Source organism: Pararge aegeria (assembly GCF_905163445.1).
Source record: "Pararge aegeria chromosome W unlocalized genomic scaffold, ilParAegt1.1 SUPER_W_unloc_4, whole genome shotgun sequence".
Taxonomy (NCBI): Eukaryota; Metazoa; Arthropoda; class Insecta; order Lepidoptera; family Nymphalidae; genus Pararge; species Pararge aegeria.
Genome location: NW_024396990.1, coordinates 59 through 72,147, shown reverse-complemented (window position 1 = coordinate 72,147; position 72,089 = coordinate 59). Strand labels below are relative to the sequence as shown.

At 35.6% G+C, this 72,089-nt stretch overlaps 2 protein-coding genes across 3 annotated transcripts; one reads left to right on the top strand and one right to left on the bottom strand.

Annotated features, from left to right (window-relative positions):
- Positions 1-39,541: 39,541 nt before the first annotated feature.
- LOC120636849 lies at positions 39,542-41,346 on the top strand. 2 transcript variants are annotated; one of them, XM_039908411.1, is made up of 5 exons: positions 39,542-40,089; positions 40,171-40,316; positions 40,478-40,689; positions 40,820-40,887; positions 41,251-41,346. In XM_039908411.1, exons 1-4 carry the CDS (start codon positions 40,025-40,027, stop codon positions 40,862-40,864), a joined length of 468 nt encoding a protein of 155 aa, XP_039764345.1. In that variant the 5' UTR covers positions 39,542-40,024; the 3' UTR covers positions 40,865-40,887; positions 41,251-41,346. The 2 variants fall into 2 exon arrangements, 1 of the variants encoding a protein (XP_039764345.1); XR_005659402.1 differs by having other exon boundaries at positions 40,478-40,887.
- Positions 41,081-43,011, bottom strand: LOC120636834 (putative nuclease HARBI1). The gene is made up of 7 exons (XM_039908396.1): positions 42,787-43,011; positions 42,492-42,682; positions 42,289-42,421; positions 42,071-42,212; positions 41,844-41,991; positions 41,563-41,710; positions 41,081-41,373 (listed from the first exon to the last, which is right to left on the bottom strand). Exons 1-7 carry the CDS (start codon positions 43,009-43,011, stop codon positions 41,233-41,235), a joined length of 1,128 nt encoding a protein of 375 aa, XP_039764330.1. The 3' UTR covers positions 41,081-41,232.
- Positions 43,012-72,089: the final 29,078 nt, after the last annotated feature.

Below are 72,089 nucleotides of genomic sequence, written 5' to 3'. Positions count from 1 at the left end.
TTAGAATTAAAAACATTATTCACAAATGTAAATACCTTTTAGTGTCTTTTAAGAAAATTAAGGATCTAATATTATCGAATTAGTCTTTCGTTTTGAAAATAATCTATGAAACCAAACGCTGTCTCAATTTTGAAAAATGAATAATTTAGGTTTTCCAGGAATCATTGGAGAGTGAGAGAGTTAACAATAAATATGGTTTCTATTTATTGTTTACATATCAAAATAAAATAGCGTTCGTACCCATACTTACAAAAAATTAAAGACATATTTTGACTAATTTCGATTGCAATATTATCATTAGCATATTCGATCGCCATTATTGTTTACCTTCGAACAATGCTGTATGGCGTTGGTGATAAATAAACGGTTCAAGTGCATAAATTCAGTAACTTATAAAAGTTTGAGCAGTGATAGTTTAATGTGTTAAGGTTAATTTATAGTTTATTCATTCATTTTATAATGAAAGCATATTCGTGCGGTCTTTGTTTGGGTTCAGTGTGCCTGGAAAAAGTACTTAGAGAAAACTTTAATTTAACTATCCCTACTTATATCGTAAAATTAGAAATCATTCGCAAAGGAAGGAGTGTACCAATGTTACAAATATCCCAAAAAAAGGTGATAAAGTAACGCGTATATTTAATAATAAATATTACGAAAACTATTCTTGGCTAAGCGGCTTTGTACACACCAATCGATTAATTTGCTTTCCTTTTGTTTTATTGTCCAATATACGTAAAGTGTGGAATGATAAAGGATATTGTGATCTTAATAATTTTCATAAAAACGCTAAAAACATGATATGTTGGAAAAATATTATCATCATCAGTGTGCTTAGAAAATGCTGCCGAATGGTGTGTCATAATTTTGTGACGTAAATCAGGGTATGTACTTTTATTCAATTAGCAGTAGATAGACGATAGTATTAAATCAATCAAAAATATAACTTTCGTAAAGTAATTTGATTATAAACCGACATACCTATCTAAAATCTCAATTTTAATTTTACTTTATGTTTGTGTTGAACACCTTGTGCATACCCTGGGTCCAAGGGCTATGCACGCCACTGAGTATATACCTTCAAAGAAGATAGCGGGCGTGTAGTTGTCCTGCGTAGTAGTCATACATAGCGCATGCCACGGATCGACCGAACCGTGCACGTACGCGACCCGACCGGCGGGTATGTTTAAACCACCGAACTCTTCATTAGTCCACTCAGCACACGCGTTCACAAACACAGAGTCAAATCTGTAACGAAGAGAAAATAATATTAAAAATTGTTCAATGTACATACTTGTTTCAGTGTTTATTTTATAACTTAAGCTTATTTAAGCGATTATTTATGAACTATTTATGAAATTTATAGCTAATAAATCTAATAGGTTGGGGAAAAAGTCTTTTCGCATTATAGTATGTATGAACATGTAATAAAATCTCTTTGGCTATACTATTTGTATCTGGCTGGTTTTGGTATCAAATTAGGAAAATGTGTGAAGATGAGTGAATCTAATGAAGAAATTCCTTTTTACCTTTTAAAATTTTACTACAAAAAAGGTAAAAATGCAACGCAAGCCGCGAAAAAAATTTGGGTTTAGCGTTTTCAATCCGGAAATTTTGATGTCAAAGATGCACCTCGCTCTGGTTAGGAGGAGCCCTATGACGGATATAATGGATGCCATTTTTGAAAAAGTGGACCAAGATGGGCAAATCAGTAGGTACAATGTAGCTGAAGAACTGGGAATTGACCACAAAACCATTTTTGACGGAGCTGATAAGAAGTGGATCATGACCGAACCATTTTTGAACTGGTGATGAGAAGTGGATTATGTACGACAAGAAAGTGCGAAAAAGGTCACGGTCAAAGGCCGATCAGGCTTCACAGACTGTGGCGAAACCCGGGTTAACTCGCAACAAGGTGACGCTGTGTGTGTAGTAGTAGGATTGGAAGGGCATTATTCATTATAAGCTGTTACCACCAGGCAGGATCATCAATTCTGAATTCTACTGCGAACAACTGATGAGATTAAAGCAAGAAGTTTAGAGAAAGCGGCCGGAATTAATCAACAGAAGAGGTGTGGTTTTTCATCATGATAACGCTAGACCTAACACATCTTTAGCCACTCAGCTAAAATTAAGATAGTTTGGCTGGGAGGTGGTAATGCATCCGCTGTATAGTCCTGACCTTACACCTTCAGATTTCCACCTGTTTCGGTCTCTTCAGAATTCTTTAGGCAGTGTCAGGTTAACATCACGAGAGGACTGCCAAAACTACTTGTCGCGGTTTTTTGATTTCAGAAACCCCAAAATTTCTATAGCAATGGGATTATGTCCCTACCTACCTATGCCTAATTTATGCAAAGGAAGAAAATAAATTCCAAAAACTTTTTAATGATGATAGTACTTCTAGAAAAAGAGGTAGTATTTAGATTTTATTACAACGTTCTACATAGATACTAGTTTGCGAAAAGACTATTATTCCCGCAACCCACTTTTCCGCAAATTTCTCCCTATATCACATTTCAATTTGTATGTCCACTTAAACTAACTTTATAACATTACTATCAGCAGGTGGATCAACTGAATTCCAAACTTTTTTCTCCAAAAGTGACAGATACTCTACATTCATAGCTTTTTGCCACCAGAGGAGTTTGATAACTTTATTGCCTACACATATGTTTGTGGCTTCTCAAAAATTCTGGTCTACATACCTATTTTATAATCGCCATATTTCGTCGGCGGTGTACCACGTGTACTGCGCATGGATCGGCAGCTGACAGACTCCTCTGTACTAGTCGCCACTTCCCCTCCAACTATAGCGCCGCCGACGTCTCGCGTCGTTTTTTCTCTCTTCCGCCTTTCCTCAGCAGAAGACTCGGCATCAGTAGAGGCCTGCTCTACCTCACTGTTGTTGCAGCAGTCATCGCCAGACTCACCATCTGTTAATTCATATAAAAATCATGTGATTTATTTATATTATATAAGACGAGAATTACGATATTCATCAATGTCAGCACATTTATTTTCAATAAAAAGTACATTAGGAATGTGCTTTTTACTATACAGAATAACCTTCCTTGGATTTATTTAATGGTTCTATAAATCGGTAACGCTGAATAACCGACAAAAATGCACAACTTTCTCTTAGCGTTCAATTTATTATGTAGACTAGACTGCGGGATTAATGAATAGGCAATGCATCCAAAAACAAAGGTTTCCTTTACAAATAGTGTGTCGGGACCACACTTCCTCAGTGTTGCTTCTGGTATTCAAATACATCTGCTGAGTACAATGCGGTAAGGTAAGCTGGTGAGCTGTTCCCTTCTTCTCTAGGAAACACTTAACACTGCCCCTATGGTAATTCAAAATCAAAACCAATGTTATCAAAACGCAGGCATTTTATATGTTACGCACTTACGTAATAATTATTTGATAAAGCAATCTTACACTTCACACATTTTCTTGAATAAATATCTAAAGTTTTGAAGAGAAAAATTATTAGTAGTAAGGGCGAGTAAGTACCTTGCATTTCCACAGCTGGAGTCTCTCATAGGGCTCCACACGTCACTATGGATGAGTTCCAAGGGTCGGCCAACACGTTTCGTAGATCTTTTCGGAGCCCGGGCCACAGGCTTTCCTTCCAGGCAGGCGCAAACTTGTTGAAATCTTCTTTGTCATCCTGAAATGAACATACCTTTAAGACAATGATACCCTAACCGTCTATGCCATAAATCAGTATTCATGTTAAGTATTATTAGACTTAACTAACTTTGCAATATTGACTTCCTGCGCTTGATGTAGGACAGTCATCGATTGCTCTTTTGCAAAACAAAACATTCATTCTATCAGTGACGTGCATAGAGGGTATGTAAAGTATATGCAAATGTTTATTTAATTTTAATTTTCATTAATTCTTCATTTTATATCATCTGCATACCCTGTACATAGCCTCAATGCACGCTACTGCATTCTATATACACCCACATAGATTAGCAGATATAACAGGCTGGTGTTGTATACTACAACTGTCATGGACAAAACACCCATCTACATTCATGATCACAACCATGCCTCTTTCACATAATTTAATAACAGAAAACAAATTTTGCAGACAACTTCGGAACGTAAAAAACATTGTTTAAGGTTTTATCAAAGTTATTTATGCTGTTTACATGAATATCTGTAGAGCTCTCCAGTTTAGTCGCTCCATCATCACAAGTGATCATCCTTTTCCATCCATCACCACGGAAAGATCTGGAGCAGTCTTATTCCTAGCCAGGACTGCACGGACAATGTGATCAAAAGAGTTAGTGTTTAAAATTATACAACTTTAGGAAGTAACAGTTTCTACCCTTAGTAAAAGTTTGTTCACTGGCAATACAGTACAGCGTCGCTGGTACAGTTGCTTTCGAGTATTGTAGCAGTATACTTCAGTTAAATTGAATGTATATCCAAACCCTGTTTTAAAGCCTATAAACACTTCAACAGCCTAGACAGTAGATCTAAAAGGAACGTTTGTAAGTGGATAAAAATCAATACAGGATTTGCGACACTAAAACGATTGCAGTAAGAAGTTTTGTTTCGATACGCGAAATCGACTACGACTGCGAGCGTGCAAATGTGCTAAGGGTAAAAAGTCTTTCCCCATCAAATAAATAAATGAAAATATCATAATAATGTACTCAAGACTCCCCAGTAAACTGGTTAAAAGTAAAAGTCTTTTAAACTGTAATAAACCACATCCGAGCATGTTCACATTGAAATTGCCTGGTCTCCCCGTCCTCCCGTGTCAAACGGATGGTAACCCCTTTAGACCCTGACCTATTACCCCCATCTCTCCCATCCCCCTTAATTCTTAAATCAAGACAGATTACGAGTCTTAGAATATCTACGTCGAGTTTGTAAACACTTATTTTTCTTCAGTTAAAGGCAAATCCGCGTAACTATTACGCACCAACGCCAACATTAATAATCAATCAAATCCAACATATTCATTAAAATTAATTTTGGTCAGAACATTTCAATTATAAGTATAGGTATTAAAGAAAATGTAGATAGAGCGAAAGTACAATCTCATGTTAAATGTTTTTAAGGAGAAGTAGAAAGCTTCTGAAATCCATTGGTTGATATTATAGTGTATTCTTAAATCTAAGTAAAAAAAAAAAAAAAAATGCATTGATAACCTCTTCCTTTATTTGAAGTCGGTTAGAACTATGAAAGAAGAAATAACCTACCCTACCCAGTAATGCGGAAGCCACTTAGGAAGAATAAGTTAAAAGTAGTTAATAATTAGTATATACAGTGGCGTGCATTGCATATATGCAAATAAGCAGTGCCTATACCCTACCCTCAGGGTCTTAAAGAGCCTTCAGATAGGACCATTAAAGTTTTGTAATTAAAAAAACACTAAGTAAAAAATATATGAAAGCGCCATCTAGTAATGAGCGGCCAAACTTCTAGGTCAATTGTCGCTAGACAGGCGACAGCGCAACCAGCGCGCGCGAGGCGCATAGCGTACAAAATAAAATCTTTAGCGTATATCTCTAAAAGCGTATTTTAATTTTTAACCGTAAATGCTAAACATTTACCTTTTAAAACACGTAAAAATCTCATGTTATCTATTGCAGGGTAAATCAATTATTATGAATCACTCGACATATGACGCCCTCTACTGTTGCATAGAAATATCAAATAAAATAAGCACGCCCAAAGAAAGAATCGTTCTGCTAGATGTGTGCGTGCAAGTTAGTAGTGTGTGTCGTGTAATGTTATAATCGTGCGCTTGTACTTACAAGATTAGCATCGGTCTTGTGTGAACAGTTTCATTCATAAATTCTCTATTCTCTAATTACGTGTTTCATTTTTTCTATGAATAAAATGATTTGCTTGGTTTGTTATTGTTGTTAAAGGTCATTATTCTTTTTTTAGAATTAAAAACATTATTCACAAATGTAAATACCTTTTAGTGTCTTTTAAGAAAATTAAGGATCTAATATTATCGAATTAGTCTTTCGTTTTGAAAATAATCTATGAAACCAAACGCTGTCTCAATTTTGAAAAATGAATAATTTAGGTTTTCCAGGAATCATTGGAGAGTGAGAGAGTTAACAATAAATATGGTTTCTATTTATTGTTTACATATCAAAATAAAATAGCGTTCGTACCCATACTTACAAAAAATTAAAGACATATTTTGACTAATTTCGATTGCAATATTATCATTAGCATATTCGATCGCCATTATTGTTTACCTTCGAACAATGCTGTATGGCGTTGGTGATAAATAAACGGTTCAAGTGCATAAATTCAGTAACTTTTATAAGTTTGAGCAGTGATAGTTTAATGTGTTAAGGTTAATTTATAGTTTATTCATTCATTTTATAATGAAAGCATATTCGTGCGGTCTTTGTTTGGGTTCAGTGTGCCTGGAAAAAGTACTTAGAGAAAACTTTAATTTCTATCCCTATTTATATCGTAAAATTAGAAATCATTCGCAAAGGAAGGAGTGTACCAATGTTACAAATATCCCAAAAAAAGGTGATAAAGTAACGCGTATATTTAATAATAAATATTACGAAAACTATTCTTGGCTAAGCGGCTTTGTACACACCAATCGATTAATTTGCTTTCCTTTTGTTTTATTGTCCAATATACGTAAAGTGTGGAATGATAAAGGATATTGTGATCTTAATAATTTTCATAAAAACGCTAAAAACATGATATGTTGGAAAAATATTATCATCATCAGTGTGCTTAGAAAATGCTGCCGAATGGTGTGTCATAATTTTGTGACGTAAATCAGGGTATGTACTTTTATTCAATTAGCAGTAGATAGACGATAGTATTAAATCAATCAAAAATATAACTTTCGTAAAGTAATTTGATTATAAACCGACATACCTATCTAAAATCTAAATTTTAATTTTACTTTATGTTTGTGTTGAACACCTTGTGCATACCCTGGGTCCAAGGGCTATGCACGCCACTGAGTATATACCTTCAAAGAAGATAGCGGGCGTGTAGTTGTCCTGCGTAGTAGTCATACATAGCGCATGCCACGGATCGACCGAACCGTGCACGTACGCGACCCGACCGGCGGGTATGTTTAAACCACCGAACTCTTCATTAGTCCACTCAGCACACGCGTTCACAAACACAGAGTCAAATCTGTAACGAAGAGAAAATAATATTAAAAATTGTTCAATGTACATACTTGTTTCAGTGTTTATTTTATAACTTAAGCTTATTTAAGCGATTATTTATGAACTATTTATGAAATTTATAGCTAATAAATCTAATAGGTTGGGGAAAAAGTCTTTTCGCATTATAGTATGTATGAACATGTAATAAAATCTCTTTGGCTATACTATTTGTATCTGGCTGGTTTTGGTATCAAATTAGGAAAATGTGTGAAGATGAGTGAATCTAATGAAGAAATTCCTTTTTACCTTTTAAAATTTTACTACAAAAAAGGTAAAAATGCAACGCAAGCCGCGAAAAAAATTTGGGTTTAGCGTTTTCAATCCGGAAATTTTGATGTCAAAGATGCACCTCGCTCTGGTTAGGAGGAGCCCTATGACGGATATAATGGATGCCATTTTTGAAAAAGTGGACCAAGATGGGCAAATCAGTAGGTACAATGTAGCTGAAGAACTGGGAATTGACCACAAAACCATTTTTGACGGAGCTGATAAGAAGTGGATCATGACCGAACCATTTTTGAACTGGTGATGAGAAGTGGATCATGTACGACAAGAAAGTGCGAAAAAGGTCACGGTCAAAGGCCGATCAGGCTTCACAGACTGTGGCGAAACCCGGGTTAACTCGCAACAAGGTGACGCTGTGTGTGTAGTAGTAGGATTGGAAGGGCATTATTCATTATAAGCTGTTACCACCAGGCAGGATCATCAATTCTGAATTCTACTGCGAACAACTGATGAGATTAAAGCAAGAAGTTTAGAGAAAGCGGCCGGAATTAATCAACAGAAGAGGTGTGGTTTTTCATCATGATAACGCTAGACCTAACACATCTTTAGCCACTCAGCTAAAATTAAGATAGTTTGGCTGGGAGGTGGTAATGCATCCGCTGTATAGTCCTGACCTTACACCTTCAGATTTCCACCTGTTTCGGTCTCTTCAGAATTCTTTAGGCAGTGTCAGGTTAACATCACGAGAGGACTGCCAAAACTACTTGTCGCGGTTTTTTGATTTCAGAAACCCCAAAATTTCTATAGCAATGGGATTATGTCCCTACCTACCTATGCCTAATTTATGCAAAGGAAGAAAATAAATTCCAAAAACTTTTTAATGATGATAGTACTTCTAGAAAAAGAGGTAGTATTTAGATTTTATTACAACGTTCTACATAGATACTAGTTTGCGAAAAGACTATTATTCCCGCAACCCACTTTTCCGCAAATTTCTCCCTATATCACATTTCAATTTGTATGTCCACTTAAACTAACTTTATAACATTACTATCAGCAGGTGGATCAACTGAATTCCAAACTTTTTTCTCCAAAAGTGACAGATACTCTACATTCATAGCTTTTTGCCACCAGAGGAGTTTGATAACTTTATTGCCTACACATATGTTTGTGGCTTCTCAAAAATTCTGGTCTACATACCTATTTTATAATCGCCATATTTCGTCGGCGGTGTACCACGTGTACTGCGCATGGATCGGCAGCTGACAGACTCCTCTGTACTAGTCGCCACTTCCCCTCCAACTATAGCGCCGCCGACGTCTCGCGTCGTTTTTTCTCTCTTCCGCCTTTCCTCAGCAGAAGACTCGGCATCAGTAGAGGCCTGCTCTACCTCACTGTTGTTGCAGCAGTCATCGCCAGACTCACCATCTGTTAATTCATATAAAAATCATGTGATTTATTTATATTATATAAGACGAGAATTACGATATTCATCAATGTCAGCACATTTATTTTCAATAAAAAGTACATTAGGAATGTGCTTTTTACTATACAGAATAACCTTCCTTGGATTTATTTAATGGTTCTATAAATCGGTAACGCTGAATAACCGACAAAAATGCACAACTTTCTCTTAGCGTTCAATTTATTATGTAGACTAGACTGCGGGATTAATGAATAGGCAATGCATCCAAAAACAAAGGTTTCCTTTACAAATAGTGTGTCGGGACCACACTTCCTCAGTGTTGCTTCTGGTATTCAAATACATCTGCTGAGTACAATGCGGTAAGGTAAGCTGGTGAGCTGTTCCCTTCTTCTCTAGGAAACACTTAACACTGCCCCTATGGTAATTCAAAATCAAAACCAATGTTATCAAAACGCAGGCATTTTATATGTTACGCACTTACGTAATAATTATTTGATAAAGCAATCTTACACTTCACACATTTTCTTGAATAAATATCTAAAGTTTTGAAGAGAAAAATTATTAGTAGTAAGGGCGAGTAAGTACCTTGCATTTCCACAGCTGGAGTCTCTCATAGGGCTCCACACGTCACTATGGATGAGTTCCAAGGGTCGGCCAACACGTTTCGTAGATCTTTTCGGAGCCCGGGCCACAGGCTTTCCTTCCAGGCAGGCGCAAACTTGTTGAAATCTTCTTTGTCATCCTGAAATGAACATACCTTTAAGACAATGATACCCTAACCGTCTATGCCATAAATCAGTATTCATGTTAAGTATTATTAGACTTAACTAACTTTGCAATATTGACTTCCTGCGCTTGATGTAGGACAGTCATCGATTGCTCTTTTGCAAAACAAAACATTCATTCTATCAGTGACGTGCATAGAGGGTATGTAAAGTATATGCAAATGTTTATTTAATTTTCATTTTCATTAATTCTTCATTTTATATCATCTGCATACCCTGTACATAGCCTCAATGCACGCTACTGCATTCTATATACACCCACATAGATTAGCAGATATAACAGGCTGGTGTTGTATACTACAACTGTCATGGACAAAACACCCATCTACATTCATGATCACAACCATGCCTCTTTCACATAATTTAATAACAGAAAACAAATTTTGCAGACAACTACGGAACGTAAAAAACATTGTTTAAGGTTTTATCAAAGTTATTTATGCTGTTTACATGAATATCTGTAGAGCTCTCCAGTTTAGTCGCTCCATCATCACAAGTGATCATCCTTTTCCATCCATCACCACGGAAAGATCTGGAGCAGTCTTATTCCTAGCCAGGACTGCACGGACAATGTGATCAAAAGAGTTAGTGTTTAAAATTATACAACTTTAGGAAGTAACAGTTTCTACCCTTAGTAAAAGTTTGTTCACTGGCAATACAGTACAGCGTCGCTGGTACAGTTGCTTTCGAGTATTGTAGCAGTATACTTCAGTTAAATTGAATGTATATCCAAACCCTGTTTTAAAGCCTATAAACACTTCAACAGCCTAGACAGTAGATCTAAAAGGAACGTTTGTAAGTGGATAAAAATCAATACAGGATTTGCGACACTAAAACGATTGCAGTAAGAAGTTTTGTTTCGATACGCGAAATCGACTACGACTGCGAGCGTGCAAATGTGCTAAGGGTAAAAAGTCTTTCCCCATCAAATAAATAAATGAAAATATCATAATAATGTACTCAAGACTCCCCAGTAAACTGGTTAAAAGTAAAAGTCTTTTAAACTGTAATAAACCACATCCGAGCATGTTCACATTGAAATTGCCTGGTCTCCCCGTCCTCCCGTGTCAAACGGATGGTAACCCCTTTAGACCCTGACCTATTACCCCCATCTCTCCCATCCCCCTTAATTCTTAAATCTAGACAGATTACGAGTCTTAGAATATCTACGTCGAGTTTGTAAACACTTATTTTTCTTCAGTTAAAGGCAAATCCGCGTAACTATTACGCACCAACGCCAACATTAATAATCAATCAAATCCAACATATTCATTAAAATTAATTTTGGTCAGAACATTTCAATTATAAGTATAGGTATTAAAGAAAATGTAGATAGAGCGAAAGTACAATCTCATGTTAAATGTTTTTAAGGAGAAGTAGAAAGCTTCTGAAATCCATTGGTTGATATTATAGTGTATTCTTAAATCTAAGTAAAAAAAAAAAAAAAAAAAATGCATTGATAACCTCTTCCTTTATTTGAAGTCGGTTAGAACTATGAAAGAAGAAATAACCTACCCTACCCAGTAATGCGGAAGCCACTTAGGAAGAATAAGTTAAAAGTAGTTAATAATTAGTATATACAGTGGCGTGCATTGCATATATGCAAATAAGCAGTGCATACCCTACCCTCAGGGTCTTAAAGAGCCTTCAGATAGGACCATTAAAGTTTTGTAATTAAAAAAACACTAAGTAAAAAATATATGAAAGCGCCATCTAGTAATGAGCGGCCAAACTTCTAGGTCAATTGTCGCTAGACAGGCGACAGCGCAACCAGCGCGCGCGAGGCGCATAGCGTACAAAATAAAATCTTTAGCGTATATCTCTAAAAGCGTATTTTAATTTTTAACCGTAAATGCTAAACATTTACCTTTTAAAACACGTAAAAATCTCATGTTATCTATTGCAGGGTAAATCAATTATTATGAATCACTCGACATATGACGCCCTCTACTGTTGCATAGAAATATCAAATAAAATAAGCACGCCCAAAGAAAGAATCGTTCTGCTAGATGTGTGCGTGCAAGTTAGTAGTGTGTGTCGTGTAATGTTATAATCGTGCGCTTGTACTTACAAGATTAGCATCGGTCTTGTGTGAACAGTTTCATTCATAAATTCTCTATTCTCTAATTACGTGTTTCATTTTTTCTATGAATAAAATGATTTGCTTGGTTTGTTATTGTTGTTAAAGGTCATTATTCTTTTTTTAGAATTAAAAACATTATTCACAAATGTAAATACCTTTTAGTGTCTTTTAAGAAAATTAAGGATCTAATATTATCGAATTAGTCTTTCGTTTTGAAAATAATCTATGAAACCAAACGCTGTCTCAATTTTGAAAAATGAATAATTTAGGTTTTCCAGGAATCATTGGAGAGTGAGAGAGTTAACAATAAATATGGTTTCTATTTATTGTTTACATATCAAAATAAAATAGCGTTCGTACCCATACTTACAAAAAATTAAAGACATATTTTGACTAATTTCGATTGCAATATTATCATTAGCATATTCGATCGCCATTATTGTTTACCTGTGAACAATGCTGTATGGCGTTGGTGATAAATAAACGGTTCAAGTGCATAAATTCAGTAACTTATAAAAGTTTGAGCAGTGATAGTTTAATGTGTTAAGGTTAATTTATAGTTTATTCATTCATTTTATAATGAAAGCATATTCGTGCGGTCTTTGTTTGGGTTCAGTGTGCCTGGAAAAAGTACTTAGAGAAAACTTTAATTTCTATCCCTACTTATATCGTAAAATTAGAAATCATTCGCAAAGGAAGGAGTGTACCAATGTTACAAATATCCCAAAAAAAGGTGATAAAGTAACGCGTATATTTAATAATAAATATTACGAAAACTATTCTTGGCTAAGCGGCTTTGTACACACCAATCGATTAATTTGCTTTCCTTTTGTTTTATTGTCCAATATACGTAAAGTGTGGAATGATAAAGGATATTGTGATCTTAATAATTTTCATAAAAACGCTAAAAACATGATATGTTGGAAAAATATTATCATCATCAGTGTGCTTAGAAAATGCTGCCGAATGGTGTGTCATAATTTTGTGACGTAAATCAGGGTATGTACTTTTATTCAATTAGCAGTAGATAGACGATAGTATTAAATCAATCAAAAATATAACTTTCGTAAAGTAATTTGATTATAAACCGACATACCTATCTAAAATCTAAATTTTATTTTTACTTTATGTTTGTGTTGAACACCTTGTGCATACCCTGGGTCCAAGGGCTATGCACGCCACTGAGTATATACCTTCAAAGAAGATAGCGGGCGTGTAGTTGTCCTGCGTAGTAGTCATACATAGCGCATGCCACGGATCGACCGAACCGTGCACGTACGCGACCCGACCGGCGGGTATGTTTAAACCACCGAACTCTTCATTAGTCCACTCAGCACACGCGTTCACAAACACAGAGTCAAATCTGTAACGAAGAGAAAATAATATTAAAAATTGTTCAATGTACATACTTGTTTCAGTGTTTATTTTATAACTTAAGCTTATTTAAGCGATTATTTATGAACTATTTATGAAATTTATAGCTAATAAATCTAATAGGTTGGGGAAAAAGTCTTTTCGCATTATAGTATGTATGAACATGTAATAAAATCTCTTTGGCTATACTATTTGTATCTGGCTGGTTTTGGTATCAAATTAGGAAAATGTGTGAAGATGAGTGAATCTAATGAAGAAATTCCTTTTTACCTTTTAAAATTTTACTACAAAAAAGGTAAAAATGCAACGCAAGCCGCGAAAAAAATTTGGGTTTAGCGTTTTCAATCCGGAAATTTTGATGTCAAAGATGCACCTCGCTCTGGTTAGGAGGAGCCCTATGACGGATATAATGGATGCCATTTTTGAAAAAGTGGACCAAGATGGGCAAATCAGTAGGTACAATGTAGCTGAAGAACTGGGAATTGACCACAAAACCATTTTTGACGGAGCTGATAAGAAGTGGATCATGACCGAACCATTTTTGAACTGGTGATGAGAAGTGGATCATGTACGACAAGAAAGTGCGAAAAAGGTCACGGTCAAAGGCCGATCAGGCTTCACAGACTGTGGCGAAACCCGGGTTAACTCGCAACAAGGTGACGCTGTGTGTGTAGTAGTAGGATTGGAAGGGCATTATTCATTATAAGCTGTTACCACCAGGCAGGATCATCAATTCTGAATTCTACTGCGAACAACTGATGAGATTAAAGCAAGAAGTTTAGAGAAAGCGGCCGGAATTAATCAACAGAAGAGGTGTGGTTTTTCATCATGATAACGCTAGACCTAACACATCTTTAGCCACTCAGCTAAAATTAAGATAGTTTGGCTGGGAGGTGGTAATGCATCCGCTGTATAGTCCTGACCTTACACCTTCAGATTTCCACCTGTTTCGGTCTCTTCAGAATTCTTTAGGCAGTGTCAGGTTAACATCACGAGAGGACTGCCAAAACTACTTGTCGCGGTTTTTTGATTACAGAAACCCCAAAATTTCTATAGCAATGGGATTATGTCCCTACCTACCTATGCCTAATTTATGCAAAGGAAGAAAATAAATTCCAAAAACTTTTTAATGATGATAGTACTTCTAGAAAAAGAGGTAGTATTTAGATTTTATTACAACGTTCTACATAGATACTAGTTTGCGAAAAGACTATTATTCCCGCAACCCACTTTTCCGCAAATTTCTCCCTATATCACATTTCAATTTGTATGTCCACTTAAACTAACTTTATAACATTACTATCAGCAGGTGGATCAACTGAATTCCAAACTTTTTTCTCCAAAAGTGACAGATACTCTACATTCATAGCTTTTTGCCACCAGAGGAGTTTGATAACTTTATTGCCTACACATATGTTTGTGGCTTCTCAAAAATTCTGGTCTACATACCTATTTTATAATCGCCATATTTCGTCGGCGGTGTACCACGTGTACTGCGCATGGATCGGCAGCTGACAGACTCCTCTGTACTAGTCGCCACTTCCCCTCCAACTATAGCGCCGCCGACGTCTCGCGTCGTTTTTTCTCTCTTCCGCCTTTCCTCAGCAGAAGACTCGGCATCAGTAGAGGCCTGCTCTACCTCACTGTTGTTGCAGCAGTCATCGCCAGACTCACCATCTGTTAATTCATATAAAAATCATGTGATTTATTTATATTATATAAGACGAGAATTACGATATTCATCAATGTCAGCACATTTATTTTCAATAAAAAGTACATTAGGAATGTGCTTTTTACTATACAGAATAACCTTCCTTGGATTTATTTAATGGTTCTATAAATCGGTAACGCTGAATAACCGACAAAAATGCACAACTTTCTCTTAGCGTTCAATTTATTATGTAGACTAGACTGCGGGATTAATGAATAGGCAATGCATCCAAAAACAAAGGTTTCCTTTACAAATAGTGTGTCGGGACCACACTTCCTCAGTGTTGCTTCTGGTATTCAAATACATCTGCTGAGTACAATGCGGTAAGGTAAGCTGGTGAGCTGTTCCCTTCTTCTCTAGGAAACACTTAACACTGCCCCTATGGTAATTCAAAATCAAAACCAATGTTATCAAAACGCAGGCATTTTATATGTTACGCACTTACGTAATAATTATTTGATAAAGCAATCTTACACTTCACACATTTTCTTGAATAAATATCTAAAGTTTTGAAGAGAAAAATTATTAGTAGTAAGGGCGAGTAAGTACCTTGCATTTCCACAGCTGGAGTCTCTCATAGGGCTCCACACGTCACTATGGATGAGTTCCAAGGGTCGGCCAACACGTTTCGTAGATCTTTTCGGAGCCCGGGCCACAGGCTTTCCTTCCAGGCAGGCGCAAACTTGTTGAAATCTTCTTTGTCATCCTGAAATGAACATACCTTTAAGACAATGATACCCTAACCGTCTATGCCATAAATCAGTATTCATGTTAAGTATTATTAGACTTAACTAACTTTGCAATATTGACTTCCTGCGCTTGATGTAGGACAGTCATCGATTGCTCTTTTGCAAAACAAAACATTCATTCTATCAGTGACGTGCATAGAGGGTATGTAAAGTATATGCAAATGTTTATTTAATTTTAATTTTCATTAATTCTTCATTTTATATCATCTGCATACCCTGTACATAGCCTCAATGCACGCTACTGCATTCTATATACACCCACATAGATTAGCAGATATAACAGGCTGGTGTTGTATACTACAACTGTCATGGACAAAACACCCATCTACATTCATGATCACAACCATGCCTCTTTCACATAATTTAATAACAGAAAACAAATTTTGCAGACAACTTCGGAACGTAAAAAACATTGTTTAAGGTTTTATCAAAGTTATTTATGCTGTTTACATGAATATCTGTAGAGCTCTCCAGTTTAGTCGCTCCATCATCACAAGTGATCATCCTTTTCCATCCATCACCACGGAAAGATCTGGAGCAGTCTTATTCCTAGCCAGGACTGCACGGACAATGTGATCAAAAGAGTTAGTGTTTAAAATTATACAACTTTAGGAAGTAACAGTTTCTACCCTTAGTAAAAGTTTGTTCACTGGCAATACAGTACAGCGTCGCTGGTACAGTTGCTTTCGAGTATTGTAGCAGTATACTTCAGTTAAATTGAATGTATATCCAAACCCTGTTTTAAAGCCTATAAACACTTCAACAGCCTAGACAGTAGATCTAAAAGGAACGTTTGTAAGTGGATAAAAATCAATACAGGATTTGCGACACTAAAACGATTGCAGTAAGAAGTTTTGTTTCGATACGCGAAATCGACTACGACTGCGAGCGTGCAAATGTGCTAAGGGTAAAAAGTCTTTCCCCATCAAATAAATAAATGAAAATATCATAATAATGTACTCAAGACTCCCCAGTAAACTGGTTAAAAGTAAAAGTCTTTTAAACTGTAATAAACCACATCCGAGCATGTTCACATTGAAATTGCCTGGTCTCCCCGTCCTCCCGTGTCAAACGGATGGTAACCCCTTTAGACCCTGACCTATTACCCCCATCTCTCCCATCCCCCTTAATTCTTAAATCAAGACAGATTACGAGTCTTAGAATATCTACGTCGAGTTTGTAAACACTTATTTTTCTTCAGTTAAAGGCAAATCCGCGTAACTATTACGCACCAACGCCAACATTAATAATCAATCAAATCCAACATATTCATTAAAATTAATTTTGGTCAGAACATTTCAATTATAAGTATAGGTATTAAAGAAAATGTAGATAGAGCGAAAGTACAATCTCATGTTAAATGTTTTTAAGGAGAAGTAGAAAGCTTCTGAAATCCATTGGTTGATATTATAGTGTATTCTTAAATCTAAGTAAAAAAAAAAAAAAAAAAAATGCATTGATAACCTCTTCCTTTATTTGAAGTCGGTTAGAACTATGAAAGAAGAAATAACCTACCCTACCCAGTAATGCGGAAGCCACTTAGGAAGAATAAGTTAAAAGTAGTTAATAATTAGTATATACAGTGGCGTGCATTGCATATATGCAAATAAGCAGTGCATACCCTACCCTCAGGGTCTTAAAGAGCCTTCAGATAGGACCATTAAAGTTTTGTAATTAAAAAAACACTAAGTAAAAAATATATGAAAGCGCCATCTAGTAATGAGCGGCCAAACTTCTAGGTCAATTGTCGCTAGACAGGCGACAGCGCAACCAGCGCGCGCGAGGCGCATAGCGTACAAAATAAAATCTTTAGCGTATATCTCTAAAAGCGTATTTTAATTTTTAACCGTAAATGCTAAACATTTACCTTTTAAAACACGTAAAAATCTCATGTTATCTATTGCAGGGTAAATCAATTATTATGAATCACTCGACATATGACGCCCTCTACTGTTGCATAGAAATATCAAATAAAATAAGCACGCCCAAAGAAAGAATCGTTCTGCTAGATGTGTGCGTGCAAGTTAGTAGTGTGTGTCGTGTAATGTTATAATCGTGCGCTTGTACTTACAAGATTAGCATCGGTCTTGTGTGAACAGTTTCATTCATAAATTCTCTATTCTCTAATTACGTGTTTCATTTTTTCTATGAATAAAATGATTTGCTTGGTTTGTTATTGTTGTTAAAGGTCATTATTCTTTTTTTAGAATTAAAAACATTATTCACAAATGTAAATACCTTTTAGTGTCTTTTAAGAAAATTAAGGATCTAATATTATCGAATTAGTCTTTCGTTTTGAAAATAATCTATGAAACCAAACGCTGTCTCAATTTTGAAAAATGAATAATTTAGGTTTTCCAGGAATCATTGGAGAGTGAGAGAGTTAACAATAAATATGGTTTCTATTTATTGTTTACATATCAAAATAAAATAGCGTTCGTACCCATACTTACAAAAAATTAAAGACATATTTTGACTAATTTCGATTGCAATATTATCATTAGCATATTCGATCGCCATTATTGTTTACCTTCGAACAATGCTGTATGGCGTTGGTGATAAATAAACGGTTCAAGTGCATAAATTCAGTAACTTATAAAAGTTTGAGCAGTGATAGTTTAATGTGTTAAGGTTAATTTATAGTTTATTCATTCATTTTATAATGAAAGCATATTCGTGCGGTCTTTGTTTGGGTTCAGTGTGCCTGGAAAAAGTACTTAGAGAAAACTTTAATTTCTATCCCTACTTATATCGTAAAATTAGAAATCATTCGCAAAGGAAGGAGTGTACCAATGTTACAAATATCCCAAAAAAAGGTGATAAAGTAACGCGTATATTTAATAATAAATATTACGAAAACTATTCTTGGCTAAGCGGCTTTGTACACACCAATCGATTAATTTGCTTTCCTTTTGTTTTATTGTCCAATATACGTAAAGTGTGGAATGATAAAGGATATTGTGATCTTAATAATTTTCATAAAAACGCTAAAAACATGATATGTTGGAAAAATATTATCATCATCAGTGTGCTTAGAAAATGCTGCCGAATGGTGTGTCATAATTTTGTGACGTAAATCAGGGTATGTACTTTTATTCAATTAGCAGTAGATAGACGATAGTATTAAATCAATCAAAAATATAACTTTCGTAAAGTAATTTGATTATAAACCGACATACCTATCTAAAATCTAAATTTTAATTTTACTTTATGTTTGTGTTGAACACCTTGTGCATACCCTGGGTCCAAGGGCTATGCACGCCACTGAGTATATACCTTCAAAGAAGATAGCGGGCGTGTAGTTGTCCTGCGTAGTAGTCATACATAGCGCATGCCACGGATCGACCGAACCGTGCACGTACGCGACCCGACCGGCGGGTATGTTTAAACCACCGAACTCTTCATTAGTCCACTCAGCACACGCGTTCACAAACACAGAGTCAAATCTGTAACGAAGAGAAAATAATATTAAAAATTGTTCAATGTACATACTTGTTTCAGTGTTTATTTTATAACTTAAGCTTATTTAAGCGATTATTTATGAACTATTTATGAAATTTATAGCTAATAAATCTAATAGGTTGGGGAAAAAGTCTTTTCGCATTATAGTATGTATGAACATGTAATAAAATCTCTTTGGCTATACTATTTGTATCTGGCTGGTTTTGGTATCAAATTAGGAAAATGTGTGAAGATGAGTGAATCTAATGAAGAAATTCCTTTTTACCTTTTAAAATTTTACTACAAAAAAGGTAAAAATGCAACGCAAGCCGCGAAAAAAATTTGGGTTTAGCGTTTTCAATCCGGAAATTTTGATGTCAAAGATGCACCTCGCTCTGGTTAGGAGGAGCCCTATGACGGATATAATGGATGCCATTTTTGAAAAAGTGGACCAAGATGGGCAAATCAGTAGGTACAATGTAGCTGAAGAACTGGGAATTGACCACAAAACCATTTTTGACGGAGCTGATAAGAAGTGGATCATGACCGAACCATTTTTGAACTGGTGATGAGAAGTGGATCATGTACGACAAGAAAGTGCGAAAAAGGTCACGGTCAAAGGCCGATCAGGCTTCACAGACTGTGGCGAAACCCGGGTTAACTCGCAACAAGGTGACGCTGTGTGTGTAGTAGTAGGATTGGAAGGGCATTATTCATTATAAGCTGTTACCACCAGGCAGGATCATCAATTCTGAATTCTACTGCGAACAACTGATGAGATTAAAGCAAGAAGTTTAGAGAAAGCGGCCGGAATTAATCAACAGAAGAGGTGTGGTTTTTCATCATGATAACGCTAGACCTAACACATCTTTAGCCACTCAGCTAAAATTAAGATAGTTTGGCTGGGAGGTGGTAATGCATCCGCTGTATAGTCCTGACCTTACACCTTCAGATTTCCACCTGTTTCGGTCTCTTCAGAATTCTTTAGGCAGTGTCAGGTTAACATCACGAGAGGACTGCCAAAACTACTTGTCGCGGTTTTTTGATTACAGAAACCCCAAAATTTCTATAGCAATGGGATTATGTCCCTACCTACCTATGCCTAATTTATGCAAAGGAAGAAAATAAATTCCAAAAACTTTTTAATGATGATAGTACTTCTAGAAAAAGAGGTAGTATTTAGATTTTATTACAACGTTCTACATAGATACTAGTTTGCGAAAAGACTATTATTCCCGCAACCCACTTTTCCGCAAATTTCTCCCTATATCACATTTCAATTTGTATGTCCACTTAAACTAACTTTATAACATTACTATCAGCAGGTGGATCAACTGAATTCCAAACTTTTTTCTCCAAAAGTGACAGATACTCTACATTCATAGCTTTTTGCCACCAGAGGAGTTTGATAACTTTATTGCCTACACATATGTTTGTGGCTTCTCAAAAATTCTGGTCTACATACCTATTTTATAATCGCCATATTTCGTCGGCGGTGTACCACGTGTACTGCGCATGGATCGGCAGCTGACAGACTCCTCTGTACTAGTCGCCACTTCCCCTCCAACTATAGCGCCGCCGACGTCTCGCGTCGTTTTTTCTCTCTTCCGCCTTTCCTCAGCAGAAGACTCGGCATCAGTAGAGGCCTGCTCTACCTCACTGTTGTTGCAGCAGTCATCGCCAGACTCACCATCTGTTAATTCATATAAAAATCATGTGATTTATTTATATTATATAAGACGAGAATTACGATATTCATCAATGTCAGCACATTTATTTTCAATAAAAAGTACATTAGGAATGTGCTTTTTACTATACAGAATAACCTTCCTTGGATTTATTTAATGGTTCTATAAATCGGTAACGCTGAATAACCGACAAAAATGCACAACTTTCTCTTAGCGTTCAATTTATTATGTAGACTAGACTGCGGGATTAATGAATAGGCAATGCATCCAAAAACAAAGGTTTCCTTTACAAATAGTGTGTCGGGACCACACTTCCTCAGTGTTGCTTCTGGTATTCAAATACATCTGCTGAGTACAATGCGGTAAGGTAAGCTGGTGAGCTGTTCCCTTCTTCTCTAGGAAACACTTAACACTGCCCCTATGGTAATTCAAAATCAAAACCAATGTTATCAAAACGCAGGCATTTTATATGTTACGCACTTACGTAATAATTATTTGATAAAGCAATCTTACACTTCACACATTTTCTTGAATAAATATCTAAAGTTTTGAAGAGAAAAATTATTAGTAGTAAGGGCGAGTAAGTACCTTGCATTTCCACAGCTGGAGTCTCTCATAGGGCTCCACACGTCACTATGGATGAGTTCCAAGGGTCGGCCAACATCTTTTCGGAGCCCGGGCCACAGGCTTTCCTTCCAGGCAGGCGCAAACTTGTTGAAATCTTCTTTGTCATCCTGAAATGAACATACCTTTAAGACAATGATACCCTAACCGTCTATGCCATAAATCAGTATTCATGTTAAGTATTATTAGACTTAACTAACTTTGCAATATTGACTTCCTGCGCTTGATGTAGGACAGTCATCGATTGCTCTTTTGCAAAACAAAACATTCATTCTATCAGTGACGTGCATAGAGGGTATGTAAAGTATATGCAAATGTTTATTTAATTTTCATTTTCATTAATTCTTCATTTTATATCATCTGCATACCCTGTACATAGCCTCAATGCACGCTACTGCATTCTATATACACCCACATAGATTAGCAGATATAACAGGCTGGTGTTGTATACTACAACTGTCATGGACAAAACACCCATCTACATTCATGATCACAACCATGCCTCTTTCACATAATTTAATAACAGAAAACAAATTTTGCAGACAACTACGGAACGTAAAAAACATTGTTTAAGGTTTTATCAAAGTTATTTATGCTGTTTACATGAATATCTGTAGAGCTCTCCAGTTTAGTCGCTCCATCATCACAAGTGATCATCCTTTTCCATCCATCACCACGGAAAGATCTGGAGCAGTCTTATTCCTAGCCAGGACTGCACGGACAATGTGATCAAAAGAGTTAGTGTTTAAAATTATACAACTTTAGGAAGTAACAGTTTCTACCCTTAGTAAAAGTTTGTTCACTGGCAATACAGTACAGCGTCGCTGGTACAGTTGCTTTCGAGTATTGTAGCAGTATACTTCAGTTAAATTGAATGTATATCCAAACCCTGTTTTAAAGCCTATAAACACTTCAACAGCCTAGACAGTAGATCTAAAAGGAACGTTTGTAAGTGGATAAAAATCAATACAGGATTTGCGACACTAAAACGATTGCAGTAAGAAGTTTTACTAAGACCGAAAGTTTTGTTTCGATACGCGAAATCGACTACGACTGCGAGCGTGCAAATGTGCTAAGGGTAAAAAGTCTTTCCCCATCAAATAAATAAATGAAAATATCATAATAATGTACTCAAGACTCCCCAGTAAACTGGTTAAAAGTAAAAGTCTTTTAAACTGTAATAAACCACATCCGAGCATGTTCACATTGAAATTGCCTGGTCTCCCCGTCCTCCCGTGTCAAACGGATGGTAACCCCTTTAGACCCTGACCTATTACCCCCATCTCTCCCATCCCCCTTAATTCTTAAATCTAGACAGATTACGAGTCTTAGAATATCTACGTCGAGTTTGTAAACACTTATTTTTCTTCAGTTAAAGGCAAATCCGCGTAACTATTACGCACCAACGCCAACATTAATAATCAATCAAATCCAACATATTCATTAAAATTAATTTTGGTCAGAACATTTCAATTATAAGTATAGGTATTAAAGAAAATGTAGATAGAGCGAAAGTACAATCTCATGTTAAATGTTTTTAAGGAGAAGTAGAAAGCTTCTGAAATCCATTGGTTGATATTATAGTGTATTCTTAAATCTAAGTAAAAAAAAAAAAAAAATGCATTGATAACCTCTTCCTTTATTTGAAGTCGGTTAGAACTATGAAAGAAGAAATAACCTACCCTACCCAGTAATGCGGAAGCCACTTAGGAAGAATAAGTTAAAAGTAGTTAATAATTAGTATATACAGTGGCGTGCATTGCATATATGCAAATAAGCAGTGCATACCCTACCCTCAGGGTCTTAAAGAGCCTTCAGATAGGACCATTAAAGTTTTGTAATTAAAAAAACACTAAGTAAAAAATATATGAAAGCGCCATCTAGTAATGAGCGGCCAAACTTCTAGGTCAATTGTCGCTAGACAGGCGACAGCGCAACCAGCGCGCGCGAGGCGCATAGCGTACAAAATAAAATCTTTAGCGTATATCTCTAAAAGCGTATTTTAATTTTTAACCGTAAATGCTAAACATTTACCTTTTAAAACACGTAAAAATCTCATGTTATCTATTGCAGGGTAAATCAATTATTATGAATCACTCGACATATGACGCCCTCTACTGTTGCATAGAAATATCAAATAAAATAAGCACGCCCAAAGAAAGAATCGTTCTGCTAGATGTGTGCGTGCAAGTTAGTAGTGTGTGTCGTGTAATGTTATAATCGTGCGCTTGTACTTACAAGATTAGCATCGGTCTTGTGTGAACAGTTTCATTCATAAATTCTCTATTCTCTAATTACGTGTTTCATTTTTTCTATGAATAAAATGATTTGCTTGGTTTGTTATTGTTGTTAAAGGTCATTATTCTTTTTTTAGAATTAAAAACATTATTCACAAATGTAAATACCTTTTAGTGTCTTTTAAGAAAATTAAGGATCTAATATTATCGAATTAGTCTTTCGTTTTGAAAATAATCTATGAAACCAAACGCTGTCTCAATTTTGAAAAATGAATAATTTAGGTTTTCCAGGAATCATTGGAGAGTGAGAGAGTTAACAATAAATATGGTTTCTATTTATTGTTTACATATCAAAATAAAATAGCGTTCGTACCCATACTTACAAAAAATTAAAGACATATTTTGACTAATTTCGATTGCAATATTATCATTAGCATATTCGATCGCCATTATTGTTTACCTTCGAACAATGCTGTATGGCGTTGGTGATAAATAAACGGTTCAAGTGCATAAATTCAGTAACTTATAAAAGTTTGAGCAGTGATAGTTTAATGTGTTAAGGTTAATTTATAGTTTATTCATTCATTTTATAATGAAAGCATATTCGTGCGGTCTTTGTTTGGGTTCAGTGTGCCTGGAAAAAGTACTTAGAGAAAACTTTAATTTCTATCCCTACTTATATCGTAAAATTAGAAATCATTCGCAAAGGAAGGAGTGTACCAATGTTACAAATATCCCAAAAAAAGGTGATAAAGTAACGCGTATATTTAATAATAAATATTACGAAAACTATTCTTGGCTAAGCGGCTTTGTACACACCAATCGATTAATTTGCTTTCCTTTTGTTTTATTGTCCAATATACGTAAAGTGTGGAATGATAAAGGATATTGTGATCTTAATAATTTTCATAAAAACGCTAAAAACATGATATGTTGGAAAAATATTATCATCATCAGTGTGCTTAGAAAATGCTGCCGAATGGTGTGTCATAATTTTGTGACGTAAATCAGGGTATGTACTTTTATTCAATTAGCAGTAGATAGACGATAGTATTAAATCAATCAAAAATATAACTTTCGTAAAGTAATTTGATTATAAACCGACATACCTATCTAAAATCTAAATTTTAATTTTACTTTATGTTTGTGTTGAACACCTTGTGCATACCCTGGGTCCAAGGGCTATGCACGCCACTGAGTATATACCTTCAAAGAAGATAGCGGGCGTGTAGTTGTCCTGCGTAGTAGTCATACATAGCGCATGCCACGGATCGACCGAACCGTGCACGTACGCGACCCGACCGGCGGGTATGTTTAAACCACCGAACTCTTCATTAGTCCACTCAGCACACGCGTTCACAAACACAGAGTCAAATCTGTAACGAAGAGAAAATAATATTAAAAATTGTTCAATGTACATACTTGTTTCAGTGTTTATTTTATAACTTAAGCTTATTTAAGCGATTATTTATGAACTATTTATGAAATTTATAGCTAATAAATCTAATAGGTTGGGGAAAAAGTCTTTTCGCATTATAGTATGTATGAACATGTAATAAAATCTCTTTGGCTATACTATTTGTATCTGGCTGGTTTTGGTATCAAATTAGGAAAATGTGTGAAAATGAGTGAATCTAATGAAGAAATTCCTTTTTACCTTTTAAAATTTTACTACAAAAAAGGTAAAAATGCAACGCAAGCCGCGAAAAAAATTTGGGTTTAGCGTTTTCAATCCGGAAATTTTGATGTCAAAGATGCACCTCGCTCTGGTTAGGAGGAGCCCTATGACGGATATAATGGATGCCATTTTTGAAAAAGTGGACCAAGATGGGCAAATCAGTAGGTACAATGTAGCTGAAGAACTGGGAATTGACCACAAAACCATTTTTGACGGAGCTGATAAGAAGTGGATCATGACCGAACCATTTTTGAACTGGTGATGAGAAGTGGATCATGTACGACAAGAAAGTGCGAAAAAGGTCACGGTCAAAGGCCGATCAGGCTTCACAGACTGTGGCGAAACCCGGGTTAACTCGCAACAAGGTGACGCTGTGTGTGTAGTAGTAGGATTGGAAGGGCATTATTCATTATAAGCTGTTACCACCAGGCAGGATCATCAATTCTGAATTCTACTGCGAACAACTGATGAGATTAAAGCAAGAAGTTTAGAGAAAGCGGCCGGAATTAATCAATAGAAGAGGTGTGGTTTTTCATCATGATAACGCTAGACCTAACACATCTTTAGCCACTCAGCTAAAATTAAGATAGTTTGGCTGGGAGGTGGTAATGCATCCGCTGTATAGTCCTGACCTTACACCTTCAGATTTCCACCTGTTTCGGTCTCTTCAGAATTCTTTAGGCAGTGTCAGGTTAACATCACGAGAGGACTGCCAAAACTACTTGTCGCGGTTTTTTGATTTCAGAAACCCCAAAATTTCTATAGCAATGGGATTATGTCCCTACCTACCTATGCCTAATTTATGCAAAGGAAGAAAATAAATTCCAAAAACTTTTTAATGATGATAGTACTTCTAGAAAAAGAGGTAGTATTTAGATTTTATTACAACGTTCTACATAGATACTAGTTTGCGAAAAGACTATTATTCCCGCAACCCACTTTTCCGCAAATTTCTCCCTATATCACATTTCAATTTGTATGTCCACTTAAACTAACTTTATAACATTACTATCAGCAGGTGGATCAACTGAATTCCAAACTTTTTTCTCCAAAAGTGACAGATACTCTACATTCATAGCTTTTTGCCACCAGAGGAGTTTGATAACTTTATTGCCTACACATATGTTTGTGGCTTCTCAAAAATTCTGGTCTACATACCTATTTTATAATCGCCATATTTCGTCGGCGGTGTACCACGTGTACTGCGCATGGATCGGCAGCTGACAGACTCCTCTGTACTAGTCGCCACTTCCCCTCCAACTATAGCGCCGCCGACGTCTCGCGTCGTTTTTTCTCTCTTCCGCCTTTCCTCAGCAGAAGACTCGGCATCAGTAGAGGCCTGCTCTACCTCACTGTTGTTGCAGCAGTCATCGCCAGACTCACCATCTGTTAATTCATATAAAAATCATGTGATTTATTTATATTATATAAGACGAGAATTACGATATTCATCAATGTCAGCACATTTATTTTCAATAAAAAGTACATTAGGAATGTGCTTTTTACTATACAGAATAACCTTCCTTGGATTTATTTAATGGTTCTATAAATCGGTAACGCTGAATAACCGACAAAAATGCACAACTTTCTCTTAGCGTTCAATTTATTATGTAGACTAGACTGCGGGATTAATGAATAGGCAATGCATCCAAAAACAAAGGTTTCCTTTACAAATAGTGTGTCGGGACCACACTTCCTCAGTGTTGCTTCTGGTATTCAAATACATCTGCTGAGTACAATGCGGTAAGGTAAGCTGGTGAGCTGTTCCCTTCTTCTCTAGGAAACACTTAACACTGCCCCTATGGTAATTCAAAATCAAAACCAATGTTATCAAAACGCAGGCATTTTATATGTTACGCACTTACGTAATAATTATTTGATAAAGCAATCTTACACTTCACACATTTTCTTGAATAAATATCTAAAGTTTTGAAGAGAAAAATTATTAGTAGTAAGGGCGAGTAAGTACCTTGCATTTCCACAGCTGGAGTCTCTCATAGGGCTCCACACGTCACTATGGATGAGTTCCAAGGGTCGGCCAACACGTTTCGTAGATCTTTTCGGAGCCCGGGCCACAGGCTTTCCTTCCAGGCAGGCGCAAACTTGTTGAAATCTTCTTTGTCATCCTGAAATGAACATACCTTTAAGACAATGATACCCTAACCGTCTATGCCATAAATCAGTATTCATGTTAAGTATTATTAGACTTAACTAACTTTGCAATATTGACTTCCTGCGCTTGATGTAGGACAGTCATCGATTGCTCTTTTGCAAAACAAAACATTCATTCTATCAGTGACGTGCATAGAGGGTATGTAAAGTATATGCAAATGTTTATTTAATTTTCATTTTCATTAATTCTTCATTTTATATCATCTGCATACCCTGTACATAGCCTCAATGCACGCTACTGCATTCTATATACACCCACATAGATTAGCAGATATAACAGGCTGGTGTTGTATACTACAACTGTCAAATTTTGCAGACCACTACGGAACGTAAAAAACATTGTTTAAGGTTTTATCAAAGTTATTTATGCTGTTTACATGAATATCTGTAGAGCTCTCCAGTTTAGTCGCTCCATCATCACAAGTGATCATCCTTTTCCATCCATCACCACGGAAAGATCTGGAGCAGTCTTATTCCTAGCCAGGACTGCACGGACAATGTGATCAAAAGAGTTAGTGTTTAAAATTATACAACTTTAGGAAGTAACAGTTTCTACCCTTAGTAAAAGTTTGTTCACTGGCAATACAGTACAGCGTCGCTGGTACAGTTGCTTTCGAGTATTGTAGCAGTATACTTCAGTTAAATTGAATGTATATCCAAACCCTGTTTTAAAGCCTATAAACACTTCAACAGCCTAGACAGTAGATCTAAAAGGAACGTTTGTAAGTGGATAAAAATCAATACAGGATTTGCGACACTAAAACGATTGCAGTAAGAAGTTTTGTTTCGATACGCGAAATCGACTACGACTGCGAGCGTGCAAATGTGCTAAGGGTAAAAAGTCTTTCCCCATCAAATAAATAAATGAAAATATCATAATAATGTACTCAAGACTCCCCAGTAAACTGGTTAAAAGTAAAAGTCTTTTAAACTGTAATAAACCACATCCGAGCATGTTCACGTTGAAATTGCCTGGTAACCCCTTTAGACCCCCATCTCTCCCATCCCCCTTAATTCTTAAATCTAGACAGATTACGAGTCTTAGAATATCTACGTCGAGTTTGTAAACACTTATTTTTCTTCAGTTAAAGGCAAATCCGCGTAACTATTACGCACCAACGCCAACATTAATAATCAATCAAATCCAACATATTCATTAAAATTAATTTTGGTCAGAACATTTCAATTATAAGTATAGGTATTAAAGAAAATGTAGATAGAGCGAAAGTACAATCTCATGTTAAATGTTTTTAAGGAGAAGTAGAAAGCTTCTGAAATCCATTGGTTGATATTATAGTGTATTCTTAAATCTAAGTAAAAAAAAAAAAAAAAAATGCATTGATAACCTCTTCCTTTATTTGAAGTCGGTTAGAACTATGAAAGAAGAAATAACCTACCCTACCCAGTAATGCGGAAGCCACTTAGGAAGAATAAGTTAAAAGTAGTTAATAATTAGTATATACAGTGGCGTGCATTGCATATATGCAAATAAGCAGTGCATACCCTACCCTCAGGGTCTTAAAGAGCCTTCAGATAGGACCATTAAAGTTTTGTAATTAAAAAAACACTAAGTAAAAAATATATGAAAGCGCCATCTAGTAATGAGCGGCCAAACTTCTAGGTCAATTGTCGCTAGACAGGCGACAGCGCAACCAGCGCGCGCGAGGCGCATAGCGTACAAAATAAAATCTTTAGCGTATATCTCTAAAAGCGTATTTTAATTTTTAACCGTAAATGCTAAACATTTACCTTTTAAACACGTAAAAATCTCATGTTATCTATTGCAGGGTAAATCAATTATTATGAATCACTCGACATATGACGCCCTCTACTGTTGCATAGAAATATCAAATAAAATAAGCACGCCCAAAGAAAGAATCGTTCTGCTAGATGTGTGCGTGCAAGTTAGTAGTGTGTGTCGTGTAATGTTATAATCGTGCGCTTGTACTTACAAGATTAGCATCGGTCTTGTGTGAACAGTTTCATTCATAAATTCTCTATTCTCTAATTACGTGTTTCATTTTTTCTATGAATAAAATGATTTGCTTGGTTTGTTATTGTTGTTAAAGGTCATTATTCTTTTTTTAGAATTAAAAACATTATTCACAAATGTAAATACCTTTTAGTGTCTTTTAAGAAAATTAAGGATCTAATATTATCGAATTAGTCTTTCGTTTTGAAAATAATCTATGAAACCAAACGCTGTCTCAATTTTGAAAAATGAATAATTTAGGTTTTCCAGGAATCATTGGAGAGTGAGAGAGTTAACAATAAATATGGTTTCTGTTTATTGTTTACATATCAAAATAAAATAGCGTTCGTACCCATACTTACAAAAAATTAAAGACATATTTTGACTAATTTCGATTGCAATATTATCATTAGCATATTCGATCGCCATTATTGTTTACCTTCGAACAATGCTGTATGGCGTTGGTGATAAATAAACGGTTCAAGTGCATAAATTCAGTAACTTATAAAAGTTTGAGCAGTGATAGTTTAATGTGTTAAGGTTAATTTATAGTTTATTCATTCATTTTATAATGAAAGCATATTCGTGCGGTCTTTGTTTGGGTTCAGTGTGCCTGGAAAAAGTACTTAGAGAAAACTTTAATTTCTATCCCTACTTATATCGTAAAATTAGAAATCATTCGCAAAGGAAGGAGTGTACCAATGTTACAAATATCCCAAAAAAAGGTGATAAAGTAACGCGTATATTTAATAATAAATATTACGAAAACTATTCTTGGCTAAGCGGCTTTGTACACACCAATCGATTAATTTGCTTTCCTTTTGTTTTATTGTCCAATATACGTAAAGTGTGGAATGATAAAGGATATTGTGATCTTAATAATTTTCATAAAAACGCTAAAAACATGATATGTTGGAAAAATATTATCATCATCAGTGTGCTTAGAAAATGCTGCCGAATGGTGTGTCATAATTTTGTGACGTAAATCAGGGTATGTACTTTTATTCAATTAGCAGTAGATAGACGATAGTATTAAATCAATCAAAAATATAACTTTCGTAAAGTAATTTGATTATAAACCGACATACCTATCTAAAATCTAAATTTTAATTTTACTTTATGTTTGTGTTGAACACCTTGTGCATACCCTGGGTCCAAGGGCTATGCACGCCACTGAGTATATACCTTCAAAGAAGATAGCGGGCGTGTAGTTGTCCTGCGTAGTAGTCATACATAGCGCATGCCACGGATCGACCGAACCGTGCACGTACGCGACCCGACCGGCGGGTATGTTTAAACCACCGAACTCTTCATTAGTCCACTCAGCACAGCAATCTGTAACGAAGAGAAAATAATATTAAAAATTGTTCAATGTACATACTTGTTTCAGTGTTTATTTTATAACTTAAGCTTATTTAAGCGATTATTTATGAACTATTTATGAAATTTATAGCTAATAAATCTAATAGGTTGGGGAAAAAGTCTTTTCGCATTATAGTATGTATGAACATGTAATAAAATCTCTTTGGCTATACTATTTGTATCTGGCTGGTTTTGGTATCAAATTAGGAAAATGTGTGAAGATGAGTGAATCTAATGAAGAAATTCCTTTTTACCTTTTAAAATTTTACTACAAAAAAGGTAAAAATGCAACGCAAGCCGCGAAAAAAATTTGGGTTTAGCGTTTTCAATCCGGAAATTTTGATGTCAAAGATGCACCTCGCTCTGGTTAGGAGGAGCCCTATGACGGATATAATGGATGCCATTTTTGAAAAAGTGGACCAAGATGGGCAAATCAGTAGGTACAATGTAGCTGAAGAACTGGGAATTGACCACAAAACCATTTTTGACGGAGCTGATAAGAAGTGGATCATGACCGAACCATTTTTGAACTGGTGATGAGAAGTGGATCATGTACGACAAGAAAGTGCGAAAAAGGTCACGGTCAAAGGCCGATCAGGCTTCACAGACTGTGGCGAAACCCGGGTTAACTCGCAACAAGGTGACGCTGTGTGTGTAGTAGTAGGATTGGAAGGGCATTATTCATTATAAGCTGTTACCACCAGGCAGGATCATCAATTCTGAATTCTACTGCGAACAACTGATGAGATTAAAGCAAGAAGTTTAGAGAAAGCGGCCGGAATTAATCAACAGAAGAGGTGTGGTTTTTCATCATGATAACGCTAGACCTAACACATCTTTAGCCACTCAGCTAAAATTAAGATAGTTTGGCTGGGAGGTGGTAATGCATCCGCTGTATAGTCCTGACCTTACACCTTCAGATTTCCACCTGTTTCGGTCTCTTCAGAATTCTTTAGGCAGTGTCAGGTTAACATCACGAGAGGACTGCCAAAACTACTTGTCGCGGTTTTTTGATTTCAGAAACCCCAAAATTTCTATAGCAATGGGATTATGTCCCTACCTACCTATGCCTAATTTATGCAAAGGAAGAAAATAAATTCCAAAAACTTTTTAATGATGATAGTACTTCTAGAAAAAGAGGTAGTATTTAGATTTTATTACAACGTTCTACATAGATACTAGTTTGCGAAAAGACTATTATTCCCGCAACCCACTTTTCCGCAAATTTCTCCCTATATCACATTTCAATTTGTATGTCCACTTAAACTAACTTTATAACATTACTATCAGCAGGTGGATCAACTGAATTCCAAACTTTTTTCTCCAAAAGTGACAGATACTCTACATTCATAGCTTTTTGCCACCAGAGGAGTTTGATAACTTTATTGCCTACACATATGTTTGTGGCTTCTCAAAAATTCTGGTCTACATACCTATTTTATAATCGCCATATTTCGTCGGCGGTGTACCACGTGTACTGCGCATGGATCGGCAGCTGACAGACTCCTCTGTACTAGTCGCCACTTCCCCTCCAACTATAGCGCCGCCGACGTCTCGCGTCGTTTTTTCTCTCTTCCGCCTTTCCTCAGCAGAAGACTCGGCATCAGTAGAGGCCTGCTCTACCTCACTGTTGTTGCAGCAGTCATCGCCAGACTCACCATCTGTTAATTCATATAAAAATCATGTGATTTATTTATATTATATAAGACGAGAATTACGATATTCATCAATGTCAGCACATTTATTTTCAATAAAAAGTACATTAGGAATGTGCTTTTTACTATACAGAATAACCTTCCTTGGATTTATTTAATGGTTCTATAAATCGGTAACGCTGAATAACCGACAAAAATGCACAACTTTCTCTTAGCGTTCAATTTATTATGTAGACTAGACTGCGGGATTAATGAATAGGCAATGCATCCAAAAACAAAGGTTTCCTTTACAAATAGTGTGTCGGGACCACACTTCCTCAGTGTTGCTTCTGGTATTCAAATACATCTGCTGAGTACAATGCGGTAAGGTAAGCTGGTGAGCTGTTCCCTTCTTCTCTAGGAAACACTTAACACTGCCCCTATGGTAATTCAAAATCAAAACCAATGTTATCAAAACGCAGGCATTTTATATGTTACGCACTTACGTAATAATTATTTGATAAAGCAATCTTACACTTCACACATTTTCTTGAATAAATATCTAAAGTTTTGAAGAGAAAAATTATTAGTAGTAAGGGCGAGTAAGTACCTTGCATTTCCACAGCTGGAGTCTCTCATAGGGCTCCACACGTCACTATGGATGAGTTCCAAGGGTCGGCCAACACGTTTCGTAGATCTTTTCGGAGCCCGGGCCACAGGCTTTCCTTCCAGGCAGGCGCAAACTTGTTGAAATCTTCTTTGTCATCCTGAAATGAACATACCTTTAAGACAATGATACCCTAACCGTCTATGCCATAAATCAGTATTCATGTTAAGTATTATTAGACTTAACTAACTTTGCAATATTGACTTCCTGCGCTTGATGTAGGACAGTCATCGATTGCTCTTTTGCAAAACAAAACATTCATTCTATCAGTGACGTGCATAGAGGGTATGTAAAGTATATGCAAATGTTTATTTAATTTTCATTTTCATTAATTCTTCATTTTATATCATCTGCATACCCTGTACATAGCCTCAATGCACGCTACTGCATTCTATATACACCCACATAGATTAGCAGATATAACAGGCTGGTGTTGTATACTACAACTGTCATGGACAAAACACCCATCTACATTCATGATCACAACCATGCCTCTTTCACATAATTTAATAACAGAAAACAAATTTTGCAGACAACTACGGAACGTAAAAAACATTGTTTAAGGTTTTATCAAAGTTATTTATGCTGTTTACATGAATATCTGTAGAGCTCTCCAGTTTAGTCGCTCCATCATCACAAGTGATCATCCTTTTCCATCCATCACCACGGAAAGATCTGGAGCAGTCTTATTCCTAGCCAGGACTGCACGGACAATGTGATCAAAAGAGTTAGTGTTTAAAATTATACAACTTTAGGAAGTAACAGTTTCTACCCTTAGTAAAAGTTTGTTCACTGGCAATACAGTACAGCGTCGCTGGTACAGTTGCTTTCGAGTATTGTAGCAGTATACTTCAGTTAAATTGAATGTATATCCAAACCCTGTTTTAAAGCCTATAAACACTTCAACAGCCTAGACAGTAGATCTAAAAGGAACGTTTGTAAGTGGATAAAAATCAATACAGGATTTGCGACACTAAAACGATTGCAGTAAGAAGTTTTACTAAGACCGAAAGTTTTGTTTCGATACGCGAAATCGACTACGACTGCGAGCGTGCAAATGTGCTAAGGGTAAAAAGTCTTTCCCCATCAAATAAATAAATGAAAATATCATAATAATGTACTCAAGACTCCCCAGTAAACTGGTTAAAAGTAAAAGTCTTTTAAACTGTAATAAACCACATCCGAGCATGTTCACATTGAAATTGCCTGGTCTCCCCGTCCTCCCGTGTCAAACGGATGGTAACCCCTTTAGACCCTGACCTATTACCCCCATCTCTCCCATCCCCCTTAATTCTTAAATCTAGACAGATTACGAGTCTTAGAATATCTACGTCGAGTTTGTAAACACTTATTTTTCTTCAGTTAAAGGCAAATCCGCGTAACTATTACGCACCAACGCCAACATTAATAATCAATCAAATCCAACATATTCATTAAAATTAATTTTGGTCAGAACATTTCAATTATAAGTATAGGTATTAAAGAAAATGTAGATAGAGCGAAAGTACAATCTCATGTTAAATGTTTTTAAGGAGAAGTAGAAAGCTTCTGAAATCCATTGGTTGATATTATAGTGTATTCTTAAATCTAAGTAAAAAAAAAAAAAAAAAATGCATTGATAACCTCTTCCTTTATTTGAAGTCGGTTAGAACTATGAAAGAAGAAATAACCTACCCTACCCAGTAATGCGGAAGCCACTTAGGAAGAATAAGTTAAAAGTAGTTAATAATTAGTATATACAGTGGCGTGCATTGCATATATGCAAATAAGCAGTGCATACCCTACCCTCAGGGTCTTAAAGAGCCTTCAGATAGGACCATTAAAGTTTTGTAATTAAAAAAACACTAAGTAAAAAATATATGAAAGCGCCATCTAGTAATGAGCGGCCAAACTTCTAGGTCAATTGTCGCTAGACAGGCGACAGCGCAACCAGCGCGCGCGAGGCGGCGCATAGCGTACAAAATAAAATCTTTAGCGTATATCTCTAAAAGCGTATTTTAATTTTTAACCGTAAATGCTAAACATTTACCTTTTAAAACACGTAAAAATCTCATGTTATCTATTGCAGGGTAAATCAATTATTATGAATCACTCGACATATGACGCCCTCTACTGTTGCATAGAAATATCAAATAAAATAAGCACGCCCAAAGAAAGAATCGTTCTGCTAGATGTGTGCGTGCAAGTTAGTAGTGTGTGTCGTGTAATGTTATAATCGTGCGCTTGTACTTACAAGATTAGCATCGGTCTTGTGTGAACAGTTTCATTCATAAATTCTCTATTCTCTAATTACGTGTTTCATTTTTTCTATGAATAAAATGATTTGCTTGGTTTGTTATTGTTGTTAAAGGTCATTATTCTTTTTTTAGAATTAAAAACATTATTCACAAATGTAAATACCTTTTAGTGTCTTTTAAGAAAATTAAGGATCTAATATTATCGAATTAGTCTTTCGTTTTGAAAATAATCTATGAAACCAAACGCTGTCTCAATTTTGAAAAATGAATAATTTAGGTTTTCCAGGAATCATTGGAGAGTGAGAGAGTTAACAATAAATATGGTTTCTATTTATTGTTTACATATCAAAATAAAATAGCGTTCGTACCCATACTTACAAAAAATTAAAGACATATTTTGACTAATTTCGATTGCAATATTATCATTAGCATATTCGATCGCCATTATTGTTTACCTTCGAACAATGCTGTATGGCGTTGGTGATAAATAAACGGTTCAAGTGCATAAATTCAGTAACTTATAAAAGTTTGAGCAGTGATAGTTTAATGTGTTAAGGTTAATTTATAGTTTATTCATTCATTTTATAATGAAAGCATATTCGTGCGGTCTTTGTTTGGGTTCAGTGTGCCTGGAAAAAGTACTTAGAGAAAACTTTAATTTCTATCCCTACTTATATCGTAAAATTAGAAATCATTCGCAAAGGAAGGAGTGTACCAATGTTACAAATATCCCAAAAAAAGGTGATAAAGTCACGCGTATATTTAATAATAAATATTACGAAAACTATTCTTGGCTAAGCGGCTTTGTACACACCAATCGATTAATTTGCTTTCCTTTTGTTTTATTGTCCAATATACGTAAAGTGTGGAATGATAAAGGATATTGTGATCTTAATAATTTTCATAAAAACGCTAAAAACATGATATGTTGGAAAAATATTATCATCATCAGTGTGCTTAGAAAATGCTGCCGAATGGTGTGTCATAATTTTGTGACGTAAATCAGGGTATGTACTTTTATTCAATTAGCAGTAGATAGACGATAGTATTAAATCAATCAAAAATATAACTTTCGTAAAGTAATTTGATTATAAACCGACATACCTATCTAAAATCTAAATTTTAATTTTACTTTATGTTTGTGTTGAACACCTTGTGCATACCCTGGGTCCAAGGGCTATGCACGCCACTGAGTATATACCTTCAAAGAAGATAGCGGGCGTGTAGTTGTCCTGCGTAGTAGTCATACATAGCGCATGCCACGGATCGACCGAACCGTGCACGTACGCGACCCGACCGGCGGGTATGTTTAAACCACCGAACTCTTCATTAGTCCACTCAGCACACGCGTTCACAAACACAGAGTCAAATCTGTAACGAAGAGAAAATAATATTAAAAATTGTTCAATGTACATACTTGTTTCAGTGTTTATTTTATAACTTAAGCTTATTTAAGCGATTATTTATGAACTATTTATGAAATTTATAGCTAATAAATGTAATAGGTTGGGGAAAAAGTCTTTTCGCATTATAGTATGTATGAACATGTAATAAAATCTCTTTGGCTATACTATTTGTATCTGGCTGGTTTTGGTATCAAATTAGGAAAATGTGTGAAGATGAGTGAATCTAATGAAGAAATTCCTTTTTACCTTTTAAAATTTTACTACAAAAAAGGTAAAAATGCAACGCAAGCCGCGAAAAAAATTTGGGTTTAGCGTTTTCAATCCGGAAATTTTGATGTCAAAGATGCACCTCGCTCTGGTTAGGAGGAGCCCTATGACGGATATAATGGATGCCATTTTTGAAAAAGTGTACCAAGATGGGCAAATCAGTAGGTACAATGTAGCTGAAGAACTGGGAATTGACCACAAAACCATTTTTGACGGAGCTGATAAGAAGTGGATCATGACCGAACCATTTTTGAACTGGTGATGAGAAGTGGATCATGTACGACAAGAAAGTGCGAAAAAGGTCACGGTCAAAGGCCGATCAGGCTTCACAGACTGTGGCGAAACCCGGGTTAACTCGCAACAAGGTGACGCTGTGTGTGTAGTAGTAGGATTGGAAGGGCATTATTCATTATAAGCTGTTACCACCAGGCAGGACCATCAATTCTGAATTCTACTGCGAACAACTGATGAGATTAAAGCAAGAAGTTTAGAGAAAGCGGCCGGAATTAATCAACAGAAGAGGTGTGGTTTTTCATCATGATAACGCTAGACCTAACACATCTTTAGCCACTCAACTAAAATTAAGATAGTTTGGCTGGGAGGTGGTAATGCATCCGCTGTATAGTCCTGACCTTACACCTTCAGATTTCCACCTGTTTCGGTCTCTTCAGAATTCTTTAGGCAGTGTCAGGTTAACATCACGAGAGGACTGCCAAAACTACTTGTCGCGGTTTTTTGATTTCAGAAACCCCAAAATTTCTATAGCAATGGGATTATGTCCCTACCTACCTATGCCTAATTTATGCAAAGGAAGAAAATAAATTCCAAAAACTTTTTAATGCTGATAGTACTTCTAGAAAAAGAGGTAGTATTTAGATTTTATTACAACGTTCTACATAGATACTAGTTTGCGAAAAGACTATTATTCCCGCAACCCACTTTTCCGCAAATTTCTCCCTATATCACATTTCAATTTGTATGTCCACTTAAACTAACTTTATAACATTACTATCAGCAGGTGGATCAACTGAATTCCAAACTTTTTTCTCCAAAAGTGACAGATACTCTACATTCATAGCTTTTTGCCACCAGAGGAGTTTGATAACTTTATTGCCTACACATATGTTTGTGGCTTCTCAAAAATTCTGGTCTACATACCTATTTTATAATCGCCATATTTCGTCGGCGGTGTACCACGTGTACTGCGCATGGATCGGCAGCTGACAGACTCCTCTGTACTAGTCGCCACTTCCCCTCCAACTATAGCGCCGCCGACGTCTCGCGTCGTTTTTTCTCTCTTCCGCCTTTCCTCAGCAGAAGACTCGGCATCAGTAGAGGCCTGCTCTACCTCACTGTTGTTGCAGCAGTCATCGCCAGACTCACCATCTGTTAATTCATATAAAAATCATGTGATTTATTTATATTATATAAGACGAGAATTACGATATTCATCAATGTCAGCACATTTATTTTCAATAAAAAGTACATTAGGAATGTGCTTTTTACTATACAGAATAACCTTCCTTGGATTTATTTAATGGTTCTATAAATCGGTAACGCTGAATAACCGACAAAAATGCACAACTTTCTCTTAGCGTTCAATTTATTATGTAGACTAGACTGCGGGATTAATGAATAGGCAATGCATCCAAAAACAAAGGTTTCCTTTACAAATAGTGTGTCGGGACCACACTTCCTCAGTGTTGCTTCTGGTATTCAAATACATCTGCTGAGTACAATGCGGTAAGGTAAGCTGGGCCCCAAGTCTGCTATTTTACAAGATTTGTCATTATGACACCATTCCATTGCAATCCAATTATCATTGTGCCCAAAGTCGCTAGTCTACTAAATTCACAATGGTCTTGCAATTGGATTGTAATTGGATGATAATTGCATTGTGGTAGAAAGAGAATCAGTGTTGCCATTTGGTCAAACTGTGTTTGAGAAGTAAAATTAAAAAAACTACCATTAATTAATAATGTCCAATTAAGCGAATTTTTGATTAGAAATATTTTTAAATGTTATTGATTTCCTATCTAAAGACGAACTTTGTATCACATTTGGTAAAACAATCGAAGGAATCCAAAAAAACAAATATTTTGTGTGCCGTAAGAAGACGTAATGTCAAAAATAATTATATTTAATCTGTAACTGTCACATTAAAATTTTATCTTGTTAACCTGCGTTTCGCGCTGTTGATATATTTCAAATATATTACAAAAGTGAACACGAAAATGGTTATCATACAACAAATTTCGGCGCTTCTCGACTTCTTAGAGAGCCAGCCAGAGCTAGCGCTCGGCCATTGCAGCCGCACAAGTGAAGGGCGCAGCTTCGCAAAGCGGCGTTGGGTGGAGTGCGCTCAGATTTTAAATTCAGTCGGGGCAGATTGCCCCAATAAATCTCCCATGGAATGGCGAGCCGTAAGTAATGAAAACTTGCACCGTCTATGTGTGATATTTTTCTAACTATGATATAAAGTCTAAACACTACTTTAATGCTGTTCTTTTTTTTTAGTTTTATAATGAATATAAGTGCAAATTGGTTAAAAAAATTAAATTAAAAAAGCGAGAACTGAGCGCTACAAACATGCATTTTGTTTTTATTTATTTGCACATTTAAGGTGGTGGCCCTGCCAAAAATATAAAATTAACCCCGCTACAGGAACGGCTCTATGACATAATAGGACGGGATATTGGGGAGCCATTAGCTGGTGTCCGTCATAACCCACTATCTGTAAGCTTTATAACATAATAATGATATTTGAATGGTTGTTTGCATCACTGCACCCCAACTTCTTGTTTTGTGCTATGTCATGTTTTGTTGCACTCTATATATATATTTTTTATTCATTTTATAACTTCTCTAACTGCATGGTTTTTGTTAAATAGCCAATTATATCATTGCCTGCTGTGGAAGTTGTTGCTAGCGCAAATCCTGCAAATCATTCTTATTCGTGAGTGGTTATAAACTTTACTAACCTTTTGTTTTAACAATATTTCCTTTGATCTTCACTGAATCATCTACTACATACTATTTTATTTTTACAGGATATTAGACAGTTATTGTGTCACATCAGCTAGTGCAGATATGGTGCCTGGTAGTGACACCAATAATGTTGATTCTGCATATAATGCAGAATCACAAGTAATAAGGTATATAATTTATCAGCAGGCAACTTATATACATGTATGGAAATGTCTGCAATAATAATCATACTAATGTACATTTTTTAGCTTAGACCATGAACCGTTGATAGAGCAGAATATTAATAATTTTGAGTTAGATGAAGAACAAACACCATCCATCATTCGGACTCCGCCTTTAAAAAAATCTAGCCAACAATCAAGGAAACGTCGTCCAAGATATTACCCAACAGAAGGTTGTTCATGTAGTTACTTTTCTATTAGCTGTCTGAAAGATAATAGCAACTAATAATGTATTTGTAACTTAAGACATAAAATATTATTAATATAATTTATTGTTCTTTGGAGTGTGTAAGAGGGCATCAGAGATTTAGAAATATTACCTTTTTATTTACAGATAGAGCTTTAAAAGATTCTCAAGCCAAACTCCTAGAAATAGAGGCCAAGAATGCCGAGGCCACTTTGGCACATGCTCAGGCCACTAATAACTTGGCTGCAGCCATTGATAGATTAGGACAAGTTACCAATGAATCTTCCAGTAGGCTGGCTGCAGCCATAGAAAAAATTGGGGACATGATTGGCATCTTTGCCTCAGCTTCATCAAAGAAGGTTCTTTTTTTATTTTGTTCAATTAAACCCAAAATGGCCATTGGCCATATATACTTGGGTCAGCGAGGTCGGAGAGATTTATTTTTAAAAACAATTAGTGGTAATGTAAAAGTTCTAATTATTTTTCCAGAAACGTAGGAAGATCGTTTTGACATCAGATTCAGAGTCAGACTGAAGAAAATAAATCTTTTGTGTCAGGTAAAATTTGTTAATTTCATCTTAGTTCAATCAAATTTGAAAAACATTAACAAATATTGGGTAAAATCAAATTATTAAAACAATAATATATTTTTGTAATTTTATTTTCAATTGAGGAGACAATCACAGTAATTATGATTTGATTCAAATTAAATTTCTTTTTATTTATGTATATATGTCATAGGCACTTATGAAGTGTACATAATGTTTTCATTAGGTTTAGATCAATTTCAATCAATTAATAATATTTCGCTATGAAGTTAAATATCATTTTTATACTTGTTCAATCTTATACACAATTATAAGACTAAATACGAGATTTGACCCTTTAAACATACTAATAATTTATGCATTTCTCCACAGTTGGTTGACAAGAGCCTGCTGCAGTGACCGACCTTCAAGAAGACCCTGATTCACTCGTTGATGTCTCTGTGAATTGAGTCCTTCAATAGAACTTTCCAACTCTGCTCTCGAATTCTGTTCATCCTGAATTACAAAAGTTATTGTTTAATAATCATACTTATAGCATGAAGTCTGCCTTTTGTAAACCATTTTTCTCTGTTATGCACTAAATTGAATAAGTAAATAAATAGATTGTTCATTGTCTTGAAACTCTGTTTTATATTAAATGTCTCCCTCATAGAAAGAATTTTAATAAACACAAAAATTTAATACCTGTTGCAGAAGAAGAGTTTCCTCAGGTGTCAGCAGAGGCACAGGTGCTTTCATTTTGTTTGCTATGTTGTGCAAAACACAACATGCATTAACAATCTTGCCTGCAGAGATAGGATCATAATGTAAAGCACGTGCTCCAAGCAAACATCTGAAAAATATTTGGCAATAAAACTATTTACCTTATTTTAGCAGTTTAGACCCTTTGCTATAATGATACATTACAATAGAGTAGAAACTATTAAAATAACATACTATTTCAGACAGAATTTTATTAACTTTACCTAAAACGTGCTTTCAATACACCTATACAGCGCTCAACTGTATTACGTGCAGTGACATGTTTCACATAAAAGCGGTGCTGTGGTGTCCCCTCTATGGTATTCAAAATTGGGGTCATCATCGTTTTCCTAAGAGGATAACCACTGTCACCTGAAAATCCAACCAATATTAACCTTAAAGATTAAAATTCTTATTGGAATGTATTCAATAAAATTAAAATAATTAATACCTAATAAAAAACCTTGATTGCCATTTTCATTTAATTCTATTAAATGTTGACTTAGTGGATGACTTTGCCACACACTGCAGTCATGAGCAGAGCCTGGGTTGCTGGCATCTATGCACAATATATTAAGGTCTGAGTCGCAGATCTGTAAATTAAATTGAAACAAATAAGCTAGGTATATAACATTGTATTTTAAAATATAATTTAAATATTAAACCTACTATCATAACATTTAGGGAGTGGAATCCTTTCCTGTTAAAATACCGCTCTTCATGCACTTTTGGTCTTATTATTGCCACATGTGTGCCATCAATGCAACCTAGGACTCCTGGGAAATCAAATTTCTGATAAAACCTGAAAAAGATTATTAGTAAATCATATAACATATTGCGTTCATATAATATGGCAAAATATCATTTCTTACTTAGCCTTAATAGCATTTCGGGTATCACTCTGGGTGGGCCATTTCACATATTTTCTAAATATTATATTAAGTGCCTCCGTCACTTGTCTCACAGCTCTTGAAACAGTCTTCTGTGCCACATTATGGAGGGCACTCTGCCCAACCAACGTTTGATAACACCCAGATGCGTAAAACGCTAGTGCTACCAGAATCTGCAAAAAAAAAAAATTGGCATTACCGTCATACACAATCATAATGTATTCTGAGACTGCTATGCTATTATTAAAAAGCAATGAAAATTTTAGTTGTTTTTTACCTTAGTTTCTGCCGAAATTCCATCATTCCGACGGGGTTTGGGAATCAGTGGAGTGAGCTCCTCCACTAGCCCCCTAACAGTTTCTTTCCCAAGGCGAAACGTTTTTATAAATTCCGCATCGGGAATATGAAAGGGATCTATATTGATCCTGAGTAAGCGGCGGGCTCGACGGCGCCTTCTACGCTCTGAAAGATGGTTTTGGCGAGCATCAACAGCATTAGCCATCTCCAGAATATTCCATCGCAGCCTTAACATTATCTGAACACTTTTATTTTTACACAAATTTTATTTCTATAAAAATAATATTGCTAAAAGGCAATGACTGCAGAATTGCGTCTCAATGGTCTCACAATGATCAATAGAACTGTCAAAATATTAGCAGACTACCAATTCGTGCGATCATTGAATTGTCATTGTGCAGCAGACTAGCAAATGTTCATTGAAGTGTCAGTGGTTTTCCATCGGAAAATCATAATGACACCATAATGACACCATTGTGTTAGCAGACTACCAAATATGCCAAAATTGACAATTATGAAGTCACTGATCGATCACTGACACACAATTGTAATAGCAGACTTGGGGCCCTGGTGAGCTGTTCCCTTCTTCTCTAGGAAACACTTAACACTGCCCCTATGGTAATTCAAAATCAAAACCAATGTTATCAAAACGCAGGCATTTTATATGTTACGCACTTACGTAATAATTATTTGATAAAGCAATCTTACACTTCACACATTTTCTTGAATAAATATCTAAAGTTTTGAAGAGAAAAATTATTAGTAGTAAGGGCGAGTAAGTACCTTGCATTTCCACAGCTGGAGTCTCTCATAGGGCTCCACACGTCACTATGGATGAGTTCCAAGGGTCGGCCAACACGTTTCGTAGATCTTTTCGGAGCCCGGGCCACAGGCTTTCCTTCCAGGCAGGCGCAAACTTGTTGAAATCTTCTTTGTCATCCTGAAATGAACATACCTTTAAGACAATGATACCCTAACCGTCTATGCCATAAATCAGTATTCATGTTAAGTATTATTAGACTTAACTAACTTTGCAATATTGACTTCCTGCGCTTGATGTAGGACAGTCATCGATTGCTCTTTTGCAAAACAAAACATTCATTCTATCAGTGACGTGCATAGAGGGTATGTAAAGTATATGCAAATGTTTATTTAATTTTCATTTTCATTAATTCTTCATTTTATATCATCTGCATACCCTGTACATAGCCTCAATGCACGCTACTGCATTCTATATACACCCACATAGATTAGCAGATATAACAGGCTGGTGTTGTATACTACAACTGTCATGGACAAAACACCCATCTACATTCATGATCACAACCATGCCTCTTTCACATAATTTAATAACAGAAAACAAATTTTGCAGACAACTACGGAACGTAAAAAACATTGTTTAAGGTTTTATCAAAGTTATTTATGCTGTTTACATGAATATCTGTAGAGCTCTCCAGTTTAGTCGCTCCATCATCACAAGTGATCATCCTTTTCCATCCATCACCACGGAAAGATCTGGAGCAGTCTTATTCCTAGCCAGGACTGCACGGACAATGTGATCAAAAGAGTTAGTGTTTAAAATTATACAACTTTAGGAAGTAACAGTTTCTACCCTTAGTAAAAGTTTGTTCACTGGCAATACAGTACAGCGTCGCTGGTACAGTTGCTTTCGAGTATTGTAGCAGTATACTTCAGTTAAATTGAATGTATATCCAAACCCTGTTTTAAAGCCTATAAACACTTCAACAGCCTAGACAGTAGATCTAAAAGGAACGTTTGTAAGTGGATAAAAATCAATACAGGATTTGCGACACTAAAACGATTGCAGTAAGAAGTTTTGTTTCGATACGCGAAATCGACTACGACTGCGAGCGTGCAAATGTGCTAAGGGTAAAAAGTCTTTCCCCATCAAATAAATAAATGAAAATATCATAATAATGTACTCAAGACTCCCCAGTAAACTGGTTAAAAGTAAAAGTCTTTTAAACTGTAATAAACCACATCCGAGCATGTTCACATTGAAATTGCCTGGTCTCCCCGTCCTCCCGTGTCAAACGGATGGTAACCCCTTTAGACCCTGACCTATTACCCCCATCTCTCCCATCCCCCTTAATTCTTAAATCTAGACAGATTACGAGTCTTAGAATATCTACGTCGAGTTTGTAAACACTTATTTTTCTTCAGTTAAAGGCAAATCCGCGTAACTATTACGCACCAACGCCAACATTAATAATCAATCAAATCCAACATATTCATTAAAATTAATTTTGGTCAGAACATTTCAATTATAAGTATAGGTATTAAAGAAAATGTAGATAGAGCGAAAGTACAATCTCATGTTAAATGTTTTTAAGGAGAAGTAGAAAGCTTCTGAAATCCATTGGTTGATATTATAGTGTATTCTTAAATCTAAGTAAAAAAAAAAAAAAAAATGCATTGATAACCTCTTCCTTTATTTGAAGTCGGTTAGAACTATGAAAGAAGAAATAACCTACCCTACCCAGTAATGCGGAAGCCACTTAGGAAGAATAAGTTAAAAGTAGTTAATAATTAGTATATACAGTGGCGTGCATTGCATATATGCAAATAAGCAGTGCATACCCTACCCTCAGGGTCTTAAAGAGCCTTCAGATAGGACCATTAAAGTTTTGTAATTAAAAAAACACTAAGTAAAAAATATATGAAAGCGCCATCTAGTAATGAGCGGCCAAACTTCTAGGTCAATTGTCGCTAGACAGGCGACAGCGCAACCAGCGCGCGCGAGGCGGCGCATAGCGTACAAAATAAAATCTTTAGCGTATATCTCTAAAAGCGTATTTTAATTTTTAACCGTAAATGCTAAACATTTACCTTTTAAAACACGTAAAAATCTCATGTTATCTATTGCAGGGTAAATCAATTATTATGAATCACTCGACATATGACGCCCTCTACTGTTGCATAGAAATATCAAATAAAATAAGCACGCCCAAAGAAAGAATCGTTCTGCTAGATGTGTGCGTGCAAGTTAGTAGTGTGTGTCGTGTAATGTTATAATCGTGCGCTTGTACTTACAAGATTAGCATCGGTCTTGTGTGAACAGTTTCATTCATAAATTCTCTATTCTCTAATTACGTGTTTCATTTTTTCTATGAATAAAATGATTTGCTTGGTTTGTTATTGTTGTTAAAGGTCATTATTCTTTTTTTAGAATTAAAAACATTATTCACAAATGTAAATACCTTTTAGTGTCTTTTAAGAAAATTAAGGATCTAATATTATCGAATTAGTCTTTCGTTTTGAAAATAATCTATGAAACCAAACGCTGTCTCAATTTTGAAAAATGAATAATTTAGGTTTTCCAGGAATCATTGGAGAGTGAGAGAGTTAACAATAAATATGGTTTCTATTTATTGTTTACATATCAAAATAAAATAGCGTTCGTACCCATACTTACAAAAAATTAAAGACATATTTTGACTAATTTCGATTGCAATATTATCATTAGCATATTCGATCGCCATTATTGTTTACCTTCGAACAATGCTGTATGGCGTTGGTGATAAATAAACGGTTCAAGTGCATAAATTCAGTAACTTATAAAAGTTTGAGCAGTGATAGTTTAATGTGTTAAGGTTAATTTATAGTTTATTCATTCATTTTATAATGAAAGCATATTCGTGCGGTCTTTGTTTGGGTTCAGTGTGCCTGGAAAAAGTACTTAGAGAAAACTTTAATTTCTATCCCTACTTATATCGTAAAATTAGAAATCATTCGCAAAGGAAGGAGTGTACCAATGTTACAAATATCCCAAAAAAAGGTGATAAAGTCACGCGTATATTTAATAATAAATATTACGAAAACTATTCTTGGCTAAGCGGCTTTGTACACACCAATCGATTAATTTGCTTTCCTTTTGTTTTATTGTCCAATATACGTAAAGTGTGGAATGATAAAGGATATTGTGATCTTAATAATTTTCATAAAAACGCTAAAAACATGATATGTTGGAAAAATATTATCATCATCAGTGTGCTTAGAAAATGCTGCCGAATGGTGTGTCATAATTTTGTGACGTAAATCAGGGTATGTACTTTTATTCAATTAGCAGTAGATAGACGATAGTATTAAATCAATCAAAAATATAACTTTCGTAAAGTAATTTGATTATAAACCGACATACCTATCTAAAATCTAAATTTTAATTTTACTTTATGTTTGTGTTGAACACCTTGTGCATACCCTGGGTCCAAGGGCTATGCACGCCACTGAGTATATACCTTCAAAGAAGATAGCGGGCGTGTAGTTGTCCTGCGTAGTAGTCATACATAGCGCATGCCACGGATCGACCGAACCGTGCACGTACGCGACCCGACCGGCGGGTATGTTTAAACCACCGAACTCTTCATTAGTCCACTCAGCACACGCGTTCACAAACACAGAGTCAAATCTGTAACGAAGAGAAAATAATATTAAAAATTGTTCAATGTACATACTTGTTTCAGTGTTTATTTTATAACTTAAGCTTATTTAAGCGATTATTTATGAACTATTTATGAAATTTATAGCTAATAAATCTAATAGGTTGGGGAAAAAGTCTTTTCGCATTATAGTATGTATGAACATGTAATAAAATCTCTTTGGCTATACTATTTGTATCTGGCTGGTTTTGGTATCAAATTAGGAAAATGTGTGAAGATGAGTGAATCTAATGAAGAAATTCCTTTTTACCTTTTAAAATTTTACTACAAAAAAGGTAAAAATGCAACGCAAGCCGCGAAAAAAATTTGGGTTTAGCGTTTTCAATCCGGAAATTTTGATGTCAAAGATGCACCTCGCTCTGGTTAGGAGGAGCCCTATGACGGATATAATGGATGCCATTTTTGAAAAAGTGGACCAAGATGGGCAAATCAGTAGGTACAATGTAGCTGAAGAACTGGGAATTGACCACAAAACCATTTTTGACGGAGCTGATAAGAAGTGGATCATGACCGAACCATTTTTGAACTGGTGATGAGAAGTGGATCATGTACGACAAGAAAGTGCGAAAAAGGTCACGGTCAAAGGCCGATCAGGCTTCACAGACTGTGGCGAAACCCGGGTTAACTCGCAACAAGGTGACGCTGTGTGTGTAGTAGTAGGATTGGAAGGGCATTATTCATTATAAGCTGTTACCACCAGGCAGGACCATCAATTCTGAATTCTACTGCGAACAACTGATGAGATTAAAGCAAGAAGTTTAGAGAAAGCGGCCGGAATTAATCAACAGAAGAGGTGTGGTTTTTCATCATGATAACGCTAGACCTAACACATCTTTAGCCACTCAGCTAAAATTAAGATAGTTTGGCTGGGAGGTGGTAATGCATCCGCTGTATAGTCCTGACCTTACACCTTCAGATTTCCACCTGTTTCGGTCTCTTCAGAATTCTTTAGGCAGTGTCAGGTTAACATCACGAGAGGACTGCCAAAACTACTTGTCGCGGTTTTTTGATTTCAGAAACCCCAAAATTTCTATAGCAATGGGATTATGTCCCTACCTACCTATGCCTAATTTATGCAAAGGAAGAAAATAAATTCCAAAAACTTTTTAATGATGATAGTACTTCTAGAAAAAGAGGTAGTATTTAGATTTTATTACAACGTTCTACATAGATACTAGTTTGCGAAAAGACTATTATTCCCGCAACCCACTTTTCCGCAAATTTCTCCCTATATCACATTTCAATTTGTATGTCCACTTAAACTAACTTTATAACATTACTATCAGCAGGTGGATCAACTGAATTCCAAACTTTTTTCTCCAAAAGTGACAGATACTCTACATTCATAGCTTTTTGCCACCAGAGGAGTTTGATAACTTTATTGCCTACACATATGTTTGTGGCTTCTCAAAAATTCTGGTCTACATACCTATTTTATAATCGCCATATTTCGTCGGCGGTGTACCACGTGTACTGCGCATGGATCGGCAGCTGACAGACTCCTCTGTACTAGTCGCCACTTCCCCTCCAACTATAGCGCCGCCGACGTCTCGCGTCGTTTTTTCTCTCTTCCGCCTTTCCTCAGCAGAAGACTCGGCATCAGTAGAGGCCTGCTCTACCTCACTGTTGTTGCAGCAGTCATCGCCAGGCTCACCATCTGTTAATTCATATAAAAATCATGTGATTTATTTATATTATATAAGACGAGAATTACGATATTCATCAATGTCAGCACATTTTTTTTCAATAGTAAAAAGCACATTCCTAATGTACTTTTTACTATACAGAATAACCTTCCTTGGATTTATTTAATGGTTCTATAAATCGGTAACGCTGAATAACCGACAAAAATGCACAACTTTCTCTTAGCGTTCAATTTATTATGTAGACTAGACTGCGGGATTAATGAATAGGCAATGCATCCAAAAACAAAGGTTTCCTTTACAAATAGTGTGTCGGGACCACACTTCCTCAGTGTTGCTTCTGGTATTCAAATACATCTGCTGAGTACAATGCGGTAAGGTAAGCTGGTGAGCTGTTCCCTTCTTCTCTAGGAAACACTTAACACTGCCCCTATGGTAATTCAAAATCAAAACCAATGTTATCAAAACGCAGGCATTTTATATGTTACGCACTTACGTAATAATTATTTGATAAAGCAATCTTACACTTCACACATTTTCTTGAATAAATATCTAAAGTTTTGAAGAGAAAAATTATTAGTAGTAAGGGCGAGTAAGTACCTTGCATTTCCACAGCTGGAGTCTCTCATAGGGCTCCACACGTCACTATGGATGAGTTCCAAGGGTCGGCCAACACGTTTCGTAGATCTTTTCGGAGCCCGGGCCACAGGCTTTCCTTCCAGGCAGGCGCAAACTTGTTGAAATCTTCTTTGTCATCCTGAAATGAACATACCTTTAAGACAATGATACCCTAACCGTCTATGCCATAAATCAGTATTCATGTTAAGTATTATTAGACTTAACTAACTTTGCAATATTGACTTCCTGCGCTTGATGTAGGACAGTCATCGATTGCTCTTTTGCAAAACAAAACATTCATTCTATCAGTGACGTGCATAGAGGGTATGTAAAGTATATGCAAATGTTTATTTAATTTTCATTTTCATTAATTCTTCATTTTATATCATCTGCATACCTCAATACACATAGCCTCAATGCACGCTACTGCATTCTATATACACCCACATAGATTAGCAGATATAACAGGCTGGTGTTGTATACTACAACTGTCATGGACAAAACACCCATCTACATTCATGATCACAACCATGCCTCTTTCACATAATTTAATAACAGAAAACAAATTTTGCAGACAACTACGGAACGTAAAAAACATTGTTTAAGGTTTTATCAAAGTTATTTATGCTGTTTACATGAATATCTGTAGAGCTCTCCAGTTTAGTCGCTCCATCATCACAAGTGATCATCCTTTTCCATCCATCACCACGGAAAGATCTGGAGCAGTCTTATTCCTAGCCAGGACTGCACGGACAATGTGATCAAAAGAGTTAGTGTTTAAAATTATACAACTTTAGGAAGTAACAGTTTCTACCCTTAGTAAAAGTTTGTTCACTGGCAATACAGTACAGCGTCGCTGGTACAGTTGCTTTCGAGTATTGTAGCAGTATACTTCAGTTAAATTGAATGTATATCCAAACCCTGTTTTAAAGCCTATAAACACTTCAACAGCCTAGACAGTAGATCTAAAAGGAACGTTTGTAAGTGGATAAAAATCAATACAGGATTTGCGACACTAAAACGATTGCAGTAAGAAGTTTTACTAAGACCGAAAGTTTTGTTTCGATACGCGAAATCGACTACGACTGCGAGCGTGCAAATGTGCTAAGGGTAAAAAGTCTTTCCCCATCAAATAAATAAATGAAAATATCATAATAATGTACTCAAGACTCCCCAGTAAACTGGTTAAAAGTAAAAGTCTTTTAAACTGTAATAAACCACATCCGAGCATGTTCACATTGAAATTGCCTGGTCTCCCCGTCCTCCCGTGTCAAACGGATGGTAACCCCTTTAGACCCTGACCTATTACCCCCATCTCTCCCATCCCCCTTAATTCTTAAATCTAGACAGATTACGAGTCTTAGAATATCTACGTCGAGTTTGTAAACACTTATTTTTCTTCAGTTAAAGGCAAATCCGCGTAACTATTACGCACCAACGCCAACATTAATAATCAATCAAATCCAACATATTCATTAAAATTAATTTTGGTCAGAACATTTCAATTATAAGTATAGGTATTAAAGAAAATGTAGATAGAGCGAAAGTACAATCTCATGTTAAATGTTTTTAAGGAGAAGTAGAAAGCTTCTGAAATCCATTGGTTGATATTATAGTGTATTCTTAAATCTAAGTAAAAAAAAAAAAAAAAAAAAAATGCATTGATAACCTCTTCCTTTATTTGAAGTCGGTTAGAACTATGAAAGAAGAAATAACCTACCCTACCCAGTAATGCGGAAGCCACTTAGGAAGAATAAGTTAAAAGTAGTTAATAATTAGTATATACAGTGGCGTGCATTGCATATATGCAAATAAGCAGTGCATACCCTACCCTCAGGGTCTTAAAGAGCCTTCAGATAGGACCATTAAAGTTTTGTAATTAAAAAAACACTAAGTAAAAAATATATGAAAGCGCCATCTAGTAATGAGCGGCCAAACTTCTAGGTCAATTGTCGCTAGACAGGCGACAGCGCAACCAGCGCGCGCGAGGCGCATAGCGTACAAAATAAAATCTTTAGCGTATATCTCTAAAAGCGTATTTTAATTTTTAACCGTAAATGCTAAACATTTACCTTTTAAAACACGTAAAAATCTCATGTTATCTATTGCAGGGTAAATCAATTATTATGAATCACTCGACATATGACGCCCTCTACTGTTGCATAGAAATATCAAATAAAATAAGCACGCCCAAAGAAAGAATCGTTCTGCTAGATGTGTGCGTGCAAGTTAGTAGTGTGTGTCGTGTAATGTTATAATCGTGCGCTTGTACTTACAAGATTAGCATCGGTCTTGTGTGAACAGTTTCATTCATAAATTCTCTATTCTCTAATTACGTGTTTCATTTTTTCTATGAATAAAATGATTTGCTTGGTTTGTTATTGTTGTTAAAGGTCATTATTCTTTTTTTAGAATTAAAAACATTATTCACAAATGTAAATACCTTTTAGTGTCTTTTAAGAAAATTAAGGATCTAATATTATCGAATTAGTCTTTCGTTTTGAAAATAATCTATGAAACCAAACGCTGTCTCAATTTTGAAAAATGAATAATTTAGGTTTTCCAGGAATCATTGGAGAGTGAGAGAGTTAACAATAAATATGGTTTCTATTTATTGTTTACATATCAAAATAAAATAGCGTTCGTACCCATACTTACAAAAAATTAAAGACATATTTTGACTAATTTCGATTGCAATATTATCATTAGCATATTCGATCGCCATTATTGTTTACCTTCGAACAATGCTGTATGGCGTTGGTGATAAATAAACGGTTCAAGTGCATAAATTCAGTAACTTATAAAAGTTTGAGCAGTGATAGTTTAATGTGTTAAGGTTAATTTATAGTTTATTCATTCATTTTATAATGAAAGCATATTCGTGCGGTCTTTGTTTGGGTTCAGTGTGCCTGGAAAAAGTACTTAGAGAAAACTTTAATTTCTATCCCTACTTATATCGTAAAATTAGAAATCATTCGCAAAGGAAGGAGTGTACCAATGTTACAAATATCCCAAAAAAAGGTGATAAAGTAACGCGTATATTTAATAATAAATATTACGAAAACTATTCTTGGCTAAGCGGCTTTGTACACACCAATCGATTAATTTGCTTTCCTTTTGTTTTATTGTCCAATATACGTAAAGTGTGGAATGATAAAGGATATTGTGATCTTAATAATTTTCATAAAAACGCTAAAAACATGATATGTTGGAAAAATATTATCATCATCAGTGTGCTTAGAAAATGCTGCCGAATGGTGTGTCATAATTTTGTGACGTAAATCAGGGTATGTACTTTTATTCAATTAGCAGTAGATAGACGATAGTATTAAATCAATCAAAAATATAACTTTCGTAAAGTAATTTGATTATAAACCGACATACCTATCTAAAATCTAAATTTTAATTTTACTTTATGTTTGTGTTGAACACCTTGTGCATACCCTGGGTCCAAGGGCTATGCACGCCACTGAGTATATACCTTCAAAGAAGATAGCGGGCGTGTAGTTGTCCTGCGTAGTAGTCATACATAGCGCATGCCACGGATCGACCGAACCGTGCACGTACGCGACCCGACCGGCGGGTATGTTTAAACCACCGAACTCTTCATTAGTCCACTCAGCACACGCGTTCACAAACACAGAGTCAAATCTGTAACGAAGAGAAAATAATATTAAAAATTGTTCAATGTACATACTTGTTTCAGTGTTTATTTTATAACTTAAGCTTATTTAAGCGATTATTTATGAACTATTTATGAAATTTATAGCTAATAAATCTAATAGGTTGGGGAAAAAGTCTTTTCGCATTATAGTATGTATGAACATGTAATAAAATCTCTTTGGCTATACTATTTGTATCTGGCTGGTTTTGGTATCAAATTAGGAAAATGTGTGAAGATGAGTGAATCTAATGAAGAAAAAAGGTAAAAATGCAACGCAAGCCGCGAAAAAAATTTGGGTTTAGCGTTTTCAATCCGGAAATTTTGATGTCAAAGATGCACCTCGCTCTGGTTAGGAGGAGCCCTATGACGGATATAATGGATGCCATTTTTGAAAAAGTGGACCAAGATGGGCAAATCAGTAGGTACAATGTAGCTGAAGAACTGGGAATTGACCACAAAACCATTTTTGACGGAGCTGATAAGAAGTGGATCATGACCGAACCATTTTTGAACTGGTGATGAGAAGTGGATCATGTACGACAAGAAAGTGCGAAAAAGGTCACGGTCAAAGGCCGATCAGGCTTCACAGACTGTGGCGAAACCCGGGTTAACTCGCAACAAGGTGACGCTGTGTGTGTAGTAGTAGGATTGGAAGGGCATTATTCATTATAAGCTGTTACCACCAGGCAGGACCATCAATTCTGAATTCTACTGCGAACAACTGATGAGATTAAAGCAAGAAGTTTAGAGAAAGCGGCCGGAATTAATCAACAGAAGAGGTGTGGTTTTTCATCATGATAACGCTAGACCTAACACATCTTTAGCCACTCAGCTAAAATTAAGATAGTTTGGCTGGGAGGTGGTAATGCATCCGCTGTATAGTCCTGACCTTACACCTTCAGATTTCCACCTGTTTCGGTCTCTTCAGAATTCTTTAGGCAGTGTCAGGTTAACATCACGAGAGGACTGCCAAAACTACTTGTCGCGGTTTTTTGATTTCAGAAACCCCAAAATTTCTATAGCAATGGGATTATGTCCCTACCTACCTATGCCTAATGTATGCAAAGGAAGAAAATAAATTCCAAAAACTTTTTAATGCTGATAGTACTTCTAGAAAAAGAGGTAGTATTTAATTTAATGATATGGCTGCAATTTCTGAGTGGAGCAGGCAATATGGGCTAAAGGTCAATCCTGCAAAATCAAAAGCTATCGTTATTGGTAGCTCAGGAATGATCGCGAGGGTTGATTGGCTGAGCATTCCTTCTGTTATTTATAATGGCATCGCTATTCCTTTTTGTGACTCTGTGAAAGATCTTGGTGTATACCTCGACCGGGAATTGTCATGGACAGTGCATGTCAAAGAGCTGAGTCAGAAAGTGTTTGTGGCGATGAGCTCGTTGCGAAGGCTGCAATCATTTCTTCCAATTCCGACCAAAGTTATGCTAGCACATTCTCTTTTTCTATCTATTCTCGATTATGCGGATGCAAGCTTTCTTAATCTGACCGAGGATCAGCTTAATAAACTTGAGCGTCTTCAAAATCTGGCTATTCGGTTCATATTTGGCCTTCGCAAATATGACCATGTTTCCGTATTTCGACAAAAACTCAAGTGGCTTCCTATTCGTCGTCGCCGGGATATGCATGTACTTTCTCTTCTGTACTGTGTGTTATTTCATCTAAATACTCCCTCGTATTTAAAAGAGAAGTTCACTTTTCTTGGTGAGCAATCTGGTGTAAGATCGTGCCGTGCGCTGACGCTGTGTATGCCTTATCATAAGACAAAATTTTATAAGCGTTCGTTTAGCGTACGAGCTGTGGAATTGTGGAATGCGCTTCCATTGAGCATACGACGATCCAAATCACTGGCGATATTTAAAAGAGCAGTTAAGGCCCATTATATTGTTAACGACTTTTAATAGTATGTATATATGTACTTACTCATTTATTGTATGTTAAAGTATTTAATTATGTAAGTGTTGTTATTATATATATTAGTTTATTTTTATATTTATTTTATTTTTATTTAATTTATTTAAACATCTTTATTGCGTAATAAAGGAGAAATTACAAATATAGTTAAACAAAAAATTAAAAGCAAAAGGCGACCTTATCACTAAAAGTGATCTCTGCCAGGACCTTACCGATAGTACACAACAAAACATGAGAGACGGGAAATCGCAATTAAAATAAACAATACATAAATTTACACACTTAAGTACATACTACTAATAACTAATATAATAAATAATTAAAAGAGATAAATAAAATAAGATATAAATAAATATATATATATATATATATATATATTAACAAATATTTACATTTACTATAGATACATAAGTACACATATACGAACAACAAAATTATAATGACAAATAGTGATGTCTAACACGGCTTTTGAAAATAGCTAGGGATTTAGAGCGACGAATATCGTCAGGGAGTGCATTCCACAGCGTTGCAGCTTTTATTGTGAAGGATTCCGAGTAACTTTGCGACTTACATTTCATCATTCGGAGAATATTCTCCCTAGCAGAACGCTGAGATCCTTGAGACGGACACGGGCAAAGGAAATGAAAGCGTTGTTTAAGGTAGGGTGGTGTCCAAGGATGAAAAAGAGTAGAATACAGGATTGAAAGGACATGCAGATTACGCCGATGCCTAATAGGAAGCCACTTCAATTTTTTGCGATACCGATTACGATTTATTTATTTATTATATTATTTACTTTTTATCTATTTGTGCACACTAGTTTATGTATTGGCATGTAGTTATTTGCATGTATGTATTTTAATATTTGTACCACCAGCAGTCTATTCTCCTCTTCTTTTTTTTTTTCCTAATTCTAAGGTTGCCTGGCAGAGATCGCTATTAAGCGATAAGGCCGCCTTTTGTATTACTACTTCTTTCGATGTTTCTGTTTTTGTTATATTTTAAATGTTGTGGTATACAAATAAAGAGTTTTAATAATAATAATAATAATAATTTAGATTTTATTACAACGTTCTACATAGATACTAGTTTGCGAAAAGACTATTATTCCCGCAACCCACTTTTCCGCAAATTTCTCCCTATATCACATTTCAATTTGTATGTCCACTTAAACTAACTTTATAACATTACTATCAGCAGGTGGATCAACTGAATTCCAAACTTTTTTCTCCAAAAGTGACAGATACTCTACATTCATAGCTTTTTGCCACCAGAGGAGTTTGATAACTTTATTGCCTACACATATGTTTGTGGCTTCTCAAAAATTCTGGTCTACATACCTATTTTATAATCGCCATATTTCGTCGGCGGTGTACCACGTGTACTGCGCATGGATCGGCAGCTGACAGACTCCTCTGTACTAGTCGCCACTTCCCCTCCAACTATAGCGCCGCCGACGTCTCGCGTCGTTTTTTCTCTCTTCCGCCTTTCCTCAGCAGAAGACTCGGCATCAGTAGAGGCCTGCTCTACCTCACTGTTGTTGCAGCAGTCATCGCCAGACTCACCATCTGTTAATTCATATAAAAATCATGTGATTTATTTATATTATATAAGACGAGAATTACGATATTCATCAATGTCAGCACATTTATTTTCAATAAAAAGTACATTAGGAATGTGCTTTTTACTATACAGAATAACCTTCCTTGGATTTATTTAATGGTTCTATAAATCGGTAACGCTGAATAACCGACAAAAATGCACAACTTTCTCTTAGCGTTCAATTTATTATGTAGACTAGACTGCGGGATTAATGAATAGGCAATGCATCCAAAAACAAAGGTTTCCTTTACAAATAGTGTGTCGGGACCACACTTCCTCAGTGTTGCTTCTGGTATTCAAATACATCTGCTGAGTACAATGCGGTAAGGTAAGCTGGTGAGCTGTTCCCTTCTTCTCTAGGAAACACTTAACACTGCCCCTATGGTAATTCAAAATCAAAACCAATGTTATCAAAACGCAGGCATTTTATATGTTACGCACTTACGTAATAATTATTTGATAAAGCAATCTTACACTTCACACATTTTCTTGAATAAATATCTAAAGTTTTGAAGAGAAAAATTATTAGTAGTAAGGGCGAGTAAGTACCTTGCATTTCCACAGCTGGAGTCTCTCATAGGGCTCCACACGTCACTATGGATGAGTTCCAAGGGTCGGCCAACACGTTTCGTAGATCTTTTCGGAGCCCGGGCCACAGGCTTTCCTTCCAGGCAGGCGCAAACTTGTTGAAATCTTCTTTGTCATCCTGAAATGAACATACCTTTAAGACAATGATACCCTAACCGTCTATGCCATAAATCAGTATTCATGTTAAGTATTATTAGACTTAACTAACTTTGCAATATTGACTTCCTGCGCTTGATGTAGGACAGTCATCGATTGCTCTTTTGCAAAACAAAACATTCATTCTATCAGTGACGTGCATAGAGGGTATGTAAAGTATATGCAAATGTTTATTTAATTTTCATTTTCATTAATTCTTCATTTTATATCATCTGCATACCCTGTACATAGCCTCAATGCACGCTACTGCATTCTATATACACCCACATAGATTAGCAGATATAACAGGCTGGTGTTGTATACTACAACTGTCATGGACAAAACACCCATCTACATTCATGATCACAACCATGCCTCTTTCACATAATTTAATAACAGAAAACAAATTTTGCAGACAACTACGGAACGTAAAAAACATTGTTTAAGGTTTTATCAAAGTTATTTATGCTGTTTACATGAATATCTGTAGAGCTCTCCAGTTTAGTCGCTCCATCATCACAAGTGATCATCCTTTTCCATCCATCACCACGGAAAGATCTGGAGCAGTCTTATTCCTAGCCAGGACTGCACGGACAATGTGATCAAAAGAGTTAGTGTTTAAAATTATACAACTTTAGGAAGTAACAGTTTCTACCCTTAGTAAAAGTTTGTTCACTGGCAATACAGTACAGCGTCGCTGGTACAGTTGCTTTCGAGTATTGTAGCAGTATACTTCAGTTAAATTGAATGTATATCCAAACCCTGTTTTAAAGCCTATAAACACTTCAACAGCCTAGACAGTAGATCTAAAAGGAACGTTTGTAAGTGGATAAAAATCAATACAGGATTTGCGACACTAAAACGATTGCAGTAAGAAGTTTTACTAAGACCGAAAGTTTTGTTTCGATACGCGAAATCGACTACGACTGCGAGCGTGCAAATGTGCTAAGGGTAAAAAGTCTTTCCCCATCAAATAAATAAATGAAAATATCATAATAATGTACTCAAGACTCCCCAGTAAACTGGTTAAAAGTAAAAGTCTTTTAAACTGTAATAAACCACATCCGAGCATGTTCACATTGAAATTGCCTGGTCTCCCCGTCCTCCCGTGTCAAACGGATGGTAACCCCTTTAGACCCTGACCTATTACCCCCATCTCTCCCATCCCCCTTAATTCTTAAATCTAGACAGATTACGAGTCTTAGAATATCTACGTCGAGTTTGTAAACACTTATTTTTCTTCAGTTAAAGGCAAATCCGCGTAACTATTACGCACCAACGCCAACATTAATAATCAATCAAATCCAACATATTCATTAAAATTAATTTTGGTCAGAACATTTCAATTATAAGTATAGGTATTAAAGAAAATGTAGATAGAGCGAAAGTACAATCTCATGTTAAATGTTTTTAAGGAGAAGTAGAAAGCTTCTGAAATCCATTGGTTGATATTATAGTGTATTCTTAAATCTAAGTAAAAAAAAAAAAAAATGCATTGATAACCTCTTCCTTTATTTGAAGTCGGTTAGAACTATGAAAGAAGAAATAACCTACCCTACCCAGTAATGCGGAAGCCACTTAGGAAGAATAAGTTAAAAGTAGTTAATAATTAGTATATACAGTGGCGTGCATTGCATATATGCAAATAAGCAGTGCATACCCTACCCTCAGGGTCTTAAAGAGCCTTCAGATAGGACCATTAAAGTTTTGTAATTAAAAAAACACTAAGTAAAAAATATATGAAAGCGCCATCTAGTAATGAGCGGCCAAACTTCTAGGTCAATTGTCGCTAGACAGGCGACAGCGCAACCAGCGCGCGCGAGGCGCATAGCGTACAAAATAAAATCTTTAGCGTATATCTCTAAAAGCGTATTTTAATTTTTAACCGTAAATGCTAAACATTTAAAACACGTAAAAATCTCATGTTATCTATTGCAGGGTAAATCAATTATTATGAATCACTCGACATATGACGCCCTCTACTGTTGCATAGAAATATCAAATAAAATAAGCACGCCCAAAGAAAGAATCGTTCTGCTAGATGTGTGCGTGCAAGTTAGTAGTGTGTGTCGTGTAATGTTATAATCGTGCGCTTGTACTTACAAGATTAGCATCGGTCTTGTGTGAACAGTTTCATTCATAAATTCTCTATTCTCTAATTACGTGTTTCATTTTTTCTATGAATAAAATGATTTGCTTGGTTTGTTATTGTTGTTAAAGGTCATTATTCTTTTTTTAGAATTAAAAACATTATTCACAAATGTAAATACCTTTTAGTGTCTTTTAAGAAAATTAAGGATCTAATATTATCGAATTAGTCTTTCGTTTTGAAAATAATCTATGAAACCAAACGTTGTCTCAATTTTGAAAAATGAATAATTTAGGTTTTCCAGGAATCATTGGAGAGTGAGAGAGTTAACAATAAATATGGTTTCTATTTATTGTTTACATATCAAAATAAAATAGCGTTCGTACCCATACTTACAAAAAATTAAAGACATATTTTGACTAATTTCGATTGCAATATTATCATTAGCATATTCGATCGCCATTATTGTTTACCTTCGAACAATGCTGTATGGCGTTGGTGATAAATAAACGGTTCAAGTGCATAAATTCAGTAACTTATAAAAGTTTGAGCAGTGATAGTTTAATGTGTTAAGGTTAATTTATAGTTTATTCATTCATTTTATAATGAAAGCATATTCGTGCGGTCTTTGTTTGGGTTCAGTGTGCCTGGAAAAAGTACTTAGAGAAAACTTTAATTTCTATCCCTACTTATATCGTAAAATTAGAAATCATTCGCAAAGGAAGGAGTGTACCAATGTTACAAATATCCCAAAAAAAGGTGATAAAGTAACGCGTATATTTAATAATAAATATTACGAAAACTATTCTTGGCTAAGCGGCTTTGTACACACCAATCGATTAATTTGCTTTCCTTTTGTTTTATTGTCCAATATACGTAAAGTGTGGAATGATAAAGGATATTGTGATCTTAATAATTTTCATAAAAACGCTAAAAACATGATATGTTGGAAAAATATTATCATCATCAGTGTGCTTAGAAAATGCTGCCGAATGGTGTGTCATAATTTTGTGACGTAAATCAGGGTATGTACTTTTATTCAATTAGCAGTAGATAGACGATAGTATTAAATCAATCAAAAATATAACTTTCGTAAAGTAATTTGATTATAAACCGACATACCTATCTAAAATCTAAATTTTAATTTTACTTTATGTTTGTGTTGAACACCTTGTGCATACCCTGGGTCCAAGGGCTATGCACGCCACTGAGTATATACCTTCAAAGAAGATAGCGGGCGTGTAGTTGTCCTGCGTAGTAGTCATACATAGCGCATGCCACGGATCGACCGAACCGTGCACGTACGCGACCCGACCGGCGGGTATGTTTAAACCACCGAACTCTTCATTAGTCCACTCAGCACACGCGTTCACAAACACAGAGTCAAATCTGTAACGAAGAGAAAATAATATTAAAAATTGTTCAATGTACATACTTGTTTCAGTGTTTATTTTATAACTTAAGCTTATTTAAGCGATTATTTATGAACTATTTATGAAATTTATAGCTAATAAATCTAATAGGTTGGGGAAAAAGTCTTTTCGCATTATAGTATGTATGAACATGTAATAAAATCTCTTTGGCTATACTATTTGTATCTGGCTGGTTTTGGTATCAAATTAGGAAAATGTGTGAAGATGAGTGAATCTAATGAAGAAATTCCTTTTTACCTTTTAAAATTTTACTACAAAAAAGGTAAAAATGCAACGCAAGCCGCGAAAAAAATTTGGGTTTAGCGTTTTCAATCCGGAAATTTTGATGTCAAAGATGCACCTCGCTCTGGTTAGGAGGAGCCCTATGACGGATATAATGGATGCCATTTTTGAAAAAGTGGACCAAGATGGGCAAATCAGTAGGTACAATGTAGCTGAAGAACTGGGAATTGACCACAAAACCATTTTTGACGGAGCTGATAAGAAGTGGATCATGACCGAACCATTTTTGAACTGGTGATGAGAAGTGGATCATGTACGACAAGAAAGTGCGAAAAAGGTCACGGTCAAAGGCCGATCAGGCTTCACAGACTGTGGCGAAACCCGGGTTAACTCGCAACAAGGTGACGCTGTGTGTGTAGTAGTAGGATTGGAAGGGCATTATTCATTATAAGCTGTTACCACCAGGCAGGACCATCAATTCTGAATTCTACTGCGAACAACTGATGAGATTAAAGCAAGAAGTTTAGAGAAAGCGGCCGGAATTAATCAACAGAAGAGGTGTGGTTTTTCATCATGATAACGCTAGACCTAACACATCTTTAGCCACTCAGCTAAAATTAAGATAGTTTGGCTGGGAGGTGGTAATGCATCCGCTGTATAGTCCTGACCTTACACCTTCAGATTTCCACCTGTTTCGGTCTCTTCAGAATTCTTTAGGCAGTGTCAGGTTAACATCACGAGAGGACTGCCAAAACTACTTGTCGCGGTTTTTTGATTTCAGAAACCCCAAAATTTCTATAGCAATGGGATTATGTCCCTACCTACCTATGCCTAATTTATGCAAAGGAAGAAAATAAATTCCAAAAACTTTTTAATGATGATAGTACTTCTAGAAAAAGAGGTAGTATTTAGATTTTATTACAACGTTCTACATAGATACTAGTTTGCGAAAAGACTATTATTCCCGCAACCCACTTTTCCGCAAATTTCTCCCTATATCACATTTCAATTTGTATGTCCACTTAAACTAACTTTATAACATTACTATCAGCAGGTGGATCAACTGAATTCCAAACTTTTTTCTCCAAAAGTGACAGATACTCTACATTCATAGCTTTTTGCCACCAGAGGAGTTTGATAACTTTATTGCCTACACATATGTTTGTGGCTTCTCAAAAATTCTGGTCTACATACCTATTTTATAATCGCCATATTTCGTCGGCGGTGTACCACGTGTACTGCGCATGGATCGGCAGCTGACAGACTCCTCTGTACTAGTCGCCACTTCCCCTCCAACTATAGCGCCGCCGACGTCTCGCGTCGTTTTTTCTCTCTTCCGCCTTTCCTCAGCAGAAGACTCGGCATCAGTAGAGGCCTGCTCTACCTCACTGTTGTTGCAGCAGTCATCGCCAGACTCACCATCTGTTAATTCATATAAAAATCATGTGATTTATTTATATTATATAAGACGAGAATTACGATATTCATCAATGTCAGCACATTTATTTTCAATAAAAAGTACATTAGGAATGTGCTTTTTACTATACAGAATAACCTTCCTTGGATTTATTTAATGGTTCTATAAATCGGTAACGCTGAATAACCGACAAAAATGCACAACTTTCTCTTAGCGTTCAATTTATTATGTAGACTAGACTGCGGGATTAATGAATAGGCAATGCATCCAAAAACAAAGGTTTCCTTTACAAATAGTGTGTCGGGACCACACTTCCTCAGTGTTGCTTCTGGTATTCAAATACATCTGCTGAGTACAATGCGGTAAGGTAAGCTGGTGAGCTGTTCCCTTCTTCTCTAGGAAACACTTAACACTGCCCCTATGGTAATTCAAAATCAAAACCAATGTTATCAAAACGCAGGCATTTTATATGTTACGCACTTACGTAATAATTATTTGATAAAGCAATCTTACACTTCACACATTTTCTTGAATAAATATCTAAAGTTTTGAAGAGAAAAATTATTAGTAGTAAGGGCGAGTAAGTACCTTGCATTTCCACAGCTGGAGTCTCTCATAGGGCTCCACACGTCACTATGGATGAGTTCCAAGGGTCGGCCAACACGTTTCGTAGATCTTTTCGGAGCCCGGGCCACAGGCTTTCCTTCCAGGCAGGCGCAAACTTGTTGAAATCTTCTTTGTCATCCTGAAATGAACATACCTTTAAGACAATGATACCCTAACCGTCTATGCCATAAATCAGTATTCATGTTAAGTATTATTAGACTTAACTAACTTTGCAATATTGACTTCCTGCGCTTGATGTAGGACAGTCATCGATTGCTCTTTTGCAAAACAAAACATTCATTCTATCAGTGACGTGCATAGAGGGTATGTAAAGTATATGCAAATGTTTATTTAATTTTCATTTTCATTAATTCTTCATTTTATATCATCTGCATACCCTGTACATAGCCTCAATGCACGCTACTGCATTCTATATACACCCACATAGATTAGCAGATATAACAGGCTGGTGTTGTATACTACAACTGTCATGGACAAAACACCCATCTACATTCATGATCACAACCATGCCTCTTTCACATAATTTAATAACAGAAAACAAATTTTGCAGACAACTACGGAACGTAAAAAACATTGTTTAAGGTTTTATCAAAGTTATTTATGCTGTTTACATGAATATCTGTAGAGCTCTCCAGTTTAGTCGCTCCATCATCACAAGTGATCATCCTTTTCCATCCATCACCACGGAAAGATCTGGAGCAGTCTTATTCCTAGCCAGGACTGCACGGACAATGTGATCAAAAGAGTTAGTGTTTAAAATTATACAACTTTAGGAAGTAACAGTTTCTACCCTTAGTAAAAGTTTGTTCACTGGCAATACAGTACAGCGTCGCTGGTACAGTTGCTTTCGAGTATTGTAGCAGTATACTTCAGTTAAATTGAATGTATATCCAAACCCTGTTTTAAAGCCTATAAACACTTCAACAGCCTAGACAGTAGATCTAAAAGGAACGTTTGTAAGTGGATAAAAATCAATACAGGATTTGCGACACTAAAACGATTGCAGTAAGAAGTTTTACTAAGACCGAAAGTTGTGTTTCGATACGCGAAATCGACTACGACTGCGAGCGTGCAAATGTGCTAAGGGTAAAAAGTCTTTCCCCATCAAATAAATAAATGAAAATATCATAATAATGTACTCAAGACTCCCCAGTAAACTGGTTAAAAGTAAAAGTCTTTTAAACTGTAATAAACCACATCCGAGCATGTTCACATTGAAATTGCCTGGTCTCCCCGTCCTCCCGTGTCAAACGGATGGTAACCCCTTTAGACCCTGACCTATTACCCCCATCTCTCCCATCCCCCTTAATTCTTAAATCTAGACAGATTACGAGTCTTAGAATATCTACGTCGAGTTTGTAAACACTTATTTTTCTTCAGTTAAAGGCAAATCCGCGTAACTATTACGCACCAACGCCAACATTAATAATCAATCAAATCCAACATATTCATTAAAATTAATTTTGGTCAGAACATTTCAATTATAAGTATAGGTATTAAAGAAAATGTAGATAGAGCGAAAGTACAATCTCATGTTAAATGTTTTTAAGGAGAAGTAGAAAGCTTCTGAAATCCATTGGTTGATATTATAGTGTATTCTTAAATCTAAGTAAAAAAAAAAAAAAAAAAAAACTGCATTGATAACCTCTTCCTTTATTTGAAGTCGGTTAGAACTATGAAATATGAAATCTCCCAATCCGGTTGGTCACCGTGGGAGAGAATGACCACCACCCTCCAATCAGCAACAATAAAAGTAAAAATTCGGAAATCGGTACCAACAATTTTATAATAAAAAATTATAGTATTAAAAAACAAAAGTTTAATAACTTCCACATTTTGAGCATGAACGTTAGAACATTAGGAAGCGATGAACGATTAATGGAATTGGAATTAGCACTTCAAAGAGTGAAATGGGATATACTTGGTCTATGCGAAGTTCGCAGAATGGGAGAATGTATAGAGGAAAGGGATGACTATATTTTCTTTCATATAGGTGAAACCAAAGGCCAGTATGGTACAGGCTTTCTAGTAAAAAAATATCTCAAAAAGAACATTAAAGAATTTATCGGAATATCAGAGCGCATAGCTATATTAAAAATTTACCTTAGAACTTTGGGTATGACAACAATAATAGAAGTATACGCCCCAACGGAAGAATCAGAAAAACAAAAAAAAGAAGATTTTTACACTAAATTACAGGAGACTATTAATAATAACTTAGAGAAAAATATTTTTGTCATGGGTGATTTTAATGCTCAAATCGGTAAAGGTAAGAAGCAAGGTGACTTCATAATGGGCCCATACACTTATGGCACGACGTGTAATGATAACGGAGAAAGAATTATTCAATTAGCAAGAAGTAATAACCTCTCTATAATAAATACTTTCTATAATAGAAAACAACAACGAAAATGGACCTGGATATCACCAGATGGTCATACGACCAACGAAATAGACTTCTTTTTAAGCAATAACAAAAAACATGTAAAAAACTTCAAGATTCTAAATAACTTTAACTTTTATTCTGATCATAGACTAATAAGAGCTGAAGTAATTCTAAAACACCAAAAAAAGAGTATAAAAAACTATTCGAACAACACTAAAAGATTTGGAAGAGAAGACAGTCTAATAATTAACAAAGAATTGGAACAATGGAAAAATGAAGAAAATTTTAATAAAACTGATGTCACGTCAATAGAGGTACAACAGTGTTATAATAATTTTGAAGCAAAGATCAAGTCAATACTTAATTCCTTAACTACTAAAACTTCTAATGAAAAACATGTATCAAAAACTCTTTTGGGTTTGATGGAGCAGCGGAAACTGTTACTATCAAATAGAACACATAACAAAGCAGAAATAACTAAAATTAGTAAAAAAATTAACCGATATTCTAGGCTGAAAAAACGAGAATACAGATCAAATACATTAAAAAAATATATAGAATTATCTGGGGCTACTCATAAAGCATACAGAGAATTAGATAAAAAAATACAATGGATGCCCAAAATTCTAAATAAAGAAAAGAAAATAGTTAACAATAGAGAAGGAATTATATCTATAGCTACAGAATTCTACGAACGTTTATATAAATCTAGCCAAAACTCTATCGAAGACATAGACTCGAATAGTATTGAGGAATCGATACCATGGATCTTGCCGAAAGAAGTATCCAACGCTTTGTCATCACAAAAAAATAATAAATCTCCAGGTGAGGACGGTTTTACTAATGAACTTCTTAAGTCTGCCGAACCTACAATTAGTGACATATTATGCACAATTTTCAACGCAATTTTATACACTGAAAATATACCAATGCAATGGACGCGATCAATAATAAAACTACTTCATAAAAAAGGTGATACTAGCGATATCAATAATTACCGTCCCATTAGTTTATCTTCGAATATTTACAAAATATTTTCAAAAGTAATTTTGAAAAGAATAGAAAATAGATTGGATGAAAATCAGCCTCTAGAACAAGCTGGTTTTCGAGCAAGTTTTTCAACTATTGATCATATTCATACACTGAATCAAATTATAGAAAAATATAACGAGTATAAGAAAACCATATACATCTTATTCATAGACTACTCAAAAGCGTTTGATAGTCTAGAATTTAGTGAAATATGGAGGGCACTTTTTGAACAAGGGGTACATCCAAAATATATACGGATAATAAAAAATATATATGTCAATAGCACGGCAAAAGTCAAATTAGATCGTGAAGGCAAATGGTTTAAACTGTCAAGAGGTGTAAAGCAGGGAGATCCTATGTCGCCAAAAATTTTTAACGCAGTTCTTGAAAATATATTTCGTAGATTAAGTTGGGAAAACCAAGGAATAAAAGTAGATGGCAAATTCTTAAGTAATTTGAGATTTGCGGACGATGTAGTCTTATTCTCTGAAAGCCCTACTAAATTAGAATCAATGTTAAATGAACTACTGTATGAAAGCAAAAAAGTCGGCCTGGATATGAATATGCAAAAGACAAAGGCAATGACAAACGGAGATCATAAATGCATTAAAGCTAATAATATGGAGATAGAATATGTGGAAGAATACATTTATCTCGGGGAAATAGTGTCTACAACAGACGCAATAAGTAAGAAAATAGAACGTCGAACCACAAATGCATGGAATAGGTACTGGATGTTTAAAGAAGTGATGAAATCGAAAGACATGCCAATGAAATACAAACAAAAAGTTTTCGATATGTGCATAACTCCTATATTAACCTATGGAAGCCAGACTTGGGCTTTAACGCAAAAGTTAGAACAAAAATTAGCAATTTGTCAGCGCTCGATGGAACGTAGTATGTTACATGTTAAACGGTTAGACAAAATAAGAAATGAATCACTAAGAAAAGAAACGAACATAACAGATGTTAAAGTAAAAATCCGAAAACTAAAATGGAAATGGGCGGGACATGTGTGCAGGCAAAAGCAAGACAGGTGGGCAAAAAGAGTTAAAGAATGGTATCCGAGAGAAGGGAAGCGATCTAGAGGACGGCAGAGAATTAGGTGGAGCGATGATTTTGTCAAAATGATGGGAGCAACATGGCAAAGACTGGCGCGTGATAGAGATGCATGGAAAGAAATGGAGGAGGCCTTCGTCCAAAGGGCGTACTGAACTGCGAAACTGTCAAATATAAATAATATGTTAAGAAAAATAGTCATAAGGAAGATTGTGTTTTAAATAATAGTTTAAATATTTATGTTTTTTTTTTGTTAACAATCATGTATTTTTTTTTCAGTAATAAAGGGCTTTATTATTATTATTATTATTAGAACTATGAAAGAAGAAATAACCTACCCTACCCAGTAATGCGGAAGCCACTTAGGAAGAATAAGTTAAAAGTAGTTAATAATTAGTATATACAGTGGCGTGCATTGCATATATGCAAATAAGCAGTGCATACCCTACCCTCAGGGTCTTAAAGAGCCTTCAGATAGGACCATTAAAGTTTTGTAATTAAAAAAACACTAAGTAAAAAATATATGAAAGCGCCATCTAGTAATGAGCGGCCAAACTTCTAGGTCAATTGTCGCTAGACAGGCGACAGCGCAACCAGCGCGCGCGAGGCGCATAGCGTACAAAATAAAATCTTCTACTTCGTATTTTAATTTTTAACCGTAAATGCTAAACATTTACCTTTTAAAACACGTAAAAATCTCATGTTATCTATTGCAGGGTAAATCAATTATTATGAATCACTCGACATATGACGCCCTCTACTGTTGCATAGAAATATCAAATAAAATAAGCACGCCCAAAGAAAGAATCGTTCTGCTAGATGTGTGCGTGCAAGTTAGTAGTGTGTGTCGTGTAATGTTATAATCGTGCGCTTGTACTTACAAGATTAGCATCGGTCTTGTGTGAACAGTTTCATTCATAAATTCTCTATTCTCTAATTACGTGTTTCATTTTTTCTATGAATAAAATGATTTGCTTGGTTTGTTATTGTTGTTAAAGGTCATTATTCTTTTTTTAGAATTAAAAACATTATTCACAAATGTAAATACCTTTTAGTGTCTTTTAAGAAAATTAAGGATCTAATATTATCGAATTAGTCTTTCGTTTTGAAAATAATCTATGAAACCAAACGCTGTCTCAATTTTGAAAAATGAATAATTTAGGTTTTCCAGGAATCATTGGAGAGTGAGAGAGTTAACAATAAATATGGTTTCTATTTATTGTTTACATATCAAAATAAAATAGCGTTCGTACCCATACTTACAAAAAATTAAAGACATATTTTGACTAATTTCGATTGCAATATTATCATTAGCATATTCGATCGCCATTATTGTTTACCTTCGAACAATGCTGTATGGCGTTGGTGATAAATAAACGGTTCAAGTGCATAAATTCAGTAACATATAAAAGTTTGAGTAGTGATAGTTTAATGTGTTAAGGTTAATTTATAGTTTATTCATTCATTTTATAATGAAAGCATATTCGTGCGGTCTTTGTTTGGGTTCAGTGTGCCTGGAAAAAGTACTTAGAGAAAACTTTAATTTCTATCCCTACTTATATCGTAAAATTAGAAATCATTCGCAAAGGAAGGAGTGTACCAATGTTACAAATATCCCAAAAAAAGGTGATAAAGTAACACGTATATTTAATAATAAATATTACGAAAACTATTCTTGGCTAAGCGGCTTTGTACACACCAATAGATTAATTTGCTTTCCTTTTGTTTTATTGTCCAATATACGTAAAGTGTGGAATGATAAAGGATATTGTGATCTTAATAATTTTCATAAAAACGCTAAAAACATGATATGTTGGAAAAATATTATCATCATCAGTGTGCTTAGAAAATGCTGCCGAATGGTGTGTCATAATTTTGTGACGTAAATCAGGGTATGTACTTTTATTCAATTAGCACGACGATTATAGACGATAGTATTAAATCAATCAAAAATATAACTGTCGTAAAGTAATTTGATAATAAACCGACATACCTATCTAAAATCTAAATTTTAATTTTACTTTATGTTTGTGTTGAACACCTTGTGCATACCCTGGGTCCAAGGGCTATGCACGCCACTGAGTATATACCTTCAAAGAAGATAGCGGGCGTGTAGTTGTCCTGCGTAGTAGTCATACATAGCGCATGCCACGGATCGACCGAACCGTGCACGTACGCGACCCGACCGGCGGGTATGTTTAAACCACCGAACTCTTCATTAGTCCACTCAGCACACGCGTTCACAAACACAGAGTCAAATCTGTAACGAAGAGAAAATAATATTAAAAATTGTTCAATGTACATACTTGTTTCAGTGTTTATTTTATAACTTAAGCTTATTTAAGCGATTATTTATGAACTATTTATGAAATTTATAGCTAATAAATCTAATAGGTTGGGGAAAAAGTCTTTTCGCAGTATAGTAAATCTCTTTGGCTATACTATTTGTATCTGGCTGGTTTTGGTATCAAATTAGGAAAATGTGTGAAGATGAGTGAATCTAATGAAGAAATTCCTCTTTACCTTTTAAAATTTTACTACAAAAAAGGTAAAAATGCAACGCAAGCCGCGAAAAAAATGTGGGTTTAGCGTTTTCAATCCGGAAATTTTGATGTCAAAGATGCACCTCGCTCTGGTTAGGAGGAGCCCTATGACGGATATAATGGATGCCATTTTTGAAAAAGTGGACCAAGATGGGCAAATCAGTAGGTACAATGTAGCTGAAGAACTGGGAATTGACCACAAAACAGTTTAGGCACATTTGAAAAAAACTGGGTACATAAAAAAGTTGGATATTTGGGTACCTCACGAGCTCACTGAAAGAAACCTAATGAACCGTGTACTCATTGATTAAGTGATTCTTTATTACGATGTAATGAAACCGAACCATTTTTGAAGAAGCTGATTAGAAGTGGATCATGTACGACAAGAAAGTGCGAAAAAGGTCACGGTCAAAGGCCGATCAGGCTTCACAGACTGTGGCGAAACCCGGGTTAACTCGCAACAAGGTGACGCTGTGTGTGTAGTAGTAGGATTGGAAGGGCATTATTCATTATAAGCTGTTACCACCAGGCAGGACCATCAATTCTGAATTCTACTGCGAACAACTGATGAGATTAAAGCAAGAAGTTTAGAGAAAGCGGCCGGAATTAATCAACAGAAGAGGTGTGGTTTTTCATCATGATAACGCTAGACCTAACACATCTTTAGCCACTCAGCTAAAATTAAGATAGTTTGGCTGGGAGGTGGTAATGCATCCGCTGTATAGTCCTGACCTTACACCTTCAGATTTCCAACTGTTTCGGTCTCTTCAGAATTCTTTAGGCAGTGTCAGGTTAACATCACGAGAGGACTGCCAAAACTACTTGTCGCGGTTTTTTGATTTCAGAAACCCCAAAATTTCTATAGCAATGGGATTATGTCCCTACCTACCTATACCTAATTTATGCAAAGGAAGAAAATAAATTCCAAAAACTTTTTAATGATGATAGTACTTCTAGAAAAAGAGGTAGTATTTAGATTTTATTACAACGTTCTACATAGATACTAGTTTGCGAAAAGACTATTATTCCCGCAACCCACTTTTCCGCAAATTTCTCCCTATATCACATTTCAATTTGTATGTCCACTTAAACTAACTTTATAACATTACTATCAGCAGGTGGATCAACTGAATTCCAAACTTTTTTCTCCAAAAGTGACAGATACTCTACATTCATAGCTTTTTGCCACCAGAGGAGTTTGATAACTTTATTGCCTACACATATGTTTGTGGCTTCTCAAAAATTCTGGTCTACATACCTATTTTATAATCGCCATATTTCGTCGGCGGTGTACCACGTGTACTGCGGATGGATGGATCGGCAGCTGACAGACTCCTCTGTACTAGTCGCCACTTCCCCTCCAACTATAGCGCCGCCGACGTCTCGCGTCGTTTTTTCTCTCTTCCGCCTTTCCTCAGCAGAAGACTCGGCATCAGTAGAGGCCTGCTCTACCTCACTGTTGTTGCAGCAGTCATCGCCAGACTCACCATCTGTTAATTCATATAAAAATCATGTGATTTATTTATATTATATAAGACGAGAATTACGATATTCATCAATGTCAGCACATTTATTTTCAATAAAAAGTACATTAGGAATGTGCTTTTTACTATACAGAATAACCTTCCTTGGATTTATTTAATGGTTCTATAAACCGGTAACGCTGAAAAACCGACAAAAATGCACAACTTTCTCTTAGCGTTCAATTTATTATGTAGACTAGACTGCGGGATTAATGAATAGGCAATGCATCCAAAAACAAAGGTTTCCTTTACAAATAGTGTGTCGGGACCACACTTCCTCAGTGTTGCTTCTGGTATTCAAATACATCTGCTG

Coding starts and splice junctions, on each gene's coding strand:
- LOC120636849 (XM_039908411.1), top strand. CDS start 40,025: ATGGTGCCTGGTAGTGACACCAATAATGTTGATTCTGCATATAATGCA. Junction 40,317..40,477: donor AAGATATTACCCAACAGAAG/GTTGTTCATGTA, acceptor TTTTATTTACAG/ATAGAGCTTTAAAAGATTCT. Junction 40,690..40,819: donor CCTCAGCTTCATCAAAGAAG/GTTCTTTTTTTA, acceptor TTATTTTTCCAG/AAACGTAGGAAGATCGTTTT.
- LOC120636834 (XM_039908396.1), bottom strand. CDS start 43,011: ATGGCTAATGCTGTTGATGCTCGCCAAAACCATCTTTCAGAGCGTAGA. Junction 42,683..42,786: donor GAATTTCGGCAGAAACTAAG/GTAAAAAACAAC, acceptor TTTTTTTTGCAG/ATTCTGGTAGCACTAGCGTT. Junction 42,422..42,491: donor CGAAATGCTATTAAGGCTAA/GTAAGAAATGAT, acceptor AATCTTTTTCAG/GTTTTATCAGAAATTTGATT.